The sequence below is a fragment of the Theobroma cacao genome, chromosome 3 (assembly GCF_053813885.1).
Source record: "Theobroma cacao isolate CCN51 chromosome 3, ASM5381388v1, whole genome shotgun sequence".
Lineage (NCBI taxonomy): Eukaryota > Viridiplantae > Streptophyta > Magnoliopsida > Malvales > Malvaceae > Theobroma > Theobroma cacao.
In genome coordinates, this window is record NC_142641.1 from 3465327 (window position 1) to 3532327 (window position 67001).

The 67001-nt window shown below is 35.4% G+C and overlaps 8 protein-coding genes and 1 pseudogene across 9 annotated transcripts; 4 read left to right on the forward strand and 5 right to left on the reverse strand.

Moving 5' to 3' along the window:
- Positions 1–1905: 1905 nt before the first annotated feature.
- LOC18604199 (rust resistance kinase Lr10 pseudogene) lies at positions 1906–4521 on the forward strand (annotated as a pseudogene). The gene is made up of 3 exons (XR_016025209.1): positions 1906–2609; positions 3056–3088; positions 3210–4521. The product of XR_016025209.1 is annotated as a rust resistance kinase Lr10 pseudogene (transcript).
- An 18916-nt stretch (positions 4522–23437) lies between these two features.
- LOC148763477 (uncharacterized) lies at positions 23438–24525 on the forward strand. The gene has a single exon (XM_088804182.1). The coding sequence runs from the start codon at positions 23712–23714 to the stop codon at positions 24375–24377; it is 666 nt and encodes a 221-aa protein (XP_088660308.1). The 5' UTR covers positions 23438–23711; the 3' UTR covers positions 24378–24525.
- On the forward strand, positions 24359–27519 carry LOC18604203 (rust resistance kinase Lr10-like). The gene is made up of 4 exons (XM_007036562.3): positions 24359–24373; positions 25414–25520; positions 25612–25641; positions 26257–27519. Exons 2-4 carry the CDS (start codon positions 25427–25429, stop codon positions 27396–27398), a joined length of 1266 nt encoding a protein of 421 aa, XP_007036624.3. The 5' UTR covers positions 24359–24373; positions 25414–25426; the 3' UTR covers positions 27399–27519.
- Positions 27520–28801: 1282 nt separating this feature from the next.
- On the reverse strand, positions 28802–32817 carry LOC18604204 (NF-X1-type zinc finger protein NFXL1-like). Its single transcript, XM_007036563.3, has 2 exons — positions 32638–32817; positions 28802–32414 (listed from the first exon to the last, which is right to left on the reverse strand). The coding sequence occupies exon 2, from the start codon at positions 32313–32315 to the stop codon at positions 29067–29069; it is 3249 nt and encodes a 1082-aa protein (XP_007036625.3). The 5' UTR covers positions 32316–32414; positions 32638–32817; the 3' UTR covers positions 28802–29066.
- Positions 32818–35277: 2460 nt separating this feature from the next.
- On the forward strand, positions 35278–39947 carry LOC18604205 (uncharacterized). Its single transcript, XM_018118278.2, has 5 exons — positions 35278–36124; positions 37466–37618; positions 39034–39132; positions 39269–39424; positions 39504–39947. The coding sequence occupies exons 1-5, from the start codon at positions 35453–35455 to the stop codon at positions 39636–39638; spliced, it is 1215 nt and encodes a 404-aa protein (XP_017973767.1). The 5' UTR covers positions 35278–35452; the 3' UTR covers positions 39639–39947.
- An 832-nt stretch (positions 39948–40779) lies between these two features.
- On the reverse strand, positions 40780–45800 carry LOC18604206 (uncharacterized). Its single transcript, XM_088804540.1, has 8 exons — positions 45269–45800; positions 44186–44629; positions 43943–44045; positions 42615–42719; positions 42334–42504; positions 41616–41786; positions 41418–41518; positions 40780–41301 (listed from the first exon to the last, which is right to left on the reverse strand). The coding sequence occupies exons 1-8, from the start codon at positions 45626–45628 to the stop codon at positions 41242–41244; spliced, it is 1515 nt and encodes a 504-aa protein (XP_088660666.1). The 5' UTR covers positions 45629–45800; the 3' UTR covers positions 40780–41241.
- An 897-nt stretch (positions 45801–46697) lies between these two features.
- LOC18604207 (UDP-Glycosyltransferase superfamily protein) lies at positions 46698–52451 on the reverse strand. The gene is made up of 5 exons (XM_018118610.2): positions 52040–52451; positions 51098–51964; positions 49809–49917; positions 48415–48550; positions 46698–47305 (listed from the first exon to the last, which is right to left on the reverse strand). Exons 1-5 carry the CDS (start codon positions 52132–52134, stop codon positions 47178–47180), a joined length of 1335 nt encoding a protein of 444 aa, XP_017974099.2. The 5' UTR covers positions 52135–52451; the 3' UTR covers positions 46698–47177.
- A 1484-nt stretch (positions 52452–53935) lies between these two features.
- Positions 53936–56583, reverse strand: LOC18604208 (Octicosapeptide/Phox/Bem1p family protein). The gene is made up of 2 exons (XM_007036568.3): positions 55346–56583; positions 53936–54988 (listed from the first exon to the last, which is right to left on the reverse strand). Exons 1-2 carry the CDS (start codon positions 56581–56583, stop codon positions 54085–54087), a joined length of 2142 nt encoding a protein of 713 aa, XP_007036630.3. The 3' UTR covers positions 53936–54084.
- Positions 56584–58210: 1627 nt separating this feature from the next.
- LOC18604209 (agamous-like MADS-box protein AGL62) lies at positions 58211–58921 on the reverse strand. The gene has a single exon (XM_007036569.3). It carries the CDS (start codon positions 58919–58921, stop codon positions 58307–58309), a length of 615 nt encoding a protein of 204 aa, XP_007036631.2. The 3' UTR covers positions 58211–58306.
- Between the last annotated feature and the right edge of the window lie 8080 nt (positions 58922–67001).

The window sequence follows — 67001 nt, forward strand, 5'->3', positions numbered from 1 at the left end:
TGCAAGGGAAGGAATTGATACAGTAGCAAGTTGTTTTCAATTCATGGCTGAAGATGCAAGGTTGAAAAAGCGTGTAGCTGAGATAGTTCAGGGAGTTGAAGGTTTGACTCCCAAAGAAATTATTAAGGCTGGACATATCATCTCTAGTGATATGTGGAAGATAAATTATCTATTTTCATTGTCAGAGGAGTTGCAAAAAATTTATGTGAAGGCTTTGCTTAGTGGCTCAATCTAAAGCAATGATGGGTATTGTTATTGCAAAGAATTAGTTATCAATTTAGGGTGAACTTTAACAGTATTATTAAATTTGAACAATTTTGTATTTTAAAAATGGTGTGTCTATCCTTTAGGTGACTTCAACTTTGGTTTTATTAAAACTTTATGACTTTTGGTTTAGAGCATCAATCAAGGAACTTCATTTATGATTTTCAATTATATGGTTTTGGTGATGTTATGCTTGATATTTTGTTTAGCTTGATAGCAAGTTATTTTGAATTTATGATATTTTTAGAAGAAATTAATTGGAGATTAAGAATTATGGGTATTTTGTTGGCAATTTGCTATTGGTTACAACAGAGAAAGCTATCACATTAATGTATACATATAAAACGTATTAAGAAATAAAAATAAAATATTATCTTCTAAAGAAAAATTTAAAATAAAATATACAATATAAGAAATTATATTAAAAATAAAAATAAAATATATACTTGTAATAAGAAATGAAAAATAAAATATATTTAATTAAAAATATATTTTAAAATGACATTATATAAAAATTAACAATAAAAAAATACATGTTCAACTTGTATTTTAATATATAAGGGTAGTTTTGGAAATTAACATTACATACATTGTAAAGTACTTGTAAAACAAACACTGTAATGCTATCTTCTCTGCATTTTAATCATTACATTACTTATATCTCAAACATTGCAATGTTATCTTCTTTACAATCACATTGCTTGCAATCACATTACCTATAATCATATTACCTGTAATCATATTACATTGTAAAGTACCAAACGCTACATTAATGTATTCCTCTTCACACATACAAACACAGATATTAATATAATACGAAGAGTAAAAATATTATACGATCATGTCACGTTATCATCTATTGTAACATGTCAACATATCATATTAATGTCACGTAGTGGCAATTTGATTAATAATAGTTAATCAACTATTAGTTGTAAGAATTTATTTGATTTAAAATAAAAATATAAAAATTTAATTAAATGTAATAAAAGAATTTATTTGAATGTGTCTCAATAGTTCAAATATTTTTTTAGGTATTATGACAAACATTTTAAATATAGATAACTTAACTACTTTTGAATTGATAATATTTTAATATTTTATTAGGCAAAATTAAGAAATTATACACAATCAAGTCACTAAAATGTATTACATATCCCATTAGCATATTTGAAAGAAATAAAAAAGATTTTTTTGAGAAAAAAGATTTTGTTTTTAATTCATTAAATAGCAAAATTTTATATATTTATTATTAAATTTTAAAAATGATTAATTATACTTTATTAATGAAATAACACATTTTTATATAAAAACTATACATTGTGCATCACATGTAATCCCAAAATTAATAGTCTAACTCTTACCAAAATAGAAAGGCACCAAGCTCAGGAAAAGCAAAACGAAAAAAGTCAAAGAGAAGTTGTTGGGTGCTTGCGTTTACAAAGAAAACCCTGTTTTTCTTCTTCTCTTTTAAAAAGATGAAGTCGAGGTATGACTAGCAACAAAACAACCGGCAATATCAGTCAAGCATTCTAATGGATGACTCATTGACTCAGTATTCACCTTCACATTGTGCGACTTAGTTTATTAATATGTGAAAAACGTCTCCAAAACGTCGCGTTTAGGCTGTAACTTGCAAGTATGGATAATAATTCACCCTCTCTCTGCCGCTCTGCTGCCACTGTAACGACGATCAGTTTCCTTTTCGCCTTCCTCTTGCTGCTCAACGTTGCAGAAGTTGGAGCAACTCAGGAGAAATGCAAGGTGACAAAGTGCAAACGCCATGGCCCGCCTGTCCGATTTCCCTTCTGGTTAAAAGACCAGCAGCCGGCCCAGTGTGGCTTTCAACTGTCCTGCACCGAAAATCAGCAAACCGTGCTCCACTTGCCACCGTCGGTGAAGATGTTCGTTGAGGATATAGATTACCAAGCACAACGCATTTACTATTCGGATGATTGCGCCATCAATTCGCGGTTCCCATATTTCTATATCAATTTATCTGCATCTCCCTTCCATGTATCTATGGAACCAGTTAACTACACTTTGTTCAACTGCTCAAAAAACCCAACTGAAGATTCTCTCCTTCTATGAGAAAACTTGCTTGGACTTCATCGATGGCTTTAATATTAGAGCTGCTCCTTCTGATGGCTGGGAATATTATAACCTGTTAAATTGCAGCAAGGTTGTTGACATCTCAGTAAAACCGGCGGGACCAATAAGTAGAGAGAATCTTTACTTAGAATGGTCCAAACCAATGTGCGCCAGGTGTGAAGCCGAAGGCAAAGGTTGTAGAGTAAAGAATAATACAGAGGATCAAACAGAGTGCTATGACATCCCCTACAAAGGTATATGCCTTCACTTGATAAAAAAAACAGTTATTACTGATCACTTATTATAAGAATCTCGATACTCTTATGTAACATCTTTCATGCATGATCTTTTTGACTTAATCAACTAAACTTCATAACTTAATCTCGATAATTATTTGACTAAACTTGATAATTTTTTACTTGATCAACCATTTTATATATCAAATTTAATTGATTAATCTTTTTGTTTCTTTCTTTCACTTTATTTTGAAAATATTCCAACACCACTTGACACTAAAACTTAAAACTGTTTAAGATTGCTCACTCCTCTTTTCTATGTATCTCTCTTCCTATTAAGTTGGTGTAGTGTAACGCTGCTTCACTTCCATTTACGAAGAAAACACTCCTTGCTTGTATTATATGTACAATTGAATTAATGTTTGAAAAACATAACAAGCTTATACATTTCCAACATTTTACAGGCCATCCTACAAAGCTAAAGCGAATACTTGCAGGTATGGAATTGTTTTTTGTAACGTATGATTTTCGACTTTATTTATAACGAGAGGTAATCACTCCTTATCTCAAGATTAAAACTAATTAAACATGTGCTAAGTTGGAGCATATTATTTGCAGGTGTAATCCCAGCTTCATTTGTTCTTGCACTAATTGTTGTTGCCCTTTACAAGTTGTACTATTTAGAAAAAACAAAGAAAGAGAATCAACTCAAGGTTGAAGAGTTTTTGGAAGATTATAAATCTCTTAAGCCCTCCAGATACTCTTACGCTGATATTAAGAGAATAACAAATCAATTCAAGGAGAAACTTGGAGAAGGAGGTTATGGAACTGTGTTCAAAGGAAGACTTTCCAATGATGTTTTGGTAGCTGTTAAGGTCCTCAACAATTTCAAAGGAAATGGTGAAGAGTTCATCAACGAAGTGGGCTCAATGAGTCGAATCCACCATGTCAATGTAGCTCGCTTGGTTGGATTTTGCGCTGATGGATATAAACGAGCTCTTGTTTACGAGTATTTGCCCTATGAGTCATTGGAGAAGTTCATGTTTTCTGCCAAGGGTGAGAGTCATTTCCTTGGTTGGGATAAGCTTCAAGACATTGCTCTGGGCATAGCCAAAGGGATTGAATACTTGCATCAAGGTTGCGAGCAACGGATCCTCCATTTTGACATCAAACCTCACAACATTTTGTTAGACCAGAACTTCACCCCTAAGATCTCTGACTTTGGTCTAGCTAAGTTGTGTTCCAAGGAGCTAAGTGCTGTTTCCATGACAGCAGCCAGAGCAACCATGGGCTACATTGCACCTGAGGTATTATCTAGGAACTTTGGAAATGTTTCATATAAATCAGATGTTTATAGTTTTGGAATGCTACTACTTGAAATGGTTGGAGGGAGAAAAAACATTGATGTTACAGTGGAGAATTTAAGTCAGGTGTACTTCCCAGAATGGGTTTATAATCATTTGGACAAAGGAGAAGATTTAGGAATAAGAATTGAAGATGAAAGGCAATCCATGATAGCAAGAAAACTTTCAATTGTTGGACTGTGGTGCATTCAATGGTTTCCAGTAGATCGTCCTTCAATGAAAGTTGTGATTCAAATGTTGGAAGGTGAGGCAGATAGTCTCACTCTGCCGCCGAATCCTTTTGCTTCCACAGATTATATGAAGCTGGGTGGTTCCAAGTATAAAAAACCTGTTGGTACAGAGCTAGCAATTATTGCCGAGTAGACATAATTCAGCTGGCAGCACTAAGTCTAGAAAAGAGTTAAATATAAATGGCTGATGAAGCAAACTAGACAGACGAACATGCATTCTATCATCACAATTGTGAGTTCATTCACTTAAATAAATTTGCTGTGTTTGTACTAATCATTGCTAAGGGCAAATAAACACTTTCTATATCTTTCTTCTTTAAAACATCCTTGTTCAAACATTTTGTTCATTATCTGACTTGATTATTCTCAACTTAAGTAAATAATTATAAACTTAATTTGACCTCAAATGAAAATTGTTAATATATAAATAGTTTTATATTTTATTTGTAGACAATTATATATGTACATTATATTTAACTTAATTTTTAAAATTTTTTAGAATTGATTAAGTCTTTTATTAGCTGAGTCAAGTACTGAAGTAGCCGAATTTGGCTTAACTCTTTAATCAAACTGCTTAGACTCAAACTCAGCACTATTGAATCAGATTCAAATATTCATAAAGCCATTCTCATAAGAGTTAGATTATTAATTTATATCTTTGTTCAAAATATTTCTTTTCCAATTAGTATTTAGTAGATAATTAACTTCTATTGTGTAGAACATTTATTGATATCACAAAAACAACACAACTTTTGTTACACACTAAAAATTTCTGTGAAGTTTTGGAAATACAATTTTTTATAGCCATGGAAAGTCTATGGCAATCAAGCACCAAGAGAAGAAGAAGAAGATGGAAATGCCAATTTTGGTTAGGAAAGTAAAATTATTTTCAGAAAAAAAAATATACAAGTTTATTTGATTTAAAATAAAAATATAAAAATTTAATTATACATAATAAAAAAATACAAATTTATTTAAAATTTTTAAGTATTATACTTAGTTTTTAATATAATATATAATTATTAGAAAAATTCAAAAACAAACTTCTTCGGTAAACTATCAATAAATTCATAAATAAAATATTGAAATCAAACCCTTGCATCAATTGAGATAAAAAGGTTGAGACATTAGTAATTCTTTATAATTATTAAAGAACATTAATTTTTCACATATTAATAAAGTAAGTTGCACAATATGAATGCAAATATTGAATCAATGAGTCAACCATTAGAATGCTTGACTGATATTGCCGTTTGTTTCGGTGCAATTCATATCTTGACTTTATCTTTTTAAAAGAGAAAAAGAAAAGAGTTCATTTTTTAAATAGGCCTCATGCATAATGCGTTCCTGAAAATGACCCTCCTTATAATTTTAATTGTTTTTAGCCAAAAGAAAAAATAATTAGACAAAATTATCCTTAATGAAACCGACTCATTCGTCCCCATTCGTTTGGATCCGCGCCTCGACCCAAAACCTATTAACGGGTCAAGTGTGTTTATGTGGACCATAACTCCTCAGTTTTTATCGAGAGACCGTACATATCCTTAGAAGCAATTATGTCAAAAGCATTCCTCACCAGGTTAACTTCTGAGCATTTTCGTAGTGGTAGGAGCATTTTGGAGTGGTTATTATTCACCTAAAGGTGGTTCACATATAGAGCAGTGAGAGAAGTCGACATTACGCTGAGAAAGGTATAATATTTTTTTATGAATTTTTTTTTATTTTGAACCATGTGGAGAAATGGTTATTCTTCATGTTTAGGGTTTAGGTTTTTAAGCAGAAACCTATACATATTGCTTATTCATATTGATATTCTTGTTGTTTGAAATTTTTGAATATAAACATGAAGGTGGTATTGTTGGTGTTGTTGGGGTGGAAATGTGACTGGCCATGCGTGACTGGTTGATATGTATGTGTTATGACCCTTTGTTAGGAATTGGGTTGAGTGTTTAGATATTGCGTGACTGAGGGCTTGCTTACATGGTTGGCACCTTTTGCGTGAATGGATTTTGGCATGGGGTCACTTAGGGTTTGAGTGATTGCGTAAGGGTTTAACTTTGCATGACTAATTGATAGGTCTTTGCATGACTTGTTTCTAGGTTATTGCGTGAATATTGTTTAGACATGACATCAGTTAGTGTGTGCGTGATTCGATTAGTTGTTCTCAGAATTGCTTGACTTGTTTATAAATCATTGCGTGATTTAATGTTAGTAATTGCATGACTAATTGATTAGGCATTGTGTGACTCTTGTTATAGGAAATTGCACGAGTGTCATAACTGCATGAAATTTATTTGCATGGCATTGCATGACCGACATTGGGTTCATTCTGTATTATTTTTGGTCAACCATAATGCTTTAATGTGTATATGTTGATTTACTTAATAATCTATGCTCCACACTTGGATTAATTATTCTGTTTCAGGGTTATCTAAAAACAGTTAAAATTATTGTGAGGATTATTTTTTGAGTGAGCTTCTGAGGAGGGCTATTTTTAGAAATTCCTCTAGTTTTTTTGTTAATCTACAATGATGGTATTGACATGACTAAAATGGGAATGTTATCTATTTTATGTTGCAAATGGTTAGCCTAGGAATAGAGCAGGATAATATGGAGTCCTTGCTTTGTGTTCGAAGGCACCGGTGGGGGTTCAACGCTAACATTAACATCCACTGTAAGCGGTCACATCTGCACGTGATATGTGAGATGCTGTGTCAAGTAAACGAGTTGAAAAACTTTAAGAGAACATGCTTTGGGCACATGATGGATGTCAAATCAGACAAGAGTTTATTCTGTGCCAATCTCGTGCACAACCTAATGCTACGCAGAATCAACAAACCTAAGGCCATCGAGGGAGAGTTATTGCTTGCAATAGGGAAAACAAAGGCCCAGTTTTCTAAGAAGGAGTTCTGTCTAGTGATAGGACTGAAGTTTGGTCCCCTACCGGCCCTTATTATCAATCCGTATAAGGCCATCCCTGGAAGAATTCACCTACGATATTGGGGATCAGGGAAGGAGGTGAAGATCCAACAGGTTTTAGATACATTCAAGGGAGGGTAGTTTTAACAGAAGGGAGACGCGACCAAGATGGCCCTTGTCTTGATCACGACCAATATTTTATTCGGTCAAGACTACAGACGATCAGTGGTTCCATGGTTGTTGTTGTTGGTCAAGAACATCAACGAGTGGAATGCATTCCCATGGGGCACATATGCTTAGAGTCTGACCGTGGATTACTTGATGAGGGGTTTCAAACCTCCTACTATGGGCGTAGCAGAGAAGAAGCGCTACCACCTCTACGGATTCATATGGGCATTTCAAGTAGTCTGCCATACCTTAATGTTTAACATTATCATTATTCTTTTCACATAAGAATTTATGAAGTGAGTAAAAATGTTACACAATTGATATGCAGTTTTGGGCGTTAGAAGCAATACTTGAAATCAAAAGCTTATTTGGAAGGCAACGACAATCTGGACAGGTTTGGCCAAGAATGCTTAAATGGCAATGTGACGAAAGGTTTACAGGCTTCCATGCCAATATTGCAAGTTTGAAGAGAGAAGGCAAGGTGAGTAAAGAAACCATATTTTTTTTATTATATTAAATTTTATTTTTATTGTCATAGGGTAGCGAGGGTTATACCTAATGGCAATATATGTTTTGGTGCAATTGTGTGTAGTGAGGATGTTAAAGCCAACAGCAGAAGAGATGTTGATCGCATACTTGGCAGGCATTGAGGTCAATACCTCCGAGGGGCAGCAATACATTCCACTATGGCAGTTAAAGGGTCGACCAGAATTCGATCCCCAACAAAGGAGGCAAATAATGGACCACAAAGGGAAAAGTTCGGTACGACGAGCCGTTAAGCGAAGACGCACCACAGATGAGGAGGTCTATTCCCAGTTCGGTGCTGATGAGGCACCTGATTCTCCTCCTACAACTCTTCATTGTGCTACTCCTGTTGCTCCTCCTCTTCCTTCTGCTGCTGCCCCTCCTCCTACTTCACTGCTACCCCTTCTCCTATTTCAGGTGCTGCCCCTCACGCTGAGCTACACAACCCGCCGCTGGGTCCATAAATGACTACGAGCATTAAGCAATAGCTGTAAAAGATGCAGACATACTGGAAGAAAGACCTCCAATCATTGCAGATGAATATATAGATACAGATGCATGCAATGCAGTTGGAGATCCAGCAATCAATGCAGTTAGAGATCCAGCGGCAATGCAAATCTAGATGCAGTCACTGAAAGGGCTAGAGGATCGGATTGTCGATCAGCTAATCGATCGTTTTAAGGTATGAGCTTTTATGTTATTCATCGCGTGAGTTATAACATGTATGATGTATACACTGTTCTAATGTGTTTGATTTTTTTGATCGTTTAAAGTCGATCGATGGGTGAAGAGGATGGCGTGCGTGACAAAGAAGGCATCAGTATTGAGGTTGATCTTGACGATGCAAGAGGCATAAATCAGTCAAGTGCATCGGCTCGAAGCTCACCTCCCATTGGCCAGATCGAACATCATCCTGCTCCTATCCCATTTTCAGTAGAGGTAGCCCAGTATTCTCAGTGCACACCTTCTCTTAAGGCTACACCTCCTCCATCTGAGGTTGAAGAAGAACCTCATCTTGGGAGTAGTCGAACTATAACTTCCGTGTGTCCTGCTTCTATCCCAACTCCAAAGAGCCTTCCCGCATGGTGAGATCACACATTCTCCCGAGGCTCCACCTCGACTTGAGCCTAAAGATGCATGTGTGAGCTTGGCTAACAAATACCTTCGAAGCCCATACGTTAACCCACTATTAGTTCAACGCAAAGTGAAAGACGATTTGAAGGACAGATATGAGTCCTTCATGAAAAACGAGTACGCCTGGTAAAATGAAAACAATAAACGATATTAGGGTTAACAGTTCTATTATAAAAAATTGTGAGAAATGACCTTCGTAGTAAGGTCACTTCAAAAATGACTGCCACTATAATTTTAACTCTATTATAAATATGTAAGGTTAACATTCTGGGCATTGAAGGGCAGGAGGGCCCTGATTTTTTTTCGACAATTGGAGATTTCGACAGAGTTGATAGACAACCAACAGATTGATGAATGCATCAGCATGTTGTGAAACCGGGCACGCGAGCACTATCCACAACACTACAAGCAAAGAATATGCATCGTTGACACCACCTTCTACATAAGTATATTATATTTTACTGAGTTGTAATTATTCAAATGTTTGGGGTGTGTATTAGTTAATTGCATCTAACTATTATGCATAACGTAATTGATAGCTTATTTTGTTGGGTCTGAGCAAAGAAATGCAGCTTTCCCCCACCGAGAATACATTTAAGTCGAGTAAAGTGGTAATGCCAGACCATGTGTTTCATATGCAAAGGATGAGAGTCCTCCGTGGGGTTTGCCATAGCATGAGGTTGACTCAATTCTCGTACCATGCTATTTTGACGGCCACTAGGTGGTAGTGCACATCAATTTGCTGAAATGGACTATGATGTTAGTGGACTCATCATACAGTCGGACAAAAGCACTAAAGTCTAGCTTGCGTGATAAGTAGATGAGTCCACCAACATCATTGTTTCCCATTATATGACACCAGGCGAGGTACTTTGTCAGCTCGCACCGTCAAAAGCGACCTTTGACGCAGTTGAGGTTTAGGTTAAATGCAAAGACCCTAATACAATAAGATTCGCATAGTTGCAAGGATTAGGTTATCGCCTCATTGCAATGGTTGATCGTGTCGGAGGCTCAAATGCTGAAGGCAAACGCGATAGAGGGCATTCGAAAAAAGTTTGCCTTTGGATTTTTACAAATAACATAAGTTGTTAAATTTTTTAATTTGTTTATTCTTTTTCAATCTGTAAATAACATTATTTTGTATCATGTCCATATTATTCTTTGTTGTATCATTTACATATTATTCTTTGTATTCTTTTTGTATCATTTAAGAAGAAAGAAAAATGGCAGTAAGAACAGTTCTGTATTCATTCATGTGATAAGCATATGAGTCTAATAAGAACAACATTATTTTTTTCTTATGCATATTGTAAAGTCTGTTAGTATTTTATACAATTTACATGACAGCGTTCATGAATTTGCATATGCCAACCCTCCTTTACTTCTTTACTTTATAGCCTATATGACATGTTGAACTGCATTGCATGACATAGGATTGTAACCAGTTGATATTGAATTGCGTGAATGGTGGAGATGGAATCACGTTACCAGTTGTATTGATTCGTGGGAGTATTTGATATGGAGTCACGCGAGTACTAAATTTTGAATCGCGTCATTAGTTAATATGAAATCGCGTGACTAATCTACTTAGAATCGCGTGAGTAGTAAATATGGATGGCGTGAACTGTTAAGATTTAAAATCTCGTGAGTAGTAAATATGGAGTGTGTTACTAGTTATTATGGAAGCGCGTGACTAGTTTTTGTGGAATCGCGTGACTAGTTGATATTGACTCATGTGAGTAATATATGGAGTGGCGTTAGTAGTTATTATGGAATGGTGTGACTATTTATTCTAAAATCATGAGTAGAAAAGTGGACTCGCATGATTGGTTATTATAGAATTGCGTTACTAGTTGATATAGAGTCGTATGAGTAATATATATGGAGTGGTGTTACCACTTATTATGGAATCGTGTCACTAGATGATATGGGATCGCATGACTAGTTGATCTTGAATCGCATGACTCACTTATTATGTGTCATGTTCTTCGAAGAAGGGTAAGCCAATTATCATAGACAATATCAAACCATAACCCAACCTCAAGCACCATCATAACAAAATATTGAGTTGAACACCATAAACCCTCGACCAGAGGTTACCCTAAACACATGAAAGTTAAAGCACATATTGAGTGAATTTAAAGAAAACAAAATACCACAAATTCTGATAAATACAAACTGCAGTATTCCTAATCTAATTAACCCACAACTTTCAAAATATGAATGTTTATTTACTATGGTTGACTCAGCTAGAACCAATGACAACTGACTTCCTTTTTCTCTAAGGTTCATGTCGGAGAAACTCATCTCAACACTGTTTCTTTCGACCGCGCTTCTGATGCCCGAACAGCTGTATTTATTCTTTGCATTCGAAGATTCTCAACATTCTGTATCCTCAATTCCAATGTCTGCATTCTAGCAGTTTGGTTACTGAGTTTCTCATCAATCCTTCCAAGCATATTATACATCACATTATTGGAAACAAGATTTGGAATAACTCTAGATGGTCGACTGGATGGACTATCATGGGCAGGATGAACTGGGCTACCTTCGACAGAGTTCTATGGCTCATCAAGACTCAAGTCATATACCCTTTTCATGAGCCATCCAATAGAGAGATTACGAGGCCTGCCACTAGTCCAATCATCTAGATACCTATTGCTCCATATCTCTTTCTTGTTAACTAGAGCCTATATGATGTTCCCATATGGAAGGGTCGTCTCTTCCCCTATGGCAACTTCTTTCATTCTGATGATCATATATTCTGCAATATTCAAGCCAATTTGGGTCCCAATTGATTCCATCATCCACAGATCCTCAGCGCTAACATGTCTTAAACTACTGATCCTTCCCTGTAATGTGGACGTGAGAAAATTATGTATCAGCCTCCAGGGTGCAGGTTTCAAATGACGAGTAGAACATGAATTTGTCTTGTATGGTTCTTTTTTGCCTATCATGTCAGCCCACATGGGGGACGAGTTATAAAATGGGGGACATCTGTTTTGTCCCCCTTTGTACTCCATTTTCAAGAGCTTCTCAATATCAAATGCAATCACTATAAACTCTATTCCTTCCAAATACACGTTCAAAACACATAGGTTAAAATCACTACGTTTTTCAAATTCATTTTCACTCCGACGTATGCTGGAGTAAAATTCCTTAACAAGTTTCAGGCTATAATCAATATAGGGAAAAGTACTTAGACCCTCAAGTTTACCCATGTCAAAAAGCGTATACAAGTCACCCTCAAGGTATATGTTTTCCTTCAAGCTTTCCCAATCTACCACTTTCCCGCACGATATGATGGCATTCTCTATTACCTTATACCTAGCAGCATGTGTGTTGTCCCTAAACAGTGAGGACGAGGACAAATCATTGCCTGGTTCAATTGAAAAACCAATTGATGCGGTAGGCAATTGAAGAGCTAGTTTCCATTTCTTCTTTGATCGTAGCCTTGAGCATTCATCATCACCCATAATTTGGTCGCCATTGTGACCAACATTGGCCCTGCTCAAAGATGCAGCCATTGCTTAAGACAGTGCAGGACGACTCAGCTTTAGTGGTTGAACTTACAACTAGAGAAAGGTTTTAGAGATTTTGGAGTTATTATGGGTTAGGGTCCAGGGTATTAAGGATACCAGGAGAGAAAACAACACTGATTTCAATATGACTTTAATAAAAGAGGTATAAGTTGAATAAAATTATAGATTTTAATATAAAATCTAAGTTTTCAATATTAAAACGCTTAAGTAATAAATTATCACATTGAAATAAAAAAATAACAAATTTTAAATATTTTTTAAATTCTTCAAATGTCTATAAAATTCAAAAATTTTGATTAGGTCAATTATCTTAAATCATTTAGGGTAATCCTCTTTGACGTCTCTGCCAAATCGTTTTGCCTCAAAGCCTCATCTCCCTCTAAAATTTCCTAATTTTGGAAAATGAGTCTCAGAACTAAATGCCCAAAGGTGACTCACAACAGTGGTGAAGGCGACTTTGCTGATGTGGAAACATCGACAGCCTCGGTAGTGAGTTATTTTTTGCAAAATTTCACCCATCCATCCCACGCTGAGAAATTCAACACCAATTTCGTCGATCGCAAGGTAATGCCTAGACATATAACTGACTTTGATTATTTAAAGTCTATTGATTTCCTATACCTTGCGAACTTTGAAAATCTAGGGTGGACACATTATTTACAATTGAATAGGAAACACTATGAGAATTTGGTCCGGATTTTTTACTTCAATGCAACACGAAAATAGTTGAGTCGAAAACAGCTCAAGTAGTGAACCATGATGATTCGTTTGTCACCCACGTCATGGGACAACGGATCCTTGTTACACGTGAGTTGATAGAACGAGTCATTCACCTTACTTCCCTCCAAGAAGATCTCCACTATGTCAATGGCTATGGGAACCTTGGGTTGTCATTTATTTACCCTCCACCAAATGAGAGTGGCAATGCTAATTGGACAAGGCTAATTTTCTTTGATCAAGTCATGCACCTAATCATCGCTCACACTATCCGTCCTCACCGCTCGAAGTACTTGAATGTCACCACAGAGGGGCTTTGGTTCTTACATAACATCAAATTAAACCGCTATATCGACCTTGCTAAATTCATCATGGATGACATGATCCGAACCATTCAAGGTGGCATCAAAAGCCTGCTTTACGACATGGTGATCAGTGAGATCATAGACTACTTCAAAGTTGACACCTGTTGTGATCTGCCCGAAAACCATGCTTTGTTCGATCATATCGATGAGCATAGTATTAAACAGCTAGGTTATGACTTCAGAAACAACACTTGGGTTAGGAAGGGGGCAGTCGCTAACCCCAAATTTGATGAGGACGAGAATGAAGGTCAACCGAATGGGTATCCTACGGGCCCGTCTACTGCTTGATCTAGTGCACCTATTTCCACCACATTCGATGTTAAGCAAGCTTTCACTAGACTCCTCTCATTTATGTAAACAATGGACTCTAGGTTGAATGCCCAAATAGAATTGTTAGAGGCGCATAATCGTGAGATGTTGTAACGCTAACAACACTTGGAGGATCTATTTCGCTTTCAATTTCCACCACCATCATGAGTTCTCACTGCATTCTTTATTACTTAGTGCTTGGAATGTTCAATACGATGTCTACCTCTCCATAAGATTGTGCATGTATTTAAAGATATTTGTATGGAATGACTCTAATGTTTTTTGATGTATTGGGTACATTGAACTATTGCTGCTTTGCATGCTTTTATTTGAGTTTTTTTTGCTTGAATGATTGTCATTTGTTTATCTTATGCCCTTCATGTGATGGTTTAGCTAGCTTAAACCAAAACAGTAATGAAGTTATTGTCTTTACAATTGCTGAATCCATAGAGTAACTTTGTTTATCTTTTATTCCGATATTCTGTAGAAAGATTACACAATTTACATTCCAGAGTTCATTAGTATGCATATGCAAATAGTATGCATATGTCACACAATAAGTTATCAACTAGTCACACATTCCATAAGGCTTTACGTGCTTAGTCGATGGGCATTCTTTGGCTAAATTCAAATTGTGACTAGTTCTCAGTCATTATTATGGAATTGTATAAATAAGGTATATTCCCTTTCTTGACTAAAAACCATAAACCCTTATACTCTAGCTATATAAACAAACAATGCTATTATTATACATATTTTTTTGCACAAAAAAATGAAGCAAGAGACGAAAATCAATCAGTGCAAATATTATTAAATATTTTATGCTTTAATTTAATTGTTTACAAAGATAAACAAATTATGAAGGAGTACAACGTGTTTGCTTCACCCACAATATCATCTGAAGAGCCATATACTCTTTATCTTATTGCTAGCTATTTTTAGAATTCAGAGTATCATCTCCAAACTTTGTTAAATTCAAGTTCAAATAGTATTATTCAATGCAAATGTCAATGGCCAGTTCGAAACAATCCCTAACTACTAACATCTGAAAGGCCACTATCTTCAGGTACGACACCTATAACGTTCTCAAAGTTTGTCATTCGCATTGGACGATGGTTTTATGTGTGCCCGAGTTGTCTGCAAATTGCACATGCCTTGGCTTGTCGTCGTCATCGAGCATCGACTAAGTAGATGATGTTTCCCCATTTGTCGATGGACCATCAAACAAATTCTAGTAGTTTTGTCTATTATGACCACAACTCTTGCATTGTGAACATCTACCTCATCGACTATTTTCCCCAACTGATGGAATTCTTTTCCTTCTAGGTCTTTCGGCTTGACCTCGCCCAGTTGATGGCAAAACGACAACTTGTTGAATGTCATAGGGGATGTCCCACTCACTGGGATGCTCAACCGAGCGAATGAGAACCACATATCCCTTCACCCAAGACTGAGTCTTATAATAGTCCGAGTAGAATTCAATGGCTACACGTTTGCACTTACAACCAAGGCAATGAAATCACAGTTGTCGAACAATGTAAAAATTCAATTCATCACGCACAAAATAACAAAATATAAAAAGTCATACCTTATTACTACCATGGCATGCGTGCATGGGAGTAGATCGGTCTGGAACTCACCTCATGAACACGTCTTGGTCGAGAGGTTAACCATTGTGTCTTAGTCCTGCCTATAACTTGAAACTCGATCCGATCGATTGGTTGTATAGAAAAGTGACATACTTCATTGAACCGTGTGTTCAACAGATTGGTAGCCCAAGGGTTGAGGGGCGTGGTCAAATTTGATGCCTCATTGTGCCGGCCATGGAACCAACGTTGAAACATGCCTCCGATGCACTCGATCAAGACCGTTATTGGCATTTTTCTTGCATACCTCAAGTAGGAGTTAATACACTCCACAATGTTGGATGTCATTAGCTTGTATCGCCTTACTGGTGACGGTGCATGTGCCCATCTCACAGGGCCTAATCTCATAAGGCTATCATAAGTAGGTTCACAAAGCTGTTTCAGCTGATTCATATGTCTGTTAAAATCGGTGACCCTATAGCAGTTAGCGGCCAAGGTGAAAACCACGGCAACGTCTTCGCCCTTGAACCTGTTTTTAACGTTTTTCCCTAAGTGATAATTGCATAGACCATGATGAGCATCCTTGTACATTTTCTCAGTTGCATTCTTAATGCCAAGATGCTGATTAGAAATGAACATTGCATGTTCAGGACAATCAATCGCACGATGCAATTAGTTAAGAAACCACGACCAAGACTCTTCGTCTTTCACGCGGCCAATGCCAAATGCAACTAGATATATCTGTTCATTCACATCTTTGCATATCGCAACAAACAGAATACCTTTAAATCTGCTTTTCAGATGTGTTGCATCGATAGCAACTACAGGTCGCATTACAGCACTGAACCCCTGGATACATGATCTGAATGCCCATAAATAATATTTGAATTGTTGTTCCCCATCCGTAGCGATAGCTGTGACAGTACTGGGATTTTCACGTTCCAACATATGGAAATACCAGGGGAGGAATTGGAATGACTCTTCTGAGGATCGAACACAAGACTCTTCGCATACTCCTTCACTTGCCAGGCCTTACCATATAGGCATTGCAATCCCCATTTGTGATTCACCTCTTCCATTATTTCTTTTGGTCACAATAGGGTTACATAATTTCCTTGCACCTTGGAAGAGATAAGCTAATCAATTAACCTCGCACTTACAGTTCAGTACCCACATTGCAAACCATCAACAGTACACTTGTGTACCTTTTGGAATGTCCAAACTTGCCAATATTCTCCCTCAAGCAACTTTGTTGCACGCAAAGCAAACTTGCATGCCTTCTTATTACAACCAACCTCAAAACGAGTGTGACATGACATTTTAACTCTAACCTCAAAATGCTCTTTTAGTACCAACATGCTCAAAGCTCATTTCAATTCGGCCTTCGATGGAAACACTTTTTCACGATATAAGTGGTTATCCATTGATCTGGATTCCTCACTTGTAACTGTTTGGAACGATATTATATCTACCCCAAAAATAATCCATTGACGAGATACCCCTGTATTTACCCTCTCTTGATCACTGTCATTAGGTGAACGAATGTCGTTCTCAAGTGCGATGGCGTTCTCGTAAATAAGGTTGGCACCCTCAACATCTTCTAATTCAATAGTTGTGCCATGGTCGTCGAACTCAACCTCTTCTAACACAACAGTTGTGGGATGGCCTCGACTGCCATCTGCATGATTGCAATCTAGAATGTCGGTCTACTCACCCCTCTCGTCCTCTAAATAGTCATCATGTCCGCCAACGTAATCATCTTCACCATCATCATTCAAATCTACCATGTTGTCCTCTTCAACATCATCTTCAATTTGATCAGATGCATTGTCATTTCTTACAACCATCACAGTGTCATTTGCGAATGACAATGGACCCACTGTATTTTTGATCGATAATTATGTTTGTTGCAAAGTACCAAGTATTTCGTTCGACACACATTCTAATCAAAATTGTGCAGACATCATTTGCAGACACCTCATGTGTGTGCCGGGCTGCTCAAACACATAAGGATAGTTCAAACATGATTGTCATGGTTGTTTGTTAAGAAATGCATGGCGTGGTATGTCAAAATAATTAACATTCTGTTGTAGGTGATTACTATGTTGGATACCGTGTTCATGTGGAATATCATTTTTATTTCTTGCCTTAACTGTCACAAACACAACAACTGCCCTTTCATCTCGTAGAATACTTGCTACGTCTTCATCATCTCTGATAACTGTGCGCAAAACCCCTGCAGCATGACTGAGTGATGCATGTAGCTTGATTTCATTATTATGTGAGTTGACCCCAACAACCTCTTCAACCAGCTTCACTAGGCCCCGAAAATGATAAATCACTCCCAACACCTCTCACTCGTGTCTCACCACCCTTGTATGTAATCATAAGTTTCACATTTTGGCAGACCGTTGAAATTTAATAGAAAATAAGTGTCACAATCAGTTAATTTAACAAAAATTGCACCTCAATGCATAGAAACCACTTACGCAATGCCTAAGTCACATTTGCCCGGTCGCTAAAATTTAACAGAAATTAAGTGTCGCAATGTATAACACACATTCATGCAATTTCTAATAACTAGTGAGCAAAAGCCTCAAAACAAAAGGTGAATTGCACAAGTCACGCACCACCAGTCTCTCAATACATAACTACAGGTCACGCAATATATAAAAACCAGTCACGCAATGCCTAAAACCTACTGAACAAAAGCATCTAAACAAGACATGAATTGCACAAGTCACTACGCACCTCCAGGCTCACAACACTTAAGAATAAGTCACTCAATGCCTTATACCCACTCACATTATGCCAACATAACCACTCACTGCTGGCCCAAGGTCACGTAATACATAACAACAGGTCACAGAATACATAAAAGTAGTCACGCAATGTATAAAAACTACTAAACAAAAGCCTCAAAATAAGAGGTGAATTGCACAAGTCACGTACCACCAGTCTCGCAATACTTAATAATAAGTTAGTCGATGCCTAATATCCACTCACGTCATGCCAACATAACTAGTCACGTATTAGCCCAATGTCACGTAATGCATAACAACAAGTCACCACATACATACAAACCAGTCACGCGATGCCTAAAAACTAGTAAACAAAAGCCTTAAACTCGGTAGCGTTTGGTACTTTACAATGCAATGTAATTACAAGTAATGTAATTACAAGTAATGTGATTGCAAATAATGTGATTATATGAAAAATAACATTACAGTGTTTGGTATACAAACAATATAATGATTAAAATGTAAGGAAGACAACATTACAGTGTTTGGTTTACAAGTACTTTGTTGGGAATGTAATTTTAATTTTCAAAATTCCCCCTATTTATTAAAATTCATGTTTAATATACTTGTATTTTTTATTGTTAATTTTTATATAATATCATGTCTTAAATATATTTTTAATGTCATATATTTTATTTTCATTTTTTATTATAATATTATATTTTTCATTTTTATTTTTTAATATAATTTTTTATATTATATATTTTATTTTAATTTCATTTACCCTATATTATATAAATTTTAATTTCTTCTATTTTATTTTAATTTTTATTTCTTACATTATATATTTTATTTTAATATTTTTTTATTATCAAATATTTTTAACAAAGTAAAAAAGTTAAAGGGTAAACATGTCTTTAAAACATTGCATAGTGCAATGTAATGTGATTGCATTGGTTTTAGACTGCAATCACATTACATCCTTTGGCTATAATGTGATTGCATAGCAATCTTACATTGCAGATGAATTGTACAAGTCACGCAGCACCACCCTCACAATACCTAATAATAAGTCACTCAACACGTAATATCCACTCACATTATGCCAACATAACCAGTCCCATAGCGCTAACATGTCACAAAATACATAACAACAGGGTCACGCAATATATAAAAATCAACCACGCAATGCAATGCCTACAAACTAGTGAACAAAAGCCTCAAAACAAGAGATAAACTGCACAAGTCAATCACACACCGGTAGTCTCGCTATATCTAATAATAAGTCACTCGATGCCTAATATCCACTCACGTTATGCCAACATAACCAGTCTTGTGATGGCCCAATGTCACGCAATACATAACAACAGGTCATGTAATATATCAAACCAGTCACACAAGGTAAAGCCTACAAACTAGTGAACAAAAGCCTCAAAACAAGAGATAAATTGCACAAATCAGTCATGCACCAACAATCTTGCTATACCTAATAATAAGTCACTCGATGCCTAATATCCACTCATGTTATGCCAACATAACTAGTCCCGTAATGGCCCAATGTCATGCAATACATTACAACAAGTCACGCAATATATAAAAACCAGTCACGCAAGGCAAAGCCTACAAACTAGTGAACAAAAGCCTCAAAACAAGAGATAAATTGCACAAGTCAGTCACGCACGAGCAGTCTCGCTATACCTAATAATAAGTCACTCCATGCCTAATATCCACTCACGTCATGCCAACATAACCATTCACGTACTACCCCAACATCACGCAATACATAACAACACATCACCATACAAATACAAACCACTCATACAATGTCTCAACAGAATATATGCAATTACACAATTCACGTAACGCCTATAACCTAGTCTCCCAATACCTAATAATAGGTCACTCAATGCCTAACATCCATCCACGAAGTTATTCAGCATAATATAACTTAAACAAAGAAAATAACTCAAGAAAATATGTGCTCAATGAAAATAAAAATTTTTATAAATTTTATTAAAAATTTAAAAAGATCCCCTGAAAATACAAGGATATGATACAAAAAAAAAAAGAAAGAAATGAACCGTAATTCATTTCTTGCTAAGTTCATCTACTTTGAACTCTATCTCAGTGAGAATCTTTTCGTTACTCAAGATGGCAGCCTTCAGGTCAAAGGTCCTTTGCATCAGGTTGTCGATGAGGGCACACATCTCTTGCTGGAATATCTCTAGCTGGTCCTTCAGAGGCACCTCCTCCTCTTCGGAGGCTGCCTCTTCCCTATTCTCGACTCTTGGATCTCTGGAGGCCATTTTCAATTATTTGAGATTGATTAAGATAATTGAATTTGATTCAAATGGTTAATGGTTCCCTTTATTTATAGGCATGAATGTTGACTCTTTGTTTTTTACACCTATATAAGTATAATTAAGGGGGGATGAATTGGTTGTTAAGTACCTGTTCGGCCTGGCGTTTCATCTTATTTACCTCTTAAAAGCAAAAGTCAGGCCAAACATTATTTTTCGAGAAACTCAATTCTTAATAAAAAATAGCTTAAAGGTTTTCTCTCTTTTTCATTAATTAAAAGGATTTTAATGTTACATACATCATTTCCTCTTTTCTTTTCTTTTTTTAGAATTTAAACATCATGGTTTGATTGCTTGGTAGATTAACCAAAATCTAATACTATTGCTACTATACAACTATAAAAATTGTACCATTTCTTTATTGATTTCTATGATTTTAACATCTGAAATTATATATAAACTTCAAGCATTACATTATAGCTTATTAGGTGATTGAAGATGACACTCAATATCCTTTATGGTAATTTTAACCGAAATTACAACTTATATAATTTATTTTGTTAAACAGTTTACCCAAAAGCTTTAGCCTATTTCTCTTCTAATTTTACAGAATTTGTTATTAAGGGGGGTGAATCAATAGATAATCACCTGAGGCATTAGGTAGATAAAGTCACGCAATGCCTACAAACAAGTCACGCAACACTCAACAAATATTCAGTCACGTAATGCTTACAAACATGTCACGCAATTCTCAACAAATATTTAATCACGTAATATTTAGGCACCTAATGTGAAATAAACAAGTTACGATTCCTAATATCCAGTCACACACCCTAATATCCAGTGACGCAATACCTAACAAATATTCATGCATCGCCTATAAACTGATTGATTTCACTACTCCCAGCCAGATTTAAGTTTTCAAACTCATATAATTTACCCATCAACTTTTGTACCTTGTGAATAACCCTAAATAAACCCAATAAACCATAACAAATACCTTGATGTCATATCTGCATTTTGGGATTATCAGAAAGTTAGCTGCCGATATAGACCTCGATGGCGATGGAAAGCCAAACAGCGAGATATATTTCCCAATGCCGTTGGAGAGCTAGGCGAAGGGATAGCTAAATCAAGATTTAATTTTAAAAATTTTAACTGAATGGCGGGAGATGAGAAAGAAAGAAACCGAGACGCGCCTTCATTTGGATTAATTGATTTAAAGAGTGTTCTTGTCAAGTCTTGCCAAAAATTGTTTACAAACAATTAAAATTATAGTGACAGTCATTTTTTAAGTGACCTTAGTACGAAGGTCATTTCTCACAATTTTCTCAAAAGAAAAATAGGTTTTTCTTTGTAAACGCAATTACCCAACAACTTCTCTTTGACTTTTTTTGTTTCGCTTTTCTTGAGTTTGGTGCCTTTCTATTATGGTAAGAGTTAGACTATTAATTTTGGGATTATATTTGATGCACAATGTGTAGTTTTTATATAAAAATGTGTCATTTCATTAATAAAGTAAAATTAATAATTTTTAAGATTTAATAATAAATATATAAAATATTACTATTTAATGAATAAAAAACAAAATATTTTTTTTTGAAGAAAATCTTCTTTTTTTTTTGCAGAAAATCTTTTTTATTTCTTTCAAATGTGCTAATGGGATAGGTAACACATTGTGGTGACTTGATAGTGTATAAATTCTTTATTTTGCATAATAAAATTATTAAAATATTATCAATTCAAAAGTAGTTAAGTTGTCTATATTTAAAATATTTGCCGTAATATTTACAAGAAAAGTCTTTGGACTATTGAGAAAGTTTTAAATAAATTCTTTTATTGCGTTTAATCAAGTTTTTATATTTTTATTTTGAACCAAATAAATCTTTATAATTAATAGTTGATTAACTGTTATTAATTAAAATGTTAGTACATGATGTTAATATAATATGTTGATATGTCATAATGGATGATAATGTGACATGATCATATGATATTTTTGCTCTTCACCTCATATTAATCACACATGTATTTTTTTAATATATTTGATATAAAAATAATAAAGTGTTATTTAAATTATAAAAAATACGTTGAAGTTTATTTTTATTTGTAAAGATTATTTGTTAAAGTAGTCATTTATTTAATATAGGTGCATTGATTTATTATTAAATTAAAGGCATAATGTTCGAAAAAACCCTCAAACTATTCAAGAAAATTTAAATAAATTATTATTCATTTATTGTGTTTAACTAAGTTCTATATTTTTATTTTGAGTCAAATAAGCTTTTATGATTAATGATTGATTAATTGTCATTAATTAAAATAATACTTGTCATTTTATACTCACATGGTATTAATGTGACGCTGATATAAAGGGTGAAAAATATTTCATAGCTATGTCATCACATCACATTAACATACCACGTCATTATCAATTATAATTTGTCAACATACCGTATGATAATCAATTATGATATGTCATTGTATCACATTAGTATCACATGCTATAAAAAGACAAATGATATTTTGATTAAGTCAATTATTAATTATAAAAGTTTATTCGGTTTAAAATAAAAATATAAAGATTTATGTGGTTCAAAACATAAATTATAGAGACGTAATACCAAAATAAAAACTTATTTAAAATTTTTTTTAATAGTTTTGAAGTTTTTTTAGATATTATGTCTAAATTAAATGCTGAAATGCTTTGAGATGAACTAATGTGAATGGAAAGTATGAAGTCTTTTAGCAAGTGCAGAGAGATATTTTTGCAAGAATATTTAACGAAGACTAGACCCACCTTAAAGACATGTTATTCACGAGCTTTAACTAATTTTGGACTATTATTTGACTAGTCAAAAAGTCTTTTAGCAAGTGAAGATATTTCTGCAAAACAAGAATGCAAGTCTAGTTTTGAGAGAGAGAGAGGGAGACAGAGACAGATTGTGTGTGATGAGGAACACATTAATGGTGGGGGACTAAATAGTCAAGATATTAAACAATGTCGAGGAAGTTTGCCACGATATGAGAAGAGGATGTGGGCCACTGAAAGCTCGAGTGTTGAAAAATGCTTGTTAGACTGATTTTTGTTAGCATTCCTCATTGCGATTCATTTCCTTTCCCACCCCAGAAGAGGATCATTATCTGCTACTAGCGCTAGCATTGTTCTCTTCTTAATTGCATCAGAGTCGATACCCTCGTCTCACTCTTTCTTTGTAATATGTTAATTAGGGCAAAACTTGCAATATTGGGCCTTCTTGCCCTTGCTTTGTCTCAGCTCCTTGATGCCGTTGATGCTGCAAGACGAGGCACCCACGATTGCAAGCGCTCTTGCGGAGCTTTAAACATCCGCAGCCCTTTCAGATTCAAGGGCGACACTCCCGAATGTGGCGAGTATGAACTAGTATGTGAACATAATCGCACCATTTTGGACGATTTTTATTATGAAAGATTCTATGTCCTAGACATCTTTTATAATCACACCATTCGATTGGTGGATGGGAGTCTGAATAGTGATGAATGCTCCATTCTTCCCAAATCCTTTCTATGCAGCTTTCATTCTGATTATATGTATTTTATAAGTTGCAAAGTGGCCATCAACTCTTCACTCTACGTAGATGCCTCTCCTTGCGCCAACGCCTCCTTCTCTTCGCACCCTTACTTTTATGCTGTAGATGGCAGAGAGATACGCAACGCTATTGATTTGCATGAATCCTGCATCATAGAAGTCCGGGTTCCGCGACCCTTTCAGCTTCGGTCTTCGAGTATCAGCGGTCTCTCTATTTTCGATATTCACCAGATGTTTCTCAAGGGTTTTGACGTGCCGTGGAATTGCGCACCTGCTTATTTTACTTCCAGCAACGAAAGTACACTTGGAAAGATGTGAGATTAATTTGGAGCATCAACACTCTCCCCCTCCCCCCTTCTTCCCCCTTTGTTTTGAGGACATTCGTTTAATTTAATAGTACAAAAACAATACTAGTAGTTGATCATTTAAATTAAAGACATCAAATTATCTGTTTAATGGCAGTATACCATACTTTTATAAATAGCATCAAATTCCCTTTTCCCTACCTAGAAATAAATGGTTAAATGCTCATTTTATATCTAATATTTACCAAATCTTTTATTTCACAATTCAACTTATTTTTTTAAAATCAAAATCCAATTTTTTAAAACAATTTTATCCATTTAAAAAAAATACTGAAAAGAGTTTGGGATTACCGCCCCATATATAGAATTAGAACTAAGCAAAAATTTTTAAAATAATGGAAAATTGATTCCAACCTTAGAGTTGGTTTCGGTTTTCTAATACACCCAATTTGGTTGCTAAAAATACGTATTCCATTTGGTTTGATTTCTATCTATTGATTGAGAAAAATTGAAATTATCCAAATAAAAAAGAACGGTGTTTTTAATTATAGTTTATATTACTTTTTAGTTTTTATAAAATAAATATATTTATTTTATTTTTAAATTTAATTAATAATATATATAACATTTTTTAAAAAATCAAAGAACTGAACGGTTGAATTCAAATCGATAAAATTCGATTTGAGTCAATTTGGTTTTATAAAAAACATTTTATTTGGTTAGATTCAGTTTTTGAAAAATCAAAATAGTACAAGCTAATCAACAATTTTTCAAATTGAACTTTGCCAAACTATATGCGGCACTACATAGAACTAACTATACAAATCTATATTTCTATATTTGTTTAAGGTTATTCTCACAAGAAAAACAATTAGTTTCATTTATAGTGTTTATCATTTAAAAACGTAAATAAAAAATTTGATATTAAACTGAAATATTTGATAAATATTAGATCCTTAAAATGAGAATTTTTATTTCTAAAATATTTGCAATGTTTGAAGTGAACATTTTCAATGTATTTCTCACCTAATTTTTCATTACTGACACAGATTAAGCCAGTTGATGGATATCATTTCAGAGTATCTTGACGCTTTGCGAATGTTTTTTACCCATGGCTATCAATCACCAGATCGCTATGATTATTATTACTATGGAAGTATGTTTTTTCATTTCATCTCTAATTTGCTTATGGCTTTTGCTTATTCCTTATTCCTTGCTTTAAACTAATCTTTACCCTTTTTTATCAGGAATCCCATTTGCTTTTTTCATAATCACAGGTGAGAACGCTTTTACCCGTGACTTAATTAAGCTTTAATGATTATGTGCACGACGACCCAAGTTGCAAAATACTAATATCCCTCACACCTCTCATGGATATGTAGAGGTAAATAAAAATAATTTTCATTAGGTAAAATAAGTATATATTATTTAAAAAAATTATGATAATAATCAAAGAGATCATGAATCATGACATGTTCTTTCTCTTTTCTTTTCTTTTTTTTTTAATCTTTCCATTGCACAATTATGTGTCATAATAAAAAGTTTGAGTTAATTAAACAACCAATTTAAATTGAATGGTGAAGTTTCCAATATTTAGCTACTTTGAGTTATCACATTAATTAACTAATAACGTTATATATTTCTAATTAGTAAAAACAGATAGTCAATATGTCTTGTACATCATCAAAGCTTTTTCCACCCTATTTAGCTATGTAAAAATATTGTGTTCTCATTGTTGGAAAATAAATATTCTACTATTTGTGATAATCAAGAAGATAAAAATCATACCCCAGTTATATTGATTAAATCAATTCTAATAAAGCAGTGCTATTTCCGTTCCTCGTCTTATGTATTTATGCTGATGTCTTCTTATTAATAATTCTCTTGTACAGGAGTATATATTATTATTAGAACTCTATTGGGGGTTTCATGCTTGATTGCAGCTGTGCTAATTAAGTTTCGAAGGAGACATTTGTCTATGGATGATAACATTGAAGAATTTCTTCAAATGCAAAATAATTTAATGCCCATCAGGTATTCTTATTCCAAAGTACAGAAAATGACAAAATGTTTTAAGGATAAATTAGGACAAGGTGGTTATGGTTCAGTTTTCAAAGGAACGCTTCGAAGTGGGCGTCTTGTTGCAATAAAATTGTTAAACATGTCGAAATCACATGGGCAAGATTTCATCAATGAAGTTGCTACCATCGGAAGGATTCATCATGTTAATGTGGTACAACTTATTGGATTTTGTGTAGAAGGATCAAAACAAGCACTTGTTTATGATTTTATGCCAAATGGTTCTTTGGATAAGATCATATTTTCAGAAGAAAGAGATACCACTTTATGTTGGGAAAAAATATTTGAGATTGCAATTGGTGTGGCCCGAGGAATAGAATACTTGCATCAAGGATGTCAAATGCAGATTTTACATTTTGACATCAAACCACATAACATTCTTCTAGATGAGAACTTCACTCCAAAAATTTCAGATTTTGGCCTAGCAAAATTGTATGCAGTAGATCACAGTATTGCGTCTCTCACTGCAGCACGAGGTACTCTCGGATATATTGCTCCGGAATTGTTTTACAAGAACATTGGGAGTATCTCACATAAGGTTGATGTTTATAGTTTTGGAATGTTGCTAATGGAAATGGTGGGAAAGAGAAGGAATTTGAATGCATTTGCTGAGCAATCTAGTCAAATATATTTCCCTTCATGGATTTATGATCGATTTGACAAAGAGGAGGATATAGAGTTAGGAGATGTCACTGAGAATGAAAAGAAAACTGTAAGGAAGATGGTCATAACTGCTTTTTGGTGCATTCAGATAAAGCCTACTGATCGTCCTTCAATCAGTAAGGTCTTGGAGATGCTTGAAGGTGAGGTTGAGCTACTTGAGTTACCTCCAAAACCTTTTCTATTATCTCTTGACAGCTCATCCAAAGACTTTGCAAGTAACAATTTGGAGGAGGAGCCCACGACGTCGACCCTTGATGCTACCGTCGAGGGCATGGAAGTGCCTCCAATGTAAATACTGAGATTAAAAATATGGAAACCATTAGCTTTAATAAGTTCTACTCCCTTACCCCCTGATGTTGATGTATGGTTTGATTTCTCCTTACTTTCTAATGTAGGGTTTTGGTTTCCTTTTATTTATTTTTCTTGTTCGTTACTTTTTTATATATTTTTAATTGTTATTTAAATAAGTAATGAATTATGGACTCATAGATATGAATGATGATTAAAAATATATCAAAAAGTAATGAACATAAAAAAGATGAAGGAGAGCTTAACTCTCTAATATCTCTCATATATCAATTTAATTCTCAAGATCTATATATTCATATATACATGCATGATTATGATTGTGATAATTAATTTAATTTATGTTCTTTTTTCCTTTATTTAAATTAATTAGGATGTGAATTTTGTCGTAAAGCATAAACTTGGTAATTTGTTTTGTTAGGGAATGAGGGATTTGGACTCAACTTTTTCAATAAATAGATAGTTTAAACTTACCATTAAAGTTAATAAAACATGATACTTAGCAACAATAAGATTATTTAAGATAGTCTGTTTATTGGAAAAGGGCTGTCTTTGTTGTTGATGAGTACCTGTTGGCTACCCCTTTAGGCTTGAATCCCCCTTTACATTTATTATCTATATATAGAGAGATATAACTCTTTAAATTCCCTCATTTTCTCCCACAATTTTCCCAACATTAATACAGAAAACTATGGGTTTTCAACTTATGGACAAAAAAAGAAAGCTTACTCAAACAAGTTTCAGGTGCCACCACAAGCACTCAACAACTCTCATGTGCTCAAATCAGACAACATGCAGAAAATTATTGCCATTTTAAGGTACTACATTCATTCGTAGTATGATCAAGAAGATACATGACTCACATAAAACAAGAAATGTGCGTGAAATTCTCAAATGACAAGACAGAAGAAGGAAACCACAAATTTAAGATCAAAATTCCAGTGCAATCAAGTATATGAAAAGAAAAAAAGAATGATAGGAAAAAACTGGCAGAGATCGTACGTTCAACATACACCTTCCAAATAATCAACAAGTTGTGGTTGTTCCTACAATGAAACTCAGTAAGCAGACCCCTCCATCTGCTATCAAACAAATGATTCATGGGTTGTGGCTGTTTTTATAACAGAAACTCAGTAGAGAGACCCCTCCATATCAAGTCAATGCAGTCATCCATTGAATGGATGCACAAGCAACAATTCCATAAGACAAGATGAATAACTGTTACATAAAAGCTCCGTTTTGTAGGTATAAACTACCATTTTATCAGATCAAAAAAGGTATAACAGCATCTTGTATGAAGTTTTCATTCTTTTATAGTGATAAAATATAGTTCTCTTGCAAAAAAAAAAAAAAAATTGGGATTGCTAGAAGGAAATTGGCGTCAACACATTGACAATAAGGTTGTACATGTATTAGCTACCTTGTATTGCAACAAAAATTCACCTTTACAGTAAAAGAGGCAAGGCCTTGCCCAGACAATGGAAAAAAGAGAAAACGAATTTTGAAAGATCATACTCACACCCTTATGATAATACTGGGTGTAAAGTAGACAACTAAAAACCAAACCGAAGTTTTTCCAACCATTTGTGAATGAAAATGGGCAGCCCCATCAGCCTGACCATAAGCTTAATGGTATTTTTCTCTTTTCTCTCTCTTATTCATAAGCCTTTTCCCAATCGTCCACTACTTCCGATGGCTCGGGTTCATTAAAACCACCACCAGGTAGCCCAGCCGAATTTGAATTGGCAGTATTTGAATCCATACCTGAATTGGATAGAACTCCAGCAAGTTTTGAAGGATCTTCAGTTTGAACTGTTCTAGAAAATGAGCTTAAACCTCTTTCAGAATCAAGAACACTCCAGCGGTTAATTGAAGAAGCAATTGGAGTTTCCTTCGCTTTCCACACAGAGCCTGGATCAGAAGTGCCACCATAAGATTCTTCACTGCCCCATGAATCTTCCCTCCAACCAAGCTCCTGCACTACAGCCTTCTTCCACGGATTCCCTTTTAAAGCTGAACTTGCCCCTGCTCCTCCCCATGCATTATTAGCAGTTGATGCTACTGATGTTCCAGCACTTTGAACAAAGATAACAGCCCCATAATAAACTGAGCCATGATCCAACCTCCTCATTGCTGTTGAAGCTCGAGCAGGATCACTAAATACAGCCAATGCATTCTTGTCATTCAACCAAACAAGTTCACATTCCCCACCAAACCTTAATACCAATGCACTTATATCTGCTTCTCGAGGCAAATCTAGGAAAGAAACAACAAGCCTCGGATCCATGTCTACCAGAGGATCAAAAACTGGTGGATGTAGTCCCCCAACACCGGTCGCCCCCTTAACCCCAATGATACGAGGTGGGGGTTTGGATTTGGGAGTAACATGGACCACAATAAAACGCTTGGGCTCCCAACCAGCAGCACTAACAGCAAGCTTCCATCTTTCTGCTATTATCCTGACCGCATCTCTCTTATCCTTCAGCATTGGACAGAAAACATGAATCTTCAGACCTGTTGCTGTTCCTCTGCTCTTGCCAAGTACCAAAAACTTGCATCTCTCTTCTATAGCTAAAACCCACTTTGCATCACGCCTATATAGGTCAGAAAGTAACTCAGATGTAACTGAATTCTCACCAAAATGAAGAGCATCCAAGTTTGGGGAAGTAATGTCAAACGCATCTGCAAGAACCCGTTTACGATCCAACTTAGCACATTCATCATCGCACATAAGCTTCCTTTGTCCAAGAGGAATCTTCTTGCCAGTTGAATCCACCGGTTGAAGGGGTACTGGCAATTTTTGGATAATAGAAGCTTCATAAACTGTATCAGCATTGAAACTGCTAGTAGAGCCCCCAGCATCACAAGGAACACTGGCAGTTATTCGGCCACAAGAACACGTGATAGTGACTCGAGAATCACACCTAACATCAGGACATGGTGCAGAGGGATGACAAGGTGCAGTGCATGTATGCCTGCAGTCTCTCCGAGGGGCACCACATGTCTGCCCACAAGAAGTTCTGAAACCTGGTTCAGATCCAGAAGATATATCACATGGCGCTAGGTGACAAGTCCTCCCACATGCATGCAAACCACACTGCCTGGTCTTGCCACAGAGCTTGTTGCATCTGATATCTTTTGATCCACAAGGAATGTTCCTAAGAACAACATGTCCTCCAATGCACTCCTTTGCCACAGGCACAGAACAAGGTGGACAATCACCAAAGTGGCAGCTGTGAGAAGATGAATGACCACAAGGCTGTGGAACTGAGCATGGGAGTTGACATGAAGGAGGCGGCGTACCACAAGGCAATGGAGGAGGGATTGAAGTTCTTCCACAAGCACATGTCAAATCAGTGAAGATTGTTTCCAAGCATGGAGGGCAGTGGCCACTATGACAGAGTGATTCACAAGAATGATGCCCACACCTTAGCTTTTTGCCACATGCCATGTGGCAAAAGTGTGGATCCCAATCACCAGAGGGAAGATTATTCGAGTTTGAAAGAGGACAGCATCGCTCACTACATCGGTGTCTACCACAATTCTTCTTATGCCCACACGGCTTGTCACATGTAAATCTCTCATTCTCAAGTGTTGTTTTGTAGCATTCCACCCTCCGAGAAGTTGATCCACATCGGCATTTTTGGGTAACAAGAACTGAACAAGGTGGACAATCCCCAGAATGACATACTTGGTCACATTGGTGCACTCGACAGGGAAGGAACTTTGCACATACCTCTGAACAAGTTGGAATTGGGTCCAAACAACTTTGCCTTTGCTCCTGCAAGCTTCTTTTCCCACAATAACAAGACTTGATCTTGCTTGGCATTAACTCACAGTCCCCACAAGGACCAGGATGACAAATCTCAGCACAGTTATGATTGCCACATCTAAGCTTCTCTCCACAAGTTGAACTACAAGAAAAGATACCATCTTCTGCTTTCACTTCTCCCTTCACAGCCATGTCTCCACAGATGACAAATTCAACTTTTTTCCTGCAGAAACAGGGGGCATTAATCAGAATCTGGCATGGATCACAAGGTCCCACATGACATATCAGCTCACAACGATGACGCCCACACTCAAGAAGCTTATCACAGCGCTGACCACAAGTAAGAACCGGCTTTCTGTCAGAGCATCTGGTTGTAATAACCTTCTTTCCACAAGGACACAACCGTGGTGGAGAAAACGCCTTACAAGGAGGGCATGGACCAGGGTGACACTGTAAAACACAAACATGAGGACAAAGTTCATCCTTCATCACTCCAGCACCTAGTCCCAGCACCTTCTCAAGCGGCTTTCCACAAGGCTCCCCACAAGAATGAGGTGTCAAGTACAAATCAGAAGGTGGGTCTGTTCTCTTGCCACAGAAGCAAACATATCGAATCTCCTTAGATGACGTCAACTGCACAGACTGACAACCAGGACAACGCCAATTAAAACCCTGGTTCTTCTCCACCACCAAATCAACAGAGGTGGGTGCCCTAGCCCACTTCTTAATACAATTGAGGTGAAAAATGGAGTAGCAACTCGAGCACGACCATATGGGGGCAGACCTCCTTACCGTATCATAACAAATCATACACTCAACCGTACTCTTGATAAGCTTGTCCTGAATTTCTTGCACAAGCTGTGGCAAATTTGGATCCATCTCCTTCTTCACCGCCACATGATTCTCATTCCTTTCCTTTTCCCTATCTCTCCTGTGATTCGTGGGCCGACCAATTTTTCTATACCTATTATCATTTTGAGTTGAGGTGTGGCTAACGTTAGGAGTTGAATTAAAGGTGGCTGCTGAGTTGCTTACGACGGTGGTAGCTGTAGATGAATATCCTCCAGCAACCCATTCTTGACGAGTGCTTTGGGAAGGGTTTCTTGATCTATTTCGGCCTTGAAAGCTCATGTATTGCACGTCGACAAACTTTGTAATTCCGATTGAATTGTTTTCAATTAAATGAAAAGATTCAAATGCTAGCTTTAGCTTTTATTCCTCCTCCTAAAACTGCAATCCCACCAATCAAAAAACATTTATCAGAAATCATAGCAATCCCTTTGTTCCCAATGACAGACAGACAAACAAAAATGAAGACTACATATTGATTTTCAATTAACAGAGATACATCACTGACTTAATTAAAAAACCGAAAAACAGAGAAAGTCCAAATCCATGAATTATGAAAAGAAAGTGGAAGCGAAGATAGAGAAAAGACAGAAATGGAACGTACCTGATCAGCAAAATGAAACAAAGAAACAAAAAAAATGCGTTTATCCTGTTTTGAGTCTGCTGGTTGAGAAGTTTGTTTGTTTAATAAGTGGGGTTTCTCTTTCTCAGTAGAGAAACCAAAGCGACCCAACAAAAGAAGACAAGAGAAGGGGGGGAGAGAGAGGAAGAGTATATGTAGGGAGGGAATGGCTTGGGGCTAAAGAAAACGAGACATATTCGTCACCATAATCGCATGACTTACGTTACTCAGCCTCAAAGACTTTTCTTTAATCATTTCTCTATCATAATTTATTTCCTTTTGTAAGCATACGGTGCACATGCGTCCTTGCTGCCCACTCAACTAAACCGCCATAACTGAGAAGCTTCAAGCGCTTTAGACGGTCCAATTGTGGCACCTAAATGTTGGACAAGGAATGGGCCTGTGGTTTGAGGCCTGAGTCCAACCATCCCTTTTGGTCAGTTGCTGTGTGCGTAAGCAATTTCTGTCTGCTTGACTCGACCGTAGGAAAATGGAAAGAGAAGTTCAATGATAAAACTCAGCCCAATATTGTGCAACAAATCAGTCTAAATGTTGAAAAGGTTGCAATCCAAGTGGTATTACAAAAGGCCAGGGTAGGCGCCGTAGCTAACAAGGACTTGTCCATGGAAATGGTTACTGGTTTGGCTCTTGTCTCGAAGATAAAACTTTTTTTGAGTCCGCTAGCTTGTCGTGATAACTGTAACTGTGCTACTCTAGTTGTCCCCTTTGTCTCTCGTATCCATGCAAAAAACCTGTCTCTGGCAGTGGCAGCTACCGCTTTTGCAGCCCTGCCTCATTGTCCATGCCCACACTCCCCTGTTACTTTCTTTCCAGGTTCAAACCAAAGTCCAATTTGCTGCTAAGCTGTTCGTGCTCCCGTGCCTCCTACGGCCTATAGGTTGCCATCTACTCCAAAGGTTACAACAACTGAGTAACTCTTCCATTTATGACTTGACAATGAACCATGACGTTGTTTCAGGATGGATGGTTACAATGGAAATATTATTATTCAATCTCTTGTAGAGCACATTATTCAAGATTAATGCAGTAGATGAATGATCATCTATTAATTTATTAATTGAACCAACTCTCCGTCGGTAATATCCATTCCCCTTACAATCTCACCCACTAGATGGTGTAAATATTTCTGGCTGTTGGCTGTCAAAGTTACAGAATGATATACAACAACCTTTACAGCTACTATTAACCACTACAATTAAAGGGTGAATGAATCTACTTTTCCTTTGGTCAGTGGGTGTGGAAAAGGTCAAATATTGAGGAAGACCCAAATATAATAATTCTAACAAGAAAGTTAAAAGAAAAGGGGTAAGTGAGCATTGAAGAAAAAAAATAATAATGGGCCAAATATCGAGAAAATAAAAAGGTAAAAATGGGTCAGTAAAAACTCACTTTATTTTGATAAGTTAAGCAATTTTAGTCAGAATGAATTATTGGGAAACATTTTTCTTTGTCCATACACGTTTGTTTCTTTTGGATGGTCCATGGACAAAAGGGCTAAGGCATTGGCATAGGTGCACACAGCCAGGACTAGATTTCAAAGAATTTGACAAAAATGCAATTTGTCCCATAGAGAAAAAAAATGAAAAAAAAAAAAGAAACCCATCTTCAAAATTCAAATTTGGTTGGAGAATCCTATTCAGAAACAAGTTCATGGGTTCTTTTCTCACCAAAATGGTAACCTATGGCAGGGAACCTCAGATCTAGGGAAAATGGAACTTGCCCCCCTTTTACTTTCTGTTGGCTTGATGGTCAAATTGCTTGGCTGCCAGGCCAATGCCTCAATGTATTCTCCTTCAAAATTATTGCAATAAACAAGCATTATTTTCAGGATTAAGAATTGATGATAAAGTATGATTAAAACAGCTTCCAGGATTCTGCTGAAAAATGATGCTTAGGGTGTAGAAAGAACAAAAACCTGACCCAGAAATGGACCCCCACAGAATTGGATGCTTTCCACTTAAGACATCACTTGAGTCAAAATTAGACCTTCTCACATGATTGCTACTATTTGGCCTAATACAGAAAACAACCAACAAATATTCAATGATGGCCTGTAATTTTTGTAATGTAATCCTCAATTTCAATACTCCTTTGATTTTTGACCTTCTGATTTTCTGTGTAGGGCCCTTTGAAATGGCATCCATACTAACCCACAAATCTGACTTTTTGAAGACTCTATACCCCATAGATGCTGCCTAAAAGAAAGAAGGAAATACCCCCAAAACTCTCAGCCTCAAGTAACTTTTGCACAGAAAAAGACACAGAGAGGGTGAGATTTAAAACCCCTTTGGCCCTGTCCCTTCTTTAATTTTCTTTCTTTTTTATGTAAGTTAGATCAGTTTTAAAGCTTAATTAATAACATAAAAAGCATCAGTTACAATTGTTTTAGAGGACAAAGCAAAAGTTTATTTACATTTTAAAGATTCCAGAGGACTGAGGCTGCCTTTAGATAGCAAAATCCCCACAAATTCCAACAAGAAGACAAACAATAGCCCACCTAACAAACTCTTATGTATTAAGGAAAAGAAAAATCTCAATAAGTTTCTTCAAAAGAAAAAACATTAAATAAGTAAAAATTGAGCTGCACAGAAAACTGTTCTTCATCAAAACCAATCAAAATTCTCTCCACTAAAAACTCAAAGGCCACTCCTCCATCTTCCCTCTCTCTCAATCCTTTAATCAATTCCAAAATTCTGTTATTCTTCATTAACATTTCTCTTTCTTTCTCTCTTGTAAAAAACCAGACCAAACCAAACCCCCCCAAAGAAAAAAAGCCATGCCATTTCTTACAGAAAACTCAGCTTCAGCTTCATCTTCAACAATAGCAGAACATCTAAAACTAAGAAGACCACCCAGAAACCAAATCAACATAACAGAAACAGATCCAAACCCTGTCCCAGATATCCCATCTGTAGTCCAATCCGCTCGCTCCAAATCCAGCATTTCCTCTCTTTTCCTCTCCACTTTCTCCTCCACCAACAATGAAACAACAACAACCACCTTGCACCCTTCAACAAACACCAAAAAAAAAGCCAACCCTTTTAGCCAGTCCACTCTCAGAGGCCTTGGCTGCACTGCATCTGCATCACAGCAGGTGTCGGTGCCTGCCATGATACGTACATCAGCTGATTGGGAAGCGAAGAAAGTGAAGAAGAAAAAGAAAACGCAGCAGCAGGAACAAGAAAAGAAGAAGAAGAAGCAGAAGAAGAAGAAAAGTGGTAAACTTGTTGGCAATGAGAATAGTAGTAATAAGGTGCATCATCAGCAAGGTGTGGTTTTGAATGAAGGGAGTGGTAATAACATCAGTTGTGGGGTAATTCAGGATGTGTGGTGTGGACCTGGAATTGGGTTTTCAGCTGATGCTGTTGGCTCTGTGGATTGTGTTGTGGCAAGGAGAAATGTGCCTGCCAGAGGGAAGATTGATGTCGAAAAGGTCAACCATAGGGAGGTATATTTTTATTTCCTTTCGTCCTTTTATGTTATGTAGTTATGCCTTTTGGGGTTTAAATCCCATGTCAATGGATGAGTTCTATGAGTTCTGGGAGGTGGGGATTGTAAATTTGTTTGCTTTGGTACAATTTGGATTTGAGTGTCGTACTTTTTCATGTTTTTCTATTCTTTTTTATGTTAATCTGGTCCAGTTTTGTGCTTTGATCTGGATTTGGCACCAGGCTTAGGCATTATTTTTGTTTCTTCTTTTCCTCTTTTTGGTACTTAGTCTGTTTGATTTTCTTTTGTGGATGCATTCATTTTATAGCAAGCGAATGCATTTGTTTATGACTTTTCATTTCCCTTTTGATAATTAAGACGTTTTGGTCATTGATAATTTAATTATGAAATGGTTAATTGATCCGTGCCAAAATTTTTTCCCTTAGGGTAATCTCATTTCCTTGTTCTTTTTCCTGGAAAAAAAAAAGAGTTAATGGAAGTTATTTAAGAAACCCGACATACCTTTGTTGCTGAAGTTGATTCTTTTATATACCTTTCTTGACCCTTTGGCTAAGATCAAGTGCAGTGAAGTTGGTTTCTGACTTTCTCTCAACTCCAATGATGAAACATCTGCCTTGTCATTGACCAGCCCTATAAATCTATTTTTGTTTGAAGTTTTTAATGTATTTCTTGAAATTAGAGTGTTATAGAAAAGTTTATGTATCAGTCCTAATAGACTTCTACTATAATTCCCTTGTTTTGATAGAGAATATCTTCCTGCTGTACTCAGTTCAATGGTAAAACCATGTAAATTTTATGAGTATGTTTTATGCAGAATACCTTTGTCATGCACTCAGCTTGATTGACTTACTGGCCTTACTATTGTTTGGGTGCTTTTGGGTTATAATCTGTTTGATTGCATGTCGTTTTTTGATTCGATACTCTTATCTTATTCATTTCTTTCTCTAATATAGTTTTTCATTGGTGTTTAGTGTGTTAAGCAGCTTTGACCCTCCAATTCTTTTATTAATTAACAAAAAAACCGTGCACGTATAATTTAGCTTGGTTTCTGACGAAAGGCAATATCTTTGAATAGAAGGCCTATCATGGACCCCATCAAAGTAGGATACTTATACGGAGCTTTTGATAAGAAATTGAGTGTTTGAATATATGAGGATTCACTTCTTCCTTTCTATAAATGAGGTTTCTTCTCCTAACAGTTTCCTTTAAGAGCAAAAGTTTGTTTAACTGATTCAGTTTTCTCTCCCCCCAAGCCTGATGATTGTTCCACTATAATAGTACTTGTGACATAACTTGTTTTCTATGTTGGCTGATTCTGCTGCTTCATTTGTCTTGGCAGCGTTCTTGTATAGCAAGGCGGACTGTAAATCCTGAAACCCTCTCATTTCTTGATTCTGATTCTGCCTTAATCTCAGCGCGTCCTGAACCCGATTTCTTTGGAGCAAGATACTATCGCCATGTTCGACATCCTTCTCCAGAGGGGCTTGCTGAGGTATGTCTATACTTTTGTGGCCTTTTATACAAATTTCAACATAATTTGTGGAATCAAAGATTGGATATGTGGAAAAGTGTTTCTGATTATGGGTTTTTAAGGATTCAATTTTGGCATGTAAAGTGCACAGCTTTTCATTCTGCAACAATATAATATCCAAGGATTCTTACTAGCAAAATGAATACTGTTTTCCACCTATTCCTCATGGTCCTCATTGAAAATGCTTTTAGCCCCTTGAGATTCTGATTGTTTGAGATTCTCTTGTCAAGAAATTTAAACATATATTTCTTTTCCTTGTTTCTTATGGGTTTAGCTTTTTTGTTGTCTTAGGGGGAAAATATGGTCATCATGTGACGGGTTAAACTCAGTTTCTTTTTTTCTTTTTTTAAAGTTTATTGCCTTTTGGAAAGAAATGAGAATGGGATGGTTAAGGCTTTTTCCTGGTAGTAATGTTGACCATTCATACATGACCCATTGACACTTAAAACAGAACAATTTGTTTGGTCATTTTGAGTGGTGATCCCTGATGCAATAACTGAAATTTTGGCTTATCTTAAAGGGAGGAGAGTTGGCGTATGACTTACTTTATTGGATATTTTAATCAAAACTTCTCTTCTGAAACTTAAACTCAGTTGACTATTACTTTCTGTACATGATGTAAGCTTTGCCTGTGAACATGAATTTCATTTTCGAGAAGTTAGATGTAAAAGAAACATCAAATAATATCAGAAGTATGACAACATTCATTTGATCGTGTATTGTGTGAAAAAACCTCAAGAGTGAATTCAAACAAAAGTGACTTGATTGGAATCAAGGTTGCTGTAATATCATTTTAAAGTCACATGAAACAAATTGGGGGTAAACCAGGCAATCATTTTCGAAGCTATTATTATATTTGTGGTGTAGTAATAGCAGCTTATTAATTATTCAGAGCCAGTTGTTCCTATGGAATTAAAGATGCTTGGCTGAAATTTATGTATTAAAAAAATTCAGAGATTGCTCACTGTAGAAATACACAGTACAAGGTATACGTTTTCTATAAATGGAGTATGATGTCATGTAGGGCAGCTTCAAATGAATGCAAATACACCACTAAAGAAGAGAGATTTTTATGTATTGACATTTTAATATCTCATAAGCGAAAAAAAAAGAAAAAACACAAGCGGTTCAGCATGTGAGTATTGGTGAACGAGAAATTCTGATTACATGATGCTATGAATTATGGATTCAGGTACTTCGGTCTCTTAATTTGATAGTTTTTAAAAAAACCTGAATGTTCATTTGGAATTTATGGGATATCATCTCTTGCATGCACTCAACAAACTTGAGGAAAAGCTTCATATTATGCATGATTAAGCTCAGGTAGGATCTATTTTTAATTTGCATTCCCAAATTTTTGGTGGCGGCTGGTGCAGATAATGATGCTACAGAACAACTTGCTAATGGGGGGAAGATTAGATTCACATGATCGATTCAGCGACTGGAGGCTTGATATTGACAGCATGTCTTATGAGGTATGTTGTCTTTATCCTCTTAAATTGCATGCTTACTTCAAATACATAAAACTTGGTTATTTGGTTCAATAGATTCTTATTCAACTCTTGATTCAGTATAAAACTAATAATCTTTGTTCAAACTGTTGTGAAACAGCAACTGCTGGAGCTTGGTGATAAAATCGGTTATGTTAACACTGGATTGAAAGAAGATGAGATAAGCAGATGCCTCAGAAAAATTAAGGGCTCAATCATGAATGAATTGCCACCAAACTTACACACGCATGTGGATAAGAAGTGCAGCATCTGTCAGGTGAGTTTTTGATGAAATTGCCTACTTGTTACTCCCGTTCCCTTCAATCATGATTCTCATTTGAATCCTTTGAATATAGGAGGAGTATGAAGCAGATGAAGAGATGGGGAACCTATATTGTGGACATAGCTTTCACATTCAATGTATAAAGCAGTGGCTTGTGCAGAAAAATACTTGCCCTGTCTGTAAGACTGAGGCAGCAACTCAATGCTAGCAGTCATGGATTCAATTTAACCCTCTTTGTTTGTGTATAGATTTTGCTCCAAATACAAAAAGGCAAGGATTCAATTTTTTTTTTTTATGGGTTTTTCCTTTGGAAATGTGTGAAGAAGCCTCGAAGGGTTCGACTTGTGTTTGCTTCAGAAAATGATGGGGGATTACTGTTATTTGGCAGAATCAAGTCAATGGGGTCGTGGGATATGGACAGGAGAATTGTTGCAACTTTGCTCCTCTTCTTAAAGTCAATTTATTATTTGTGATTGTGTTGCTATACTTTGATATAAATACTACTTTGATTTTGGTATGTGCTGTGTTCAGATACAGTAACTTCATTCCCAAAGAAATGTGTCAATGATAGTTAACTTTTCAAGTATAACAAGTGGGTTGTGCTTTGCATTCCAAGTATACAGATTGCAATTCTCCCCACGCAACCTATCCTGCTTTAGTCAAAGACTGCCTCTCTTATACTTTTGCTTGATGAAGGATTATTAGACTTACGTAGCACAGCAAAAGTTGAATCTAAAGTAAGATAAACAGCTTATTTAATTGAAAATTACTAACTTGGGTGCATTGTATGTATAATTGCAAGGATTATTGAGGCAAAACTCAAATTCTCTGCCTTAACCCAGGCTTGCATTTTCATCACACTCTGTTTTAAAAGCATAATATCTAAAATTTAAATAAAATTTTATTTTTTTATTACATTCAATTAAATTTTTATATTTTTATTTTAAATTAAATATCTTATAAAGTGGCATATTGACATGTCATAATTAATGATAATTTGATATACTAATATAAATATGCGATATTTTCACTCTTTGCGTTAATGCTATAGGATATAAAAAGTGACAAGTAACATTTTGCAGATCTATTTAATTCAAAATAAAAAAATATAAAAACTTGATTAAACACAATAGAAGAATAAAACCTTATTTAAATTTTATTGAATAATTCAAAAAAATTTTAAAGCATTATGTCAATACATAAATGCATTTTGAGACATTAGAGATGCAGGACTCGTGTGAATGGAACAGTGTAAAATTTATGAGAAGGCATATCAAATCATCCAATAATGCAAAAATCAAACAGGTAGGTATCTAGTAGCAAGAAGGAGAACATTATGAAATTAGGACTCATTCACAAATTCTATGGTTGAATCAACTCATCTGAACTCGTTTGACAACATAAATACAACCCCATTAAATGAGATACATGCTTCATGCTGAGCAATATTGAATTTTGTTCTCCACATTAAAAGGATAAAAGAAAAACAGAATACATCTAAAATATTTACCTTAACATCAAATGTTTTATGGGTGTTCAAAATTTCTGAAGGTTATCCATGTACAAATTTTGTTTATATCATATAAGTATGCTACTTTGTCTACATGTCTTTACACATGTACAGACTTGAATACAACAATATATATACATACATGATGTTGATCCTTTACCTCTTTTACGTATGTAATTGATCCGGACTTTTAAGGGGAAGACTCCCTTGAAGATTCTTTGTATCAGGCCCTTTCCAGAAAAAGAAAAATGATGAACTAATGAAGCTTAAATGCAGGTAAAGAAAAGCAGTTGCGAGGAATTCAAGCCTCATCATGACGGTTGAGAAATTCTATTATACATGGATACACCAGATCTATGGCCTGCATCAAAGGAAGTGTAAACGTTTAGGAGAAACTATCATGCTACCTAAATTGGAAATGAATTCCACCGGTTAAGTTGCATCAACTAAAGAGTAGTAATATTATCAACTTCGTACCAGTCGGCCACCCACTATATCATAGTGAGCATAGTGCGGACCACCTGGTTCTCCAAAAACTTTGTAAGTAACCAATGGCTCAGGAATGAGCTTCACTGTTTCTGCTCCATTGATATTACAAACTAAATAAGAAAAAGAAGAAAAGCTAAACAATAAATTAGACCCAATGTAGAAGGGTTGTATGAATTGACATCATACCATATACTGCTTCAGGTGGACAGATTAGATCTTGGTCTCCAGCAATTGCTAAGATAGGGACATTGCTTTTACCAAGATGATTCTTGTAGAAGAAAGTCCCACTCCTGTCTCGCAATCCACCCTCCTGAATGGCTGTTGCTAGCTGCAAGAGAAGCTTAGCAGGCACTGTCTCTGCATATTATGCATTCACTGTGCTTCACAAAATGGTCCAAAAATATAACAATAACTTCAACAAAAAGCACAGACAAAGCCTAAACCATGCCAGGGGTCAAAGGGAGATTAGAAAGACCATTTGAAATCATTCTGCAATTTATCAAGTATGTATGCATCAACAAGAAAGACAGCAAAGAGCAACTTCACAAGGTCGAAGGGGAAAAACAGCTAAGAAATCAGAAAAAAATTAGGGAACTAGGATCTACCACAAACACATGAACATAACAGCAGATGCATCTGCTGCGAAGTTGTGCCTTCTGATTCTTTCTATAACTAATTATAACTAAAACCAGCTGCAGCACCAATTTGACTCATATAACAGACCCTATGTAATAGACCCTATGTAATAGGAAAAGGCTTGTTCTTTTCTTGTACTTTTAAAGCATTTTGAAGCATCCATATAAAACAACACCTTAAAGCATCAGTGCAGAGGTCATTCTTACAATTGCAGGTAAAGCAATTACGCATTACAATGAATAGCAGAAGGTGAAGCACTTTTACTTACCAAAGTTTTCCATAACCAGCTTTTCAAACAACTTTGGATGCATCATGTCTGAGGCAGAAATTTGAGAATTCAACCAGGACAGGATGTAGGGAGGACGAGTTGCAAAAGGATAGGCTGCAGCAATCAATGGCCCAATTGGAATGACAGGAATATTGAGGACCTGCAGAGGGTCTGCCTGCTCACCACAGGGAAATAACATCAGCTTATTGTCATTATCTGCAAATGGCAAGTCATCACACTTAAACAAGGAAAAGCTTGTAAGCAATTCGCTTTAGTAACACTTGCCAGGGGTAAAAGCAGTTTGAGTGATGATTTAGAAGACATATAATCCAATGATGATGCCAAAGCAGTGACTGATGCCAATCCAGAATCCCTCCCTTCAAAACCTTATGAAAATAACACCTTTTAGCACTCAAATATTTATTGTTCAAGGAACAATGTATGTCAAAGCAAAATGAAAAGCGCCCAGATCGAACTGCTACTATAAAAATATGCTTCACAATATAATCAGAATTGAGTACCGACATTGGATGATTTTGAAATTGTGACTGTGTAAGCAATTTATTTTGATATTGCTTATAAATGTCTACAATCCATTATCAAGCAAGCCTAACACCAAACTACCCCCTGAACTGAAGAGAAATTAAAACAACAATCAAGCATATTCTGCAAAGCACCAAAACTTAATGAGAGAAGAAGTGGATTGAATGAGTATTACACATAAAATCAGGATTTTGTAGCCCTACACAGAATCCATTTTGTTCGTTCTTTTTTAAAGTGTCACAATTATTTTGTAGGAGAATAAAGAAGCAACCATTCACTAAAAGCCTAAGGAAATGCTAATAGAAATTAATTACAAGTCTGAGACATGATTGATGCTAATCATTTGCAGAGATCTAAGTAAGCCAGGTAAAGGAGTTCTTCACAAAGAAGACAAGGAACTAGAACATCTATATCTAACAAGCCTACAGCATCTATAAGCCCTCTACACACTGCCTCTAAGAAATTGACTCTCCCCATAAAGGACTACAGTTCATCAAAAGATTTCATCTCTATCATGGTTGACATGCTTTAGCCATCCCCTTTAACTAAAACTCCAACAGTTTGAATCTTACATGAGCCTCACTGAGGCAAAATCAACAAATTCAAGCATCAGATCTATATTGAACAAGCTAAGAACTTTTTATGAGTTTAACCAATATTGCCAGTACCTAGATCAACATAAGTTGTGCACAATGTTTGCCATTCTTTTATCAAAAAATAAATTCAGTGTTAAAAAGTTAACTTGTCTAAGAAGTCCATATAAAACCGTTCACAAGTCTAATTCAGCTGGTGCTTTGGTCCCAAGAAAATGAAATTCAAATTGATCTTAGGAAGTGAAATCCAGTAGGAGATCACAGCTTCAAATTTACTAAACAAATTCTAATCACAAAGAAATAGAGAAATTAAACAAGCAAGTTGAATATTAAAAATTGAAGCAAATATCAACAGCAAACTATTTTTCAATAGAACAGGTAGTTGCCAACAAAATTCTCTATGCATTAATAGCTGTCTACAAACATGGGTCATAAAGGTAGATGACACATGCAAGTTCGGTACAGAATCTTACAACATCGTGATAGCATCGCATATAGCAAGATACCCCCCATTGAATGACCAACTGCAAACAACTTGCCATCCTTTGGTTTGCTCTTAGTCTTTATGTATTCCATCTAAGATGAAAATTTTATTACAATAATACTTAAGTTAGTTGCTATTAGTAGCCAACTGGTGTATATGTAAGATTATAGGGAGATATTACTACAGAACTTCTTAGATGAAAGCCTTTTATACTAAAGGAATGGCACCTCACCGCAGCAGGGACATCTTCTTCTAGGTAGTGATCAAAATCCCAATCATACTTCACAATCAGATCAAGTTGTTTCTGTACATCTTTTAGTGCTGTAGAAACACGGTCTTGCATATAGAAAATCCGTGCTGCAGGTGATCTTTCACCTTCTTCCATTATATTTACAAGCTTTTGGATAAAATCCCCAATTTGATCAGCAAAAGCAAAGCTTTTTCCTGTTTCAGAAAAACCTGAAAAGCTTCTTTTCATTGAAAAACTCCCATAAGCTGTGTTAGCAAGAGTACCATATTTTCCATCCTTCACATAAAAATCTTTCCTCTGAGACATAGCATTTAAAGGGTCTTTCACTTGTCCAAAGTCTACTCCTTGTGCACTCAAGCCAGCACCTCTGAGTTCGAGAATCCACGTATCATATCCTTGTCCAGACATGAAGCGTGCAAACGAGGACTGAACCGTAATATACATCATCAATAGACTCAAAAACGAGAACCCAGGAAAGCTAAACGCCTAGAAACTACAATCTAATGGAAGAAACTACAGCATAAAAAGCAAGCATAAACCCAGAAAGTCAGAAGCTACAAATCGCGATGCAATGACAGAAAGGATGAATACCGAGAAAGACTAGAAGCTTAAAAATTGGTAATAAGAACAAACCTATAAAAGCTAGAAGCCACGAAATTACAATCCAAAGACAGCCAGAATCAAACATTCACAAAAGCTATATGCTCAAAAACTGTAATCCGATGACAGAAACAAGAACAAACCCTTAAAGGGTAGAATCCTATAAATTACAAATTATCGCCGAAACAAGTATTAACACACAAAGGTAGAAGTTTAAAAATCAAAATCCAATGACAGAAACAATTAAAAACCCAGAAAAGGTAGAAGCTTAAAAATTATAATCCAGGAAAAAAAAAACCCGAAAAAGCGAGAAGCTTAATTACCTACAATCCAATGAGAGAAACCAGAACAAACCCATAGAAGCAAGAAGCTTTAGGAATCGTAATCCCAAAAAAGAAGGCATCTTGTGACCTTCGAAAGCAGTTGCATGCAATTTAGAAGAACAAGAAGAGAAAGAAAGCTAACCTCAGGGGAGAGATCATAAGCAATAGCATTGGTCCCAATGCCTGACAAAAGCATCAACGGATGATTCCTCGACGGCGCCTCCGGAGAAGGAAGGTACCTCCACAGAGCCACCCTCCATTCCGATTTCTCTACTTCCACGTAGTGAAGCTCGTCAGCTGTACAGATATTTGGGTCCTTCTTTTCATTCTTTTTCTCTACATTTCTCTTGAATGCAGCTTTGGTCACGGGCGACCATCCTCGAATCCTGGTGGGGCGATGAAATGAGCATGGAAATCGGGGTGTTGGGTCGGAGCGAGAAGGATTAAAGGATAAGAAAGTGGCAGCGAAACGAAAGTCCGACTGGAATTGGACAAGTACCATTTTCTGTTTGCTTTATTGAATTTTTCTTTTGATTCTCTCTTTCTTTTTGAATGTTTGCGGGAAAAATGGCTACTACTGCTATTTATGGCGGTTCCACTTTGCATGCGACAATTTAATGTCAAACTAGTTGCTTAGCTGTTCTCGAACTTATCTAATCTGCCAATAACTTAAAGAGAACTTTCCTGTCACTTGTCTTTGTTTTTGGCAAATACAAGAATTTTTCCTTTCCTTCTTTTTTGTTTTGGCAATTTTGTGGGATTTTCAGTTGACAGACGTAAACACTTCTCTTGTAAGTCACTCATGTATTCATTGATTGATACCTTGGTGGCGGATCGAAGGCTTTCATGGATTTTTTTTCTTTTTGGTTAAATAATTACGTGTAAGCCTCAGCTTCATTTATGGTTCATAAAATAGACCGTTGACCCTTTGCTTGCTCAGAAGAGCCATTTTAATCTTGAAAATGACACTTGCTTGGGCCAACTGAATTAGCCTCATACGTCTTTTCTTTTTTTTTTTTTCTGAATTCCCTTCAGTCCATTTCAGCACCATCTGAATCTGCTTCCTGGCTCCAATACCAATCATTCATGTTAAAACCATGCTGCTGCTTCCCAGCCAGCTTTCCTGTCAAGATTTTAATGCAATTTTTTTTCTTTTAAAGGAGGGATCAAGTTACACTCAGGTTATTATATCTTTTTCCAACTTTCTGTTCAATTATTGTTTTACCAGACTATTTGTTAGATTTAATAATCTAGTCATACTCATCATGTAGGATAATTTTCAAATAAATATAATTTATATCATATTGATGGAGCATATTAAGATATTTTATAATAGATAATTAACAGCTAAAAGTTATATCAGTTTATTTTTGTGGGTGCAAGGTCAAATGCTTAATAACCATGAATCCTTTGCTATGTAGGCATTTAGCACAGGCCTAAATGCCATGTGTGACCCCCTTCACCATTTTCAGGCAACAGGATTTAGATGAAAACACATTCATAAACAAAACTACATGAAGTAGTTGTCAATGTTCCCAAGTATAAAATCAACGTAGCTAAGTGCAACCAAATTACAGATATCAAACAGAATCTCATTTTATTTGCATACAAAGAAATGAGGTACCAACCCTGATGGAGTCAAACCACTTGCCCTCGGTGAAATAGTTGGAGTGGCTTGGACTCAAATCTGTTCGAGTTTTAGCTCTCTTAACATCTCTTTTCACATTGTAGCAAAGAATCAAAACAAAATTGTGTTAACTATCCAGTCAGTTCTAGCTATCCAGTCAGTTCTTTCTTCCTGATCTAACTACTAATGATGAATGGAAATCCACCATAAGGACAACTCATATATGGGGTAAGGCTTAAAAGAGAGAGTAATCCTATGATCCTCACAAAACACTCCTGCAGAATTCTGTGGACTTGGTTTTAAATTACAGTTAAGCCATTTGAGAAAAATATTGGTTGATATCCATGAACAAAAAATATTGTCCCACAAGAACAACGAACAGCAGGGGTTCTTGAGCAGGAAAAATTATTAGTCATCAACTTCATTACTGTTTCTCCTTCACCGCTGATAAGTTAACTAGCGAAAGGATGTGTTTTGCAATCTCTGCAGAAGCATCGAGCTTTGCAGCTTTAAGAGCCCTCTCAGACATCTCGGTCAGCAGGTTCTCATCCCCTGTCACAATGGCCAGACATGAAATGGAAAATAAAAAAAAAAATTCAAGCATGTGCCTTTTTAAGGGCAAAACAGGGTATATTATGTATTAACTCTTCTGTAATAAAAAGACAAAATCAGCGTGATGATATAAAATGCACGCAACAAGTTTATGAATTTCTATTGCATGTACACAGAAACAGGAGTGATGCCATTCATACCCAATATAACTGATCTTGTGACTGTATAAAAGGACCAGCTCAGTATCACAAATTTTATCAGTTAAATGAAAAGGGTTTAGGGTAAACAAGTAAACAAAAACTACTACATAATATAGAGAAGTAAAGGATATAAATGCTTCAAGAGAATTAATGTCTTTAAAATGTTTTCAACTTAGATAGTGGAAATGGCAGGACAGTACAATGGCCTGCAAAATAGAATTCATTACTTGAGCGACTCACTCTTCTCTTCTACTATTTAATTTCTCCTTGCAAACTATTCATTTTAAGCTAACTAATCTTCTGAAACAGATGTAATGTTGTGGAATCCAAAAGATTTCACCATAGATCCATCTCACTGATGAATTACAGCAGAAGATTTCCTGAGGAACTTCACATGAAAAATTCTAGTTATTTCAAACAATTGATAGTCCACAATGCTTTAGGTTTATACTTTTTTTGTTCAATCAAATGTGAAAAACACTAGCTTTAATTAGTTAACTCTACTCAACTAAACAAACTTTCAATCCCGGACTTCTTTGGGGTTGGTTATGTGAATCCATTTTCTCCATTCTGCCTGATTTAAGCCACAATCTGAGTGATGTTTAGGTACCAAAATTTATCACCTAGAATAGAAATTTTAGTCAAAAGTACAACACTTTGCATGTTTAGACTTCCTAATTTCTAATGCATCTCCATCATATAATTCTTTCTAGAATGTCAAGAATTGATCATCTACATATATGTAAAAAGGACTTTGAGTGTTTCAATCATAACACTTACATGACATGAAATATCTCCTAAACATCAGGTAATTAGGAAAATTCAGTATTCAAAATTACCATCCTCATGACATTTGATTATCAGATTCCCGATTTCTAATCATAAATACAAGCAATGGCTGTAATATACCTAATATTTCTGATATAGCGGTCCCAAGGGTGGTTGAATCAAGTTCATCCTCAGTTATAACCATTGAACCTGCTACGTCTGCCATTAGAGAAGCATTTCTGAATTGATGTCCTTCTGCAACATTTGGTGATGGAATCTACAGCATCAAAGAGACAAATAAGGAGTAGAGAACTAGGCAAACAAATAAAAACTAGGCAGAAGGTAGTATTATGGCTAAGCTCACAAGCAGAATGACTTAATTAATTGTAAACCAATCTTTTGGCACAAAATCAAGCAATAATGTCACAACAAAAAAGAAAAAAAAAACATCAACGTAATGTGAAACATTGCCTCAGCCTACATGAGGTTTTGATGCTTATATTAGAAGGATCCCAACAAATAGCAATGTTACTACCGGACAAGCTAGAGGACACAACTAACACACATCAATCCACAAATATGCAGTAGAGATTTTGATTTGGAACTCACACAGGATATCTTTGCATGTGTTACCAATTAGGAAAATTAATCCAAAATCAACATCCATCATGCATGATATCTATTGATAGATTATGCACAGTTTGTTGGTGACTATACAAGGCACAAGCAGTGGCCCCAAAGAGCTAGTTTTATTGACCATTTATTTTCTCACATTCCGTATTAGGCATAATCTAATCACTCTCAAGACTAAGAACCAGTTAAAATATTCGGATCTTAGACAGGGATGTGTATCATCAACAATTTTATTTAAACCTCTGGATTATGAAAAATTTTTCAAAGTTGTGATTTCAGAACCTTGAAAAAGAAAACATCCCATATCTTCTAAAGGCACAAGAGTACTGGTTTAGATATTATTAAGGAAAAAATAGTTGCACTTATCATCAATGCCTCATAAGATCATCACTACTACATAATATTATCATGGTTTCCATGACCTTTGATTTCCTTAAAACAAAATTCAGAGATATCTTATAGCATCATGGTTGAGTAAATTTCCACAAGGATATATCTTCTTATTTAGTTACCATCATCTCACTTTCCTCACGTAAATGTTTAAGGCAGTCATCACTGCAACAGGAAGCAGAAAATATTTGCCAAGTCTTTTATCATTTGGAATAATCATTCTTCAGGCTACAACATGTATTCTGCGATAACTTTCATTCATTCAAATATTATTAGAGGATGACAAAATATTCAAGAGTATCCTCTACCAAATATTTGGTATAATATGTTATCTGAAGAGATAATCATCTGTCTAGAGATGTCAAATAGCAGTTAAACCATCCTAGCAGGCATGCTAGATAAGTAGAATAGGTCTAGTTAGCTCATTCATGGTTTTGACATTATTAGAAACTGATGTTAAAGAAACAAGTAAAAAAAAAAGAAGATAAAAAGGGTGATGGTCTCCAATCTACCAATATAGAAGGCTTCCCAGTAGCCAAGATCTCAGAACAAGTCATTGCACCAGCTCGAGAAATGATGAGGTCGGCTGCTGCATATGCCAATTCCATTGAATGCAAGAACCTTCATAATTTCAGAGATACATCAGATTTGAGGAAACTAAGAATTAGCACTTTGGTAAGCACAGTATTATATAAAAATCTGAGCGTCTTTGACTAACCACAACCCAGACAAGATTAGCAACAATAAGCTCATCACATTTCGAGCCAGACTTCTAGAACAATGTCAGGTATTTGAAAGCAGGGGTTTGGGATAGAACTGCCAATTGAGATGATGGATGCCAGTAATACAATTATAGAACTGTTATCTGGATCAAACTAACAATGAGGAACAGAAGCCCGATAAGTAAATAGACAGTGTGCAACAACATTTGACATTTTTGAAAAAAAAAAATTAATTCAATTGGATGGGTTCAACCACTCTACAAGAGAAATTTGCCTTTTGATGAGGACATCATATGTTAACAAGAGCTTATTAATTCTTTTGAATTCCGGTAACATATTGGAGAGCCTATAGAGAGGATAATGAGGTATACTCCGCATCAGCACAACCAGGTGCAAGTTGACTCTCAAGACAATATAAAGTTATCATTACATGGAAAAAAATGATAGCAGATCAAAAGTTATATTCCAGCAGCTGAGCAGGCTTACGATCAACTGAGAAGCATCACAACCTTACAAGGGCAAATAAAATAAACATGCACCTTGACCTGGATATACAGACATGGAATCTAATGCATGATTTACTAAATGCCCAAGGCTGTTACATATTTGTCTTCTCTTCAATGTGAAGATATGAATGTGTGTCTACCAAACTTACATATCTTTGTGACTCATAAAGTAGCACATATTTCTCCTCATTGTCTTCTCAACATCATCCTTGTAGCCAATTTTCCTTGATTATTAGCAATAACAAGGTTATAATAAATGCAGTCCTTAAAGAATTCAAAACTTCTGTGTGCTGTAAAGGCATCATTTCTTCAAAAATGTTACACATTATTCTTCCCTTTTAGTGTACGACATGTTTAAATTATGAAATAACCAGCAAAGGAGGCAGAAGAGAATGAAGTCATATAATCATTTCTGCTTTAAACAGCGCAAACAAACACAGTACTAGTAGGGATACTAGTCTCACGTCTTAAATTAATCAAACAAAAAATATTAATCATTTGACATAACTAAGCAAGAGACAAATATGGAACAACTATGTTAAATCCTACAGTCACAAACACAGGGCAACTTACGGTGTCAAAAGCAGCTGCCGATGGTTCCTAACCAAGCTCTCCATTTCATTAAACGACTCGACCCCTGTTTGCCATATAATGAACCAATTCTTATGTTCCAACAGCAACTGAGAGTACACATTCAACAAAGCAATGTTAACAGCATTAGCTCCTAAGGACCCTCCAAGAACCAAAATCACTTTGACCTCCTCTGAAGAGCCCTCCATTTTCGCCAATTCGGGAAAAAAATGCAACCTTGACACTGCCTTTGAAGCCAAACCTTTCAAAGACAACCTCACAGGATTTCCACAGACAACACACTTTTCTTTTCTTGGGAAACACTCAACCGTTGAATTGAACGCAACAAACACCAAATCAGCAAAGAAAGAAAGAACCCAATTTGCGATACCCGGAACAGAGTTCTGTTCTTGGATCACAAGCTTGGTCCTTTGTAGCAAAGCAGCTAAACAGACAGGAAAAGAAACATACCCACCAGTTCCAATGACTATATGAGGTTCAAATTTTGACAAAAGGGTGTAGCTTTTGATAATGGATTTGATCAGACGGTAAGGGAGGAAGAGGTTCTGGGGAGACGAGAAAGGCCTAGCTAATTGGACGGCTGGGATAGATTTGAACTCAAAATGAGCTGACGGAATAGCTGTGCTTTCCATGCTGTCGGGGCAGCCTAAGAAGAGCACTTTGCAGGTTGGGTTGACGAGTTTGAGCTCATCTGCTATAGCTACAGCCGGGTAGATGTGTCCTCCAGTGCCACCGGCTGCAAATGCCACGTGGACTCTCTCCGGGGCCTTGCTGGCGGTGCTGCTGCTGCTAGCGGTTTGATCATTTCTGGATTGATTTATGGAAAGGCAGAAGCTGATGCTAAAAGACCTGCCAAAAAGAGAGAATTTTCAGAGAGTTTAGCTAAGGGAAATTTGTAGGTATGCATAAAAGAGTTTAGTTTACCTGGGTTTTGAAGGTAGAGATGAGGAGGAGGGATATAATGGTAAATAAGGAGGTTTAGGAGGGGTAGAGAGGAGAAAGTGGGTCTTGGTAGCCATTTTCAAGGCATTTGTTTTTCAGCTGCTCAGGTTTCAAATTGCTTTGAGAGATGGAAACTTTTACTTCTTCGCATTCTTTTCTCCTTTTTTGGATTTTTGTTTTTGAAGAAATGAGAGAGTTTTGAAGGGCAGTTGACAGGCTTCAAACAGCTGCGGAAGAAGGGAAGTTAGCAGCCTGTTCCCTGGTCGGTTGGGCGGCTTTTATGTTCCTTTTGAAAGCTGCTGATTTGGACACCCTTTGCTGTACTTGCTCTTTCGTTTCTATTTTTTACAGAAGGAAAATTTTCAAGGAAAGACGGAGGGCTCAAATATAGGAATAGGTTTAAGAATTTCAACTTAAAATGTATCAGAAGGTCCATAAGTTTTTCAATTATTGGATCAAAGGTTTCTGTGCATGAGATAATAAGAAGTTGATAACAGAATATTGTAAATAAAATGAATATAAAATGATAAATAGCTCTCTTCAACCAATTTGAGTTAAGACTTTTAAGTGCATAAGTTTGCTTTTTATGACCAAACAGTTTTCTGGTTTAGTCTTAATCATTAAGCACTTGAAATTAAAAAAACAGAGGACAATTCCTTTGTGGAAAATAATATGGCTGAATTATTGGAACAAGGAAAGCCAAAAAATCATGACCAAATAGAACAAACAGAAGTGCACGATCCACATTGAATGAATCATAAATCTGCTAACCATGTCCTGCCTTCATGACAGTAACAGAAGGGAAAGTGGCTGATCCACATTGCAAAAAATAGACATTCCAGCTGCAAGTAGTAGATATTACTACCATGGTAGTATTTGTTTGCCTGGCCAGTATTTTTCAACTCATTTATATGATCCCATTTCAAGCGGTACATATTTCTGGTGAAATCTTTTGTTCTCAGAATTAGACTCTACTTAGGAAAAAACAAAAACTAAGGCAAAACGTGACAAAAACTTTGCATCAGAAGACTAAAAGTTCTCAGGTATGCCCCTAAATAAAATATACTAAAACAACCGGCTCAACAGGATCTTACACCAAAGTTTGTTTTCTAGTGTTGCAAAGCAATACTGATAGATTCCCTAGAATGCACGTTGAATATGCAGAAGTCAACACTTAATATGCTGGTAATATGACAAAAGACTGTTCCTGCACATTCTCTCATCGCCATGGGCACTATAAAGAAACTGATGTCAGCCTGTTAGATTTGCAAGCCAGTAGCAACGTCATTGTCAATGAGCTGTTGAGTGATGATCAAACAGTTTCTGCTTTTTCCATATGATCTCTAGGGTACAAGTTATTGCTGCGTTTTAGTTGGGCACAAGACTGTCATCTCACTGGATTTCTCAGTTTTGCACAACAGTACAATGGCAAGTCCCCTTCTCTCTGGCCTCTGAATGTGCTCTCCACATCTAATTCACATGGGCTTGCAACTAGCACAAGCTCTGATTCTCAAATCCTTGTAAGAGAAATGGAGTAAACATTTGCGTGCCTAGAAATATACATCCAATTTTAAACTCACACCTGAAAGCAACTAGGGCTCTCTATCATCTGAAATATTGCATTGCAGCACTTTGGACTGGAAGTCTGTAATTGCATGGATTTTATTCTGACATTTATGCTTGCTTGATTTTTTCTTTCTATACAACTGGTAGAACCTCTAAGTTTCAAATTCCATATAAAAGGAATGCATATGAGGTAAGCAATTGACTCAAAGCCCCTTCAAAATAATTGAACAATCAAGGCAAATCAGGACTTCTTAATTATTATGTTACACCATACTATAACATTTTATTCTACAGGAGACAGGTAGCCAGATGAAAAAGAAGAAGAACGATAGTCAATATCTTATTGTGAATTACATACTAAAGCATTAATTGTGCTATAACAATTATTGAAAGAGAAAAATCAAGGTACAACCACCATATTAAGTCCATTCAAAATTGTCTGTTTTATCTGCCCTATCACCTTATAGTGGCTGTGAGATTCTAATTTGCTGATTGCTACCGTCTGTGGGCTGCTGCAGTGAAGCATCTGCCAATGCAGCTGCTGCAGCAGCTTGAGTCATGGTTTGATACTGCGGAGGCAGTGAAGGAGCTTGATGCTGAGCATAGTACATTTGATCTTGTGAAGGATTTGGATACTCATAACCATAATTGGTAGTAGCAGCAGGTGTAACAGCAACTGATTGTGGTAGATGCTGCATTTGGGAGAAGCCAACATATGGTTGCTGAACTTGAACCAGTTGAGGAGTTGATGGCACAGCTGTTCTGTACACAGTTGCTGCCATTTCAGGTTTAGCAAGGGCAGCTGTATTTGTAGGGTACATGGGAGGCGTGGCCTCTTTGTAAGCAGTGGTGGCAGCAACTATTGAAGGAGCTGGAGGTGTCAATGGGAGGCTTGGGGCCACAATGCTAGCATCAGTTACGTTGGATTTCAGAGTCATGACACCGGTGCTAGATTGCATGGACATGTATGGTTGTGGTTGTGTTACTTGTGTAACAGGCATTACATACACTGCAGGGTACTGCTGATCGGCTGGATGATGAAGCTGATGCTGCTGCGATGGTGTAGCATACACTGGATAGTAAGATGACATTGACACTGGAGCAGGAGATGCAGTAGGGTGGGGGATGTAGTGCATGCTGGTTTGCATGAATTGTTGCTGTGCTTGTTGCTGCTGTTGATCCAATTGTGGAGCTAAAGCATAGGCATCTTGAACCTGATGAATTTGGATTTGGGAGTTTGGAATGGAAGTATCAGCCTTTGTATTGGGGCTAACAGCAGCTTTGCTATCTCTGGATGCAATATGAGCTTGATCTTGATAATACATGGGTTTTGACAGAGAATTTGCCGAGGCAATGCTGCTATCACTGCATATTTTGGTTCAAAACAAAGGCAAGAATAAGGAAAGACCATCTTCAGGACTAGATTATTCTTTCTAGAAGTTGAAAATCAAGAAAATGAATAATAGCCCTATAACATGCTTGAAAATAATACCAAATAAAATCGATTATGAGCACATATTTCTTCTCAGTTTGGACTAAAAGCAGTCAGCTTACTAATCTTCAGAGAAGAAATGTAACAATCTACTTAGATTAAGGCATTTTTGTAAATGAAAGTAAAATTTGCTAATTTCTGTGATGATACTGACTTCAATGAAACAAAAGGAGCAAAGAAAATAAAAGTTAAAATCCAGGGAAAAGAAATTATAGCAATTAGGAAAACACCTTGCAACTGAATCAGGGGAAGGCAAATTATAAGCGCCACAAGCTTTCTGTTGTACTGGCTGCAATGGTAATGGAGGTTTGCGAAAACCAATAGGCACCCCTTGATCGGATCTCTCATCATCAGACAAAATCCGATTCAAGTTGTCACTAGAACCCCCTGCAGAAGTGATCATAGCAGTCGCAACAGCCACAGGGTGCGGGGGCAGAGCAGACACAGCAGCCCCGTAACCATCATCTTGCTTATGAATAGTAGTAGCAAAACTTATCTCAGCAAACTGCTCTTCTATGCCAACCCTCTGGTCCTGCACTTTAGCAACTCCATCCTGATCAACTCGAACCCGAATAGGTGGTAAGTTAGATATTGAAGGTGAAGAAGAAGGTGAACCAAAAGATGAAGTTTTCTCCACCATAGGCGAATCATGCAATGAACATTGTACCTCATGATGAACTGCATTATTGCTTTTCACTTGCTTGGTCTGTTCCTCTGCTACTTCTTGTGCCTCCAACTCACCATCAAGATTCAACAAGGTTTCCATGGCAGCAGAATCAGAGTGCCCTCTAGGAATCAACCCCGAACCATTAAGAGCATCAACGAACCATGTTTCAGACTTGGCATCATTTAGCAGCGGACCCATGGAGGCTGCAGTGTCAGGCTTGTTAAAGAAAAGAAATAAACGGATTCGAGAGGAGGTTGCAGAAGAAGCTGATGATGCTGTTAGACGGTCATATTCTTCAATCATGTTCTCAAGATCCTCATCCGTGGCAACTGATACAAGAGAGTCAAGGTCTTCATTTGGGAGCTGGTACTTCAACGTAAACTGTCGGCCATTGAGAAGGGCGCGTGAGAGGCGGGTGCAAAAGGCTGAGAGGGAGCAATGGCGATCAACCGCAACAAGACGAGTCTCACCACCGACGTAGCAAAGGGTTTTGTCATGAGGACGGGGTATTATATGACCACCAAAGCTACACATTAGGCGGAGCCTTGCTCCAGGGACAGCTGGGAGAGGGTCATCATAGGAGTTCTCGGTGCGGGAGCGTGGGGAGGACTCAACGGAGTCAGGGTAGCTAAGATGCACGCTGGTGGCGGCGGCAGCGGTGGGGCCAGTGGGTAGAGGTGGTGGATCCATCGGAGGAGGCGTTTCTTGTTTCGGGGTGGAGGCTTGTTGTGAGGTGGACGGAGGATGCACAAGCACGAAGGGGCTAACCAGAGCCGGTGGTTTTATAGTTAATTGTTTCATTTCTTCTTAAAACCTTGATGACTAGGATTTGACACAAGAACTAGTGGTATTGTAGTATTATTTCAATGTTCAATCAAATTGCAAAACTTACAAGTAAAAATAGAAGTTTTGCTACTAGTATTAGCTTTAATTTTTACCAGTGCAAGGCAGAACTGGCATAGCTAGCTGTAGATTGGGTGGGCATGGGATGGAATCCTCGACAAGTTAGCCATGCATCTGGACTGTGATGGGAAATGGACTCAATCACATGCAGATTTATAGAATTTTGTGCGTTATCATAACAGCTGCTTTGATCCTTATTTTTCAATATTAATATTCAACTACCAAGTAAGAGAAACTAACTTCACAACAACGCCAAGTTATGAAAGATTTCACTACCAATAAGTTTGGTTTGCACTTTGCTTTCTTTCCTACAAATACGAGGAGGTTGTAATAACTATACGAAACCCGATAAGGCAACTGTGGGCCATTAGGGTATGTTTTTCATTTGATTAATTCTAATTTTTGGGTTTTTACTGGTTCTTGAGAAGGTAATATTGGAATGACATCAACTAAACACAACATAGATATAAGTATATTTTTGAATTTGTCATTTTTGGCCTTGATAGTTCCTTGGTGCTTCTTTTTGTTTGAAGCCAGTTAGGAGATCATAGTTTATGCCATAAAGAATAAAATATTGGGATGGAACTCTTGCTTCAAGTAATTTTTTTTATATCAAAGTCACATGTTGGGTTGTACAATTCTTAGTTAGTTTCAAAATAATAATATTTCCCATATCTCATAATCTAATGAAGGGAATGTAAAGTTCGATGATAGGGGATGAAGGCTTGTGACAAGATTCAAGTAATTACAGATTTAATTGGCCAAAGTCGAGATTTGATCATTTTAGTTTTGAGTTTTTTGATTATTTTAGGTTAAGATCTGTGTCCGGTTTGGATGGATGCCTTACCTTTGAATTCATTACAATTACACCAAATTAGATTGATACCTTTTTAAATTCATTATGATAAGTTTAAATTAATCAGATCTTAAGTAATTGTTTCAGATTCAAGTCAATTATTACCATTCTTCACTTTGTAAGTAAAAAGTAATTTGGTTTTCAATGTGAGTTTTTAACAACTTAAACTTGGATCGAGTCAAATTTCGAGTGAATCTGGTGAATTAATTAGGTTTCCATCAAGTTTTAATGCCACTAATTCATGCACATTATAATATCTTTATTACTATTTTATAATAATTACAAAGGAATGATTTTGGATTTTGTGTGGTTCAATATGAAATATAATCATTTATAGTAATACATTAGACGGGCATTTGATTTAAAATCAATTAAAAGAGACAAATAATTAAAAACAAAGGCAGTACTTTTGTGATATATATTTGCATTAATTATTTCTTGACTTTAATTGTTGGGTTTTTAAAATCATTAATTATATAATAAGTACATTACTAAAAATAAAGAGGAAATGAATTCACACAATCATTCACAAATTAAAGTAAAAAAGACAATACTGATGTCTTAAAAGAAAACATCAACTATAAAATCAAAATCTATAAAATTAAGATTTGAACTTAATACGAGAAACACATGTGTTATTTAAAAGAGTTAAATTCAAATCTCCTCCTTCTTTATAACTTATATGTCATAAAAATGCCTTTTAATGTCTAATAAAAGGATATTTATAGTAATAATTAAAACACTAAAGCATTGAAACATTATTCACTATGAACCTCCGAAACCATAACTATGATCAGCCTGGACAACAGTCTCCATAACATTAGCCATCATCAAAGCACTGGCCCTTAAAATCAGATTTTTCTTCAGCTTCTCCATAGCCTTCATGTAGGCCTCAAGCTCCTCAACCCTCATACCATCAATAGCCTCATCCCACCAAAACCCGCCATTGTTTTCAACATTCTTTGCCTGTTCTATCTCCTTTCCACGCTTCTTTTCCTTCTCCAGCTCCTTCAACGACTCTTCATACTGCTTGTCAATTTCTTCAAAACCTGGAAGATCTGTTAATGCTGCATAATCTTGATCATCAAAAGCTGGGTTTCCACTGAGATATTGATCCAGAACCGTGTCGATGTCGGGATGACCAAAACAGAAAGGCTTCTCTCTAGGACTCGGAGATAGCACGATAATGCCGATTTTTGCACCAGACAAGATGCAAAGCTCGCTCGCTTTCTTGAAGAGACCCTTCCGGCGCTTCGAAAAAGTCACATGCAAGTTGCTTTTCTTTTCTAGTTGCTTGATCTCAATCCTTTGCCGGCCTTTGGTTTTCCCTGCAGGTTTCTTCTTTCCCTCCTCGCCGTCTCCGCAACACTGGTTCGTCATTTTCTGCTGGTTAAGCATGGTGATGGGTGATCAATATTAACAAAGATCGATTAACCCCCCCCCCCAAAAAAGAAGATGAATGTGAACAAAGATGGGAGCAGATCAAAATTGTGGGGTTTCACTATTGGAGAAGAAGCTATAAATATGAGTTATTTTATAATGGAATAAACCTCTAGAGTTTCTCCATTGGCTAAAGATTTGCTTTCTGAATACGTCAAATTTTCAATTACCTAAATTACAGTAGCATTCTGAGTTTGATTTGGAAAGAAAACCTTCAGAAATCGTCAATGATGATATTGAATCTTATGCCTTTTAGCAAAGAAAAGCGTGTGTTGCATAATTGTGAATGGGTAAAAGTATAATAAATAAATTCAAGAAAGTTTTCAATAGAATTTTAGTCCAATTTTTTCTCTCCTTGATTTCTTAAATTAGTGTACTAATTAAGGTATGTGGTGATGACATTAAATTTCTAAAAATTTTTAAATAAATATTTATTCTTTTATTATGTTTAATATAGTCTTTATATTTTTATAATGAGTCAAACAAGCGTTTATGACTAATGGTGGACTATTAACACTTGTCAATTTATATCCACGTGAAACTAAGATGACGCTTACGTGAAGAGCAAAAAATTATCACATGATCATGTCATTATACCATATTAACATATCACATCATAATCTCTTATGATATATCAGCATGTTACTTCAACTTTAAGTGATATAGAATGATAAGTGACATTTTAATTAAAAATAATTAATTAACTATTAATCGCAAGAGTTTATACATAATAAAAGAATAAAGACTTTATTTGAATTTTTTTAAAAATAATTCAAAGATAATTTTTTAAATATTATACCTTTTAATTTAATGTTGATTTCATATGCCATTGTCAACTATGGAGGCATTTGGTACGAGGGATGTACATCCACATTTCTTATAATGTGCCTAATTAAATTATATTGTAGCATTTGTTTAGAAATAAGCTAACGTAATATAAGATAACAATGTAATCACATTATAGCCAATGGATGTAAATTGTAACGTGATTGTATTGAAAAATTATTGCAATCTCATATTACAATTTACTCTGCAATGTTATCAAACTTGATTTGACATTTTTACTTTTTTTCAATCATTAAAATTTTATAATTTATTTTTTATCACTTTTAAAAAAAATTTAAAAATTAGAAATATTTTTAAATTTTTGAAAAAAAATCTGTAAATTTTGAAAAACATAAAAATATTTTTTAATTCTTAGAAATTTTCAAAAAAATTAAAAATAATCAAAAATAATTTTTAATTATTAAAAAAATTCTAGAATGATAAAAAATAGAAATAATTTTTATTTTTAAGAAATTATAAAAGATTAGAAAATCCATAAAATAAAAATAATTTTTAAAAATAGAAGATATTCTTTTTTAAGGTTATAAGTTTTTAAAATTATAAAAATTATTTTCTCTCTCTAATTTTTAATAAAATTTTAAAAATAAAAAATATTTCTTTTTTACTTTCAATTTTTTTTCAACAAATCTCTTTTGGTTTTTTATTTTTTGGATTGTTTTCTAAAAAGATTTATGTCTATTTTTAATGTTTGTGGAATATTTCTAAAATAATAATAACAATATATTTTAAAATTTTCAAAATTATTAACAAATTAAAAGTTATTTTCTCATTAATATTAACAGGGATTTGTCTGATAGTTGGTTATTTGTTGAAAAATTTATTTAAGAGATGATATCATATAAAATTTACAATAAAAAATGCAAATATATTAAATCTGTATTTTAATACGTAGAAGTAATTGTCAAAATTAATATTACATTCCCATTAAAGTGTTTGTAAACGAAATCCTATAATATTATCTTTTCAATATTTTAATTACATTTTTTTTCATGTAACAAACATTACAAAGTTAATTACTTTCTTTGCAATCACATTATATGGATTTAGCAATACAGAATTTACAATTTCAGTGGCTGTGTGGTGACTAGGTCTCTTCAGTGCTTGGATTATTATTACAAGCTAACTTTGTCCGAGCCCAAATATATGCATTTGTCATTTTTTTTTGTCCGTAAAAAGAGATGCCACTATGCAACGGTCATATAATTTGCCATGTTTCTACAAGTTTTTAGCACGAAAAAATGGTGTATACATGCATTATGTGGCCAAAAAAAGTCGTACGCATTAAAGAGTAAATCATAGATAATTAATTAATATACAACTAGAATTTAAATCCAACTTTTACTCCATCAATGCACCTCTCTCTCTCTATATATATATATATATATATTATACTTAAATGTTACTATCTTGGTTGTATATTTATTTTCATAAAATTTTTTAAAAAATGTTGATTTTAATATATCAAAATTGTAATTTTTTTTATAAAATATCAATTTTATGCTTTTTAATGTCAAAAAAATTATGAAATATAAAAATTTATAAAAAAGTCAAATTTCTAAAAGAAATAAAGGGCATTGTTTGGGACATAAATAAATGAGAGGAAGAAGAATGTTTTGTTTGACCTTTTGCAATTAATTCAATTGCTGTCAAAGTATAAATTATGAAAAATGCTAATAATCAATACACATTCAAATTAATTCGAATTAAAAGCAAAAAAAAAATACAAAGCCCATTTCCATCAACAAAAAGAGCCCATACCTAAAATCCCAAAATGAATTTGATTCAAACCAATTCAACTTCAACAAAAGCACACAACAACCAATCTAATCCATCAAGAAGCTTATATTATGCCTGCGATGGGTATCTGAAAATCGAGAAAATTGACATGGGGTTTTTCATTTCTTTGGGTTGCAAGTGCTGGATAGAGAGAATGAAAGCATGGGGGAAGGAAGATAAAAACAAGAGAAGAACCAAAAAGTAAAAGGTGAAGAGAGAGAAGAGAGTTCTTTAATTTGCCATGTCAAGTGGGAATTTGGAGGATGTAGAGAATAGCGGGGCATTAATTTAGCATTCATCTACTAATTTTTTAAAATATGTAACAATTAATTAGATTACATGGGCCTATTCAGAAGGCTATATGTCTTATCCATAAATTGTCCAAAATTAAAATCCCACATTTAATATCCAACTAGCTAACTCTCACTTGTTTCCACCGAAAAGCAAAGCCAAGGGCCCAGAGGAACCAGATCTTTGGTGGAAGATGGCTTGACGATCCAAAGGGCACAGCGTTAAGTCAGAAGTCTTTGATCACTTCGAGAAGATGTATGTCCCCAGAATCTCTTTTGGAAAGTTGTCTTTAATGAAGAAGAATTTCCTTGAAACTCCCCTTTCTAAGGAAGATATGAAAGTTACCATATGAGAATGTAAAGGATCAAAACGTTCGGATTTCAATTTTTTTTTTTCAAGAAGGATGATTTATTTTCCTTGATCACTGGTTTCTTAGCAAAAGGAAAACTTGAAAAGAGGTTAAAGTCTACTATTACATTGACAAATCGAAGGTAAATAATCTGACAAACTTGATTGGTGTACCAACCAATTATGTTAATAAGTTCTTTATACAAGATTTTGACGAAGATTTTGGCAAAAAGATTAAAGATAGTTATTGCTTCGGTTATTAGATATACTCAGTGTTTTATAATAGGTAGATATATCATGATGGTATTTTGATAGCACATGAGGTCATTTACAATTTGAAGAAGAGTAAGAACGGAAAAGGAGAGGTAATCTTGAAATTGGATTTTGAAAAAAAATGAATGACTCAATAGAATGGTATTTCTATTTCATTTAATGGAAATGATGGGTTTTGGCACTAAATGGATTACTTGGGTGGAATGATTTGAGTTTCAATCTTGGTAATCGAGTGACCAATGGAAGAATTTCAAATGCAAAGATTGAGATTGAGAGGCCAAGGGACATTAAAGAGGAGGTTGCAAGGTACTTTGAGACATTTTATACTGAATTCATTACAGTGGGACTTAAAGTTTATTTGGCCTAATTTTTTTCAGTTTATTTATCTTTTTAAAGTAGAAGTCAAGCCAAATAGGATTTTGATAAACTAAAAAAAAAACAATCTTTTTATAGAACAAATTAAAAAAAAAAAAGATTAAAGAAAAGCTCTAAAGAAGAGCTTTCTCTTCTCTTCCTTTAAAAACATGTTAGTTTTTCAAAAAAATACCCTTCTCTCTCAATATATCTCCCTCTCCTCGCTTTTTCTACAAATCACCATTTTTCAATGCAAATCTCGATCTCTCTTTCCTTTACCTTTTTCTACAAAGACTACTAGAAAAAAAAGACCCAGCAACAAAATAGCAAAATCTGAAATTTTTTTGTTTTTACAAATATTAAGAGAAAAGAAAATCCAAAGTTCAAAGCTGCATTTAAGTAATATTTAAGGTTTTCTCTCTTCTTTACCAAAAAGATTTTAATGTCAAATACATTGTTTACTCTTTTCTCTTTTTTCTAGGGGAATTGAAGCATTATGGTCCAATTGCTTACTAAATCAACAAAAATTTAATGCTCTTATTACTATACAAAGTTTGAGAGTTGTTCCATTTCTATATGAATTTTTTTGATTTTAACATCTGAAATCGTATATTAACTTGAAGCAAACTTATTCCGCTTTGGTTAATAAGTGATTGAAGATGGCATGAATACTCTTCATGGTAATTTTAATCAAAATTAGAACTTATATAATTTATTTTGTGAAACAGCTTACCAAATAGCTTTAGCTTAATTTTAAAAGTTATCATTTTTCATAAGAGTTTCATAATAACTTTCAAGTTAGAAAAAAGCTAGGCCAAACAGAGGAATTTAACTATGACTTTAAGAGGTTGGCAGAGGGCAATGTTATGGATATAGAGAAACCTTTCACTATTTCAAAGGTATAGGACATCATTGCCTCATGTGATGGTAATAAGGCACCAAGCCCAGCTGGTTTCAATTTTATACTTTTTCAAAAATGATGGGCAACAGTGAAAGATGCTATGTTTGTGGAATTGGTTTTAAGGTGTAGGAGCACTGGGGCTAGTGAGAGAGAAAGGGCATTTAGGGGAGTTACTAATGGAAAGAGGAAGGATAAGGTGGTTGAATTGAGAAAAGGAAGGATATACCAATAGAGTTATGAGTGAGTGGGGAAAGGTAGGATGGTTAGTGTTGTTGGTGACAAGTACTGGTTGTAGGGATTTGAATGAATTAGGAAGAGAAAATATGCTTGTTTTGTGGGTTAGGGTTAAAGAGAGTATATGGTCATTGGAAGTGTTATAGCATCATGTGAATAGTCTAAAGACTTGCATTGTTAGAATTATAATCCATGTAAGGTTGTAGGTGGTGTGGTTGGTTGAATTGATAGGTTTTTACTATTGCTTATATTTCACAGTAAAGTTAAGGAAGTAAAAAGAAAAAGAAAAAAAAGAAGAAAGAAAGAAAAAGAGAGAGAAAAAAAAGGAAAAGTGAGAAAAAAACTAAAATGACAAGAAAAAAGGGAAAAAGAATGATAGTTTTATTAGTTCTGATATCCTATAAAGATACTGGTGGGATGAGGATGTAGCTGTTCTATTTTAATTGTGGCAACAGGCTTAAAAGTGAGGTTTGAATGTGGGATAGGCAAATTAGCCTATGCCTTTTTTCTGTGCTATTAGGTTTTTGAGCTGGCATGAAAAGATAACATGGTGGCTTTGATCAAAGTGGAAAGAACGGCTAAGCTTTTTTTTTATATGCCCATTTATTTGGAGACTTGGTGGGAATTTTTGTGAGATCTCATGAGTCCAAAAGTTTGTCTGTAAACCTCTGAATGAGTGGCTGTTGAACTATGAAAGTTGGAATGAAAGGAGGAATGTTTAGGTTGCGATGGTACATCTTTGCATTACAAAATTCATAACATGAGCAACTCACCACGAGTTTTCTTGGTTTATTGTTTTGCTACTAGCATTGATTGCTAATAAAAACCCTATTTCGAGTTGGAAATTGATGACCGGTGAAGGCTATGTTATATTTTTGGTCTTGATGTATAGTTTGATCGATGATACTATGACAAGATTTTATCTCAAAGCTTGTTGGGGTATTTTTAGGTTAATTAGGAATGGGTTTTTGAGGAGTTATTGCATGAATCCTATTTAATACGATGATACTAGGGTCATGTTTCCACGTTTCGTTTTTTCTTTTGATTTAGTAGGTATTCTATAGGCTAGTAGTTGTTGCCTTAGCTTTTTCATAACACACTTCATGTTAGGGACTTGTCTTCATGATCTAGCTTCTCTATTACCATAAAAATGGTGACTTATTGTCCACATCACGCAAGTTTAATAGTTTTAATTGATAATGTTCTTGCCTTGTGGCTTGGTACACTATGACAAGCCTTTTGCTCAATTTCAGTATGATGACCCAATAGATCAAAGAAGGGTTTTCAAGGCTGGGACCTTTGCAATAGGCACAGGGTTGGTTCGGGCTCTAATGAGTATTAATGTGGGAAGAGTTGTGGTAGGGAATGAGATAGCATGATAGAATTTTGGATTGAAAAGGGAAGTTTGCTTGATTGGGAAGTGATGGACGTTCATTTTATGAAGCGATGATGATGATCCCAAGTGGTTGATTGAGTTTTAATCTTTTGTTTAGGTCAATGTTGCTTATGGACTGCACAAATGTCAAGGGTTATTTGTTTTATGCTTATGCAACCCATTGTCTTTTTAAGGATTGTGCCTGTTTTTGTTTTCTTGCTTCTTTGAATGGGATGCAATATCTAGCTAAGTTAAACAGATTGTGTAAGTAAATAGAATAAGGTTTGTGGAGGGATGATTCTAAGTTGCTCCTTGGAATCTTTTTGTCACTTCTAAAGAGCTTGTAAATGCCTAAATATGATTGTTTCACCCCCTAAGCAACTTGATTTTTTATTCTCATGTCTTCAATTGTATTTACGGCATAAACCATGATAAGAAGTCTTAGGTTTTATATGGTTTTGCTACTTCTACTACCTAAGTTAGATTTTTTGTGCACATTTTATGAGTAATGAAAACTTTTAATTTACCTTTCAAAAAAAAAAAAAAAAGATGTCAAAGGTTTATGGATGTTCAAAGTCTTCAAGTTGTGGAACGGTTTTCAAGCTTCTTTGGAACAAGGGTTCTCGTTAAGTGTTGAGAAATGGTGAAAATATTTTATTTTGACATGATGTGGGTTGAAACTAGGTTTTTGAAAGGTTTATTTCCTAAATTGTTCCAACTAGCAGTAAATAAGAGATAGAAAGGGTTAAAGACTATATATTTGTTTGAAAATTGGTGTCCAAAATATCAATTGGCAAGTGGTGTTTAGAAGGATTTGTTTGAATGGGAAAAAGTGCTACTTGAAAATTTGAAAAACAACTTAGTTAGGTTTACTCAATTAAAAATAAGGAGAATAGATTGATTTTGATTTTTGATGAAAATGGAGCCTTCTTAATAAAAAAAACTTTCTTATGCATAGCAGTAATAGTGAGGATGGTTTAGATGAAAACCCTTTTTGCTATTTAGAGTGTCAAAGTTCTTCTCAAAATTCAATGTTTCTTACGGTTAGCCTACTTAAAGTGCATTTTGACAAAAACATTTTTCATTTTGATAAGAATTTCATTATTGTAAGAGCTCAGATTATACAATTGGTGTAACACCTTTGTCAAGGACTATAACCACCTACTTATTTCCTATTATTAGAGTTAGAATTTTTAAAGTGAGTTTTTGAAATGGTGGGGAGTGGTAGGCTACAATATCTAGCTGTATACAATCTTTTTGCAACAATGTTATTCATAATTAGTAGGACAAGTGAGGTGCAAGACGTGATGGCTTATGGTTTGTGAGACAACTCTATGATCTTTTTTGAGGGTTTAGAAATAAGGTTGTGTTTGATTGAAAAAATATGAAATAAACGACTTGGTAGAATTGGGTAAATTTCGATCTCTTTGTTGAATAAAAGCAACGGAGGGGATCAATAATATTATTGATGCAACTTGGTGGATTGATCTCGTACTCGAGCATTTGACTTTTTGGTTAGGGTATGATCTCTCTCTTAAAAAAGTAAGGTTCGAATTTTCCTTCCTCTAAAAATATATATAAAAAACTTATTGGATTGATCTAAGAAGTACCTCACAGCCACA

Bases quoted from the DNA above. Each gene is read 5' to 3' on its own strand.
- LOC148763477 (XM_088804182.1), top strand. From the start codon at position 23,712: ATGTTAATTAGGGCAAAACTTGCAATATTGGGCCTTCTTGCCCTTGCT.
- LOC18604203 (XM_007036562.3), top strand. From the start codon at position 25,427: ATGGATATCATTTCAGAGTATCTTGACGCTTTGCGAATGTTTTTTACC. The intron at 25,521-25,611 runs GTATGTTTTTTC...CTTTTTTATCAG, and splicing joins TGATTATTATTACTATGGAA to GAATCCCATTTGCTTTTTTC. The intron at 25,642-26,256 runs GTGAGAACGCTT...TCTCTTGTACAG, and splicing joins TGCTTTTTTCATAATCACAG to GAGTATATATTATTATTAGA.
- LOC18604204 (XM_007036563.3), bottom strand. From the start codon at position 32,315: ATGAGCTTTCAAGGCCGAAATAGATCAAGAAACCCTTCCCAAAGCACT.
- LOC18604205 (XM_018118278.2), top strand. From the start codon at position 35,453: ATGCCATTTCTTACAGAAAACTCAGCTTCAGCTTCATCTTCAACAATA. The intron at 37,619-39,033 runs GTATGTCTATAC...CGGCTGGTGCAG, and splicing joins CTCCAGAGGGGCTTGCTGAG to ATAATGATGCTACAGAACAA. The intron at 39,425-39,503 runs GTGAGTTTTTGA...CTTTGAATATAG, and splicing joins AGAAGTGCAGCATCTGTCAG to GAGGAGTATGAAGCAGATGA.
- LOC18604206 (XM_088804540.1), bottom strand. From the start codon at position 45,628: ATGGTACTTGTCCAATTCCAGTCGGACTTTCGTTTCGCTGCCACTTTC. The intron at 42,720-43,942 runs GTAAGATTCTGT...TATTTTCATAAG, and splicing joins TGCGATGCTATCACGATGTT to GTTTTGAAGGGAGGGATTCT. The intron at 41,519-41,615 runs GTATGATGTCAA...TCAATGGAGCAG, and splicing joins TCCACCTGAAGCAGTATATG to AAACAGTGAAGCTCATTCCT.
- LOC18604207 (XM_018118610.2), bottom strand. From the start codon at position 52,134: ATGGCTACCAAGACCCACTTTCTCCTCTCTACCCCTCCTAAACCTCCT. The intron at 49,918-51,097 runs GTAAGTTGCCCT...GAAATTATGAAG, and splicing joins CGGCAGCTGCTTTTGACACC to GTTCTTGCATTCAATGGAAT. The intron at 48,551-49,808 runs GTAGATTGGAGA...TTGATGCTGTAG, and splicing joins CTGGGAAGCCTTCTATATTG to ATTCCATCACCAAATGTTGC.
- LOC18604208 (XM_007036568.3), bottom strand. From the start codon at position 56,583: ATGAAACAATTAACTATAAAACCACCGGCTCTGGTTAGCCCCTTCGTG. The intron at 54,989-55,345 runs GTGTTTTCCTAA...CAAAATATGCAG, and splicing joins TCCCCTGATTCAGTTGCAAG to TGATAGCAGCATTGCCTCGG.
- LOC18604209 (XM_007036569.3), bottom strand. From the start codon at position 58,921: ATGACGAACCAGTGTTGCGGAGACGGCGAGGAGGGAAAGAAGAAACCT.